The sequence below is a fragment of the Polyodon spathula genome, chromosome 23, assembly GCF_017654505.1.
Source record: "Polyodon spathula isolate WHYD16114869_AA chromosome 23, ASM1765450v1, whole genome shotgun sequence".
Taxonomy (NCBI): domain Eukaryota; kingdom Metazoa; phylum Chordata; class Actinopteri; order Acipenseriformes; family Polyodontidae; genus Polyodon; species Polyodon spathula.
Window position 1 is genome coordinate 8,921,127 of NC_054556.1, and position 72,089 is coordinate 8,993,215.

Consider the following 72,089-nt stretch of genomic DNA (forward strand, 5'->3'; position numbering starts at 1 on the left):
CAGGAACACCAGGGGAAGAGGCTGGCCGGGTCCTCCAGCGGTGGCTGCAGCAGTTTACATTTCTTCAGCTGCTGCTTGTCCTGCCTTTGTCGCTGTCTTCTCTTCTTTCCCATAATCCCCCCAAAAATAATAATAATAATTCTCCCAAAAATTCAAAAAAAATAAAAAAATACTGCTCTGAGCCTCTAGGTGGCACCATCCCACTGCTAACACCAAATGTGGCAGACTGGCGAGTGGATAGAGGCCCAGGGACAGTCTGGAGTTCAAAAAAATAACTATTTTATTATAAACACAAAAATGAAAGGGCACAAGGGCCAAAACAAAGCAATTTAAACACAAATAAAGCAAAAAAAAACTCACAAAAATAAAGGTTTCCAGGCTGGGCAATGCCTTCACTGGAACCAAAACACCAAAACACCAAAACACCAAAACACCAAAACACCAAAACACCAAAACACCAAAACACCAAAACACCAAAACACCAAAACACCAAAACACCAAAACACCAAAACACCAACCTGCTTCCTCAGTTCCCTCCTCCCTACTGGGAGACTGAGGCCTCCTTTTATGCCAGGTGGCTAAATGATAATTGATTAATTACATTAGTTGATTGCTCCCACCTGGGGCAATCAACCTGGGCAGGGAGGAGAATTTAACTCCATCCCTGCCAGTATTTCCAAGGGCAGAGCCCTGCTCTGCCACATGCTTATACTGTAGTTTACTTGTTCAATTATTTAACTCCTCTTTTATAGTTACATAACATTCATAACACACTTGAGACCTGAGAGTTCCAGATGGAAAGCAAGAAGGACAAGAAACCTCATTGTCTTTCCTGTGTTCATTCATATCTTTTGAAAGCGTACAAGTCCCATAGATGTTACATCCAGTTTGATCTAAGGCCATGGACAATTTATGCTATGCTTGTCTTAATACTGTTTGTTCACCTGCACCATGTTAGCTTTATAAGGAATTCATCTGGACTGATAAGCTTTCAGAAATCAATGTGACAGCTTTGGGGCTGCTGGATAAATAAATAGCGTTGATGTTCAGCTGTTATACAAGATTATATAAGACTGTTGCCTTCGGAATATGTTCATTTTCATTTTAACAAAGAGATCATGTAATCTGCACTATTGTTCTGCATTTCACTCCAGGAGTTGTGTTCTTTAGTTCAGTTGTAGTTGATTGTTTTGTGCAATACGTTGCTGGAAAGGTGAAAGTTTGAATGAAGGTTAATAAAAACCAGCCTGTTTTCAAGTTCTTTTCATATGAATACATATGTTCAACAATACGTGTTTCACGCAGTTGTGAACACATTATGAACACATTCTGAAATATGCAATGGCAGATGGTGGTGTAATGTGCTTAAAGTCAAACATGGCAGAGCAGTATCTTCAGTGCTTCTAAATGTTAGTAACAGCTAAAGCAGGCAGTAACTATTCTGATGGGATCTGGCACTTGCTAGCTGTCGCTTGGTTCTGAATAACCCATCTGTGTCAAAATAGTTGGGACTTAAGAGTTTAAATTTAATACAAAAAACATGGTTGTCAATACCTCCTGCAATGTCAAGATTTAACAACACTTGGGGAGCTCATGCATGCTGAGCTCCAGTTAAAACCACTCAGTTATTATTGTTTTTATCCATTATTCATTTCATATCTTTGAAGCATTGAACTGGTATAAATTGTATTATATGCCATCTCTTTTCAGGTGTGGTAGATATTTCGCTGTTCTTTAAAGCCAGGTCGACAGCTAACTTTGTCTGCAACAAGCAAGCACACACCTCACTGGTTCTCCATTATGTTTCATAAAAGTGCAAACTGCAGCTATGATTGGAGGTGAAACTGTTTTCATTAGTATACAAATAAAGTAATTTGCTCAAGTCAAACAGAAATCTTTGAAGTGATTTATTATATCAGTATATCACTGTTTGGTAGTAAAATGATAAAAACAAGAACTATTGAACAGAGTATTCATTTTTTGGCTTTTAAAAGGTTAAACATAACAGACTGCAGAACAATATGAATCTTATTGAATCTTATATATATATATATATATATATATATATATATATATATATATATATATATATATATACACACATCCAAAGAAAGGCACGTGCAAGAGCTCACAGTTTGCTCCCATTAAATAGAACCATATTTAGAACTCAGCCCCACCTGCAGTCCTTGTGTGTGTACATGTATACAACAACCTTTGCACATGCTACGTTTTTATTAATTACTGCTACATTAAATATACATATGGCAGAATGGTCTGTTTGGAAATTGCCTATGCCTGTGTTAGAAACATACAGTTGGACTTTAAAGAACCACATATTCCTTCCCTAAACAACTATTATGGGGTGACAATAAATATGTCATACACTTTTAAGAAAAAATATAAATTTAGTAGGAAAATATATGAAACAATATTTTATAGAGCATGTATATAAGTTAGGATCCCAAACTGAATGTTTGAGATGCCAACTCAAAATAAAGATGGAAACTAACAATACCTTACATAAAATGTGTGCAGATGTGAGCCATTATAACTCATGTTTAAAATAAATATGAAAGAAGGAACTGAAGCAAGAGAAATAAATGACTTCTCCTTTGAAGTGTCAAAATGCCTGACATGAAATAATTGCCTACTCATCGAAATGATGAAGTGTACTCAACATCAGTGTTTGACAATGAACATTTTGCTGCCCCTTTACTGACAAAAATAAAATTGGTCTTTTTCTACATGTACCACAGGCTGAACAGAAACTGATGAGGGTGGGTTCTCCAACTATTTTCTGTTTGTTGCTTGGCATTTACAGTCTTTTAATTCATGATTACTCTATACCACATCTGCATTTATAGAAATAATCCCACCCTACTCCCACTACAGTGTGATAAAGGCTATATCATTGGAAAACAAGACGATGCATAAGCACTGAAGGCGATTGCTCTGGCAATCACAAAGGCAGCTCACATCAAGGTCAGCCACCCAGATAGCTCCTCTGCTTGTTTAAATAGGCCACTGAGGTTCCTTATGAGGAGGAAAGCTAACATATAATCTTTTCTCCATTCTCGTGAAGGTCATGGTGTTAGCATTCCGATGGACCCCTGCGCTTATTGATGCAATCAATACTGTTCTAAATAGTGCGTACATTGAAATATTCAATCAGGAAACCAGTATTTATTCTGTAGTGTTTTGATACTTGTATAAACAACACACTTTTAACCCTTCCTATACTGTGTTTATATGTATGTATTAACAGGAGAATATGAACAACCAAACAACTATAATAGTAAGTGGAGACTGCAATTTAGGAAACCTATTGAGATGTACCATATTGCCTCCAACAGAACAGACACCCACACACAAATCAATGTTCTCATCAAGAAAAGCGCACAGTGTAGTAAACGGATTCAGAACATTGTGCCACATCTAGTAATTTGATTACTCTTGTAAACTAGAGAACACAGCAATCCTTGAAAAAGCAGAAACATCCAGCTGCTCTGTAATTTAATTGATAAGAGGAATGCTAGTTCCATGTGTCAAGTTATCAGCAAGAACTGCCAGAGCATCTCTATACAGCAAGGATAGTTTACGTGTTTTCAGGGTATTGGCGCTGCAAAAGTAAATCAGCCAAAAGCACCATTTCTCTTTTAATTTGTAGATCCCAACACTCCTAGGTGAAATGTAGAAAACAAAAGTCAAAACCTGTCATACAGCAAGAGAAATAAGTCACCAAAGTAAGGTAAAAATGTTTTGGTGAAACCTTGACCAGCTCCAAGCAAACAGGCAAAACTGTAAAAGCTGTATAATCCTACAGTTCTATGTTTCAAATAACAAATGAAAATATGTAAAAGAAATCATCAGTCAAAAAATCTATTGCAACTTGCTTTACCTAATATCAGATTTTCAGATTTTTTTTTCCCACTTCAATCAGAAGTGTAACATATAAGGCCATTAACTTCTCCCCACTGTGGATATAGGAAATACCACATTTCATATATCTTACTCTTGCAAGTGTGAAAAAATGTCTTGCATTCATCATGTGGCTGGGAGACAGGTTTATGGCTCTCTATCAACAATTACTCGATCTCTCAAAGAAATTAATAAAATATCCTCAACATATTTATACACAACAAAATACTGAAGTTTTTTTGTTTGTTTATTTGTTTGTTTTAAATCAAACCCGGCTTGAGAAGTAAAAAGTAAGGTAATAATACATGTGTATTTCAAAATCATTGGATGTTTTATATATATATATATATATATATATATATATATATATATATATATATATATATATATATATATATACACACACACACACACACACACACACACACACACACACACACACACACACACACTACTCTACTGTACAGTATCAAAAGATAACTAGCTAAATATAATCATTTTCAAACTGCCAGAAAGCCCTGGCCCATTCCAATAGCGGATCATTTTTCTGTAACAGAGTTACCAGTAGTCACTGAGCACTTCAGGCTCTTATGGATTCCAACGAGTCGTATCGGATGATTGATTACACCAGCTAAATCCCCAAAGAACCATCTTTTGACTTAATAGAAGACTTATTTTTATGACAAGATTTTTTTTTTTTTTTTTTTTTTTTTTTGTAGCAAGGTTGTAGCATAACGTCTTCCAAATATTCGTTTCTGCACATTTTTAATATATCGTTGGTGGTCAGTAAGTTTTACAGCACTGCTGTGTTGCATTAACTCTGACTTGTTTCAAATCTATAGGGATGCTTACAAATATTTTACATAATAACTGCACTGTTCTGGTACTTTAATACAATGGTTTAGTCACAGTGTTTTTTGTTACCGGTAATGTTTGTGTTATTGTTATTATGCATGTTCTTCAGCTATTTCTGCTTTACGAGTGTCAGACTCACACACTTGGTCCACAGAGTGAAACCCTGTTGTTAAGACTAGAGAAATGTACTTTTACCACACAAAGAGGTAGGTACAGTACCAAAAAGTAAGACAGGTAGACTTTATTTTGCTACAGTAGGGTGCTGTAGGTACAAGCAAATAACAAACATATATTCAGCAATAGCCTGTGAATATAGGGCCGGTTCTTTTACATTAGAAATTATTGAAACACATCTACAGATCTCACTGTAAACTGGTTTCCCTACAGTTACTGAATTATTTTACGAACTTAAATTATTTAACATTAGGTATATACTGTATAGAGCAATAATCTAAGGGTAGCAGAAATATAAAATCCAAACTTTACAATAACTGCTCAAAGAGACATCTAAAAGTCAGCTTTCTAGGCAGGGATTTACAGGCGTTATAGCATAATGTATACATAGGGATTCTTATAACTGCTAATTATACAAAGGTGGTCTTTAGAACTGATTTTGGATACCCTCTTCACTTTGAGGTAATGCAGTTTCTCCAGACACTGAGCATGTATGTCCTAATCATTGTTTACTCCTTCTGTTAGAGCTACATAAATCAATGTAATGTATTCTAAGCTAATTCTCACTAGTAGAGTAGGAATAGCTTGCTCTAAATGGGTTTTAATCACTTCTCTCTGTAGGCATCTTTCTGGTGGAATTCCACAAATCTGATAGTAAATATGCCCGTTGCCCTGATCTAGCCTATCTTACACATATCTGGGGCAGCAACAAGAACTGAAGAGCATCTTCTGAACTTCTTGTCATAGCACAATAAAACAGTGTCTTATTTCAATATTTAAAGAACTATTGCAAACCTCAAAAGGCTTACTGTTGTGAAAAGCTGAAGATCAAATACCTGGGGACCCTTATTAAAGCATTGTAGTGTGTGTGATGCCCACAAGTAATAAGCAAACTGTTCACTATAAATGACCAATGTCTACACAGCATCACCATCTGTCGTATTTCAGTCAGCAGAATAAAGCCAGTGGCAAAAACAAGTTTCTAAATCATACTGTATAAGTATAAAAGTAATTTCAAGACACGCAGTGAATATGGTTAAACAGTATACTTTAATGGACAGTTTGTGCTTGACATGCAGTGGTCTTATAAGATAGAAATTAGAATCTAATATGGTAACCTATTAGCAGGTCTTAGCTGGAGGGTTATTTTTCAGTATTCCACTTTGAATGAAAATGAGGAAATGCAGCTTTGTATTCTACCGGTATTTAAATTTGAAGGCGCATTAAGGAAGGCTGACCTTTCTTTCTCGGTCAGAATGCAATATTTATTTCATTTTTGTCCCAGCATGATGTGATGTTGCCTCAATGGTGCTCAGTTTGGAGGACATATTTCTGTTGATGCAATTACCATATTTATTTTCATGAAAATCAGAATGCACTTTGATTTATCTACTTGCAAGCCTGACACCATATGTCCACGGAAACTGTGTGTCCCCGTGTGCCAGCAAAACTGCTGCTCTATTAATGGTATGGTGAGTATCGTTTATCTAAAGTGTCTATCAAATACTGACTGCCTTTCACTCAAAATTCAATATAGTAATTCAATTTAAAATGTATACAATGCTTGGTTTCACCTCTTACCAATTATTTTGACATTGTTATACTGCTGATAAATTAGACTTGAAAAGGTATAGGTGGTAACATCTAGGTATTCTGTAGGTATTAAGCCCCTTTCACACTGGCACTCCTACCCGGGTCTGGACCCGGGTCACAAAACCACGTACCTGGTTCATACCTGGGTTGACCTCCTAAGGGTGCGGGTCAGCACGCTTTCACCCGGGTTGAGCAAATCAAAATGCATGACAGCCGTTCGTGAACCGACAAAATAACAAAATGCCACAATTGTGTGAAGGTTTCACTTCTGCAAGGAACATTTCTGTTTAGTCATATTTTATCATCATGTTCATCGTCAGCCTTTTTCAATCCGCTGCTGAATGAAGGCGTCCCCAATATTTTTCTACAAAAGCCTCTCTGTTGCATCCGTCATCCACATGTGCTTAGTCCTTAGTTGTTTGAAGGAACAACCTGGCATTGGGTGAATATTGAAAGACTATAGTGGGCAAGGTTGTGGGTGCAGCGGGCTAATTCACAAGCTTATCATCCCTTTAAACTTTTTAGACAAGAGTTTGGTGTAATTAGCCTAACTCACCACAATTAGTGGCTTCTGCTAGGGAGATCCCCAGGACTAAATTGACAAGGGGTGTTTAGATAAGGATGAAGGTTTTGTGGTGAAGTTCACTTAAAGGCTTTCATGGGTTTCTGTTGTACAAAGTGAGAAACTGGACAAGGAACTGAAATATTAATAAATACATATTTTGTTAAAATAAAAGATGGCAACAAATTAACACGTTACTTTAAGTCACCACTGCATTTTTATTAGCTGAGAAAGCTTCTTGCGGCTGTTAGCACATCATCACATGACACTTAACTCCGTTCAATTCGGTAATATACTGAGGAATATTTGTACTTGTATGGTAATTTTACATTGTACAATAAATCGTTAGGGTGATGTTGTCTCTTGTACAAAAAACTACAAATCCTAGAAGTCCCTTTTACAGTCGAACTAGGAAGTGTTGTATTAGAGTACCCGGTCGTCACTTCCTTGTGTCTGTACACAGCGCGGGATTGTTGAAAGGTTTTCACTGAAAATACTGTGTTGAGTTCTTAACGCAAGTAGGAGGAATTTATAACTGTTTTATATAACGATATTAGAATGGCACAGTTTTTTACTGAACCGGAGTGGCCTCAAAGTTTGACATGTCTTAAAGTAAGTGTTTCTTCAACTCTGTCTTTGCTTGAAGCATCTATTTGTTTACATAATTTGGGCAATGCTTTTTTAATGTTTATTATTATTTAAATTATAGAAGCATTTTTCATCTTAGGGAAAAACACACTATCCTGTCAGTATCTGTAATCCTGGAATATCCTATAGATAGTCGCAGTTACCGTTTGCAATACAGTATTTTAAGGTAGGAAACTAAAGACAGTAAGTTTGGGTTTCACACAACAGTTAAGTTTTTACAAGACGAGAACAAGTTGCGCTTGTTACTAAATTACATTGATTATAGGCGTTCTTTTTTTTTTTTTTTTTTTAAAGCACCATACTAACATACAACATGTCTGCTTGTTTCTCTTCTAGAATATAGATGTCTTGCTGAGGTGTACTATCTGTTTTGATTACATAGACATCGCAATGATGATTCAACAGTGTTCACACAACTGTAAGTATAGTCAAATATTTTTGCGTGTGTGTGCATTAAGTAAGATTCTATTTGGTATGAGCCCGTATTTATCAGCATGCATTGTACAGTCGTGGACAAGCTCAAATGTAGCTAATGAAGCTATCCGGAATGATTCAGTCTTGCAGAATATATATATATATATATATATATATATAGATCTATATATATATATATATATCTATATATATATGTGACTTTGCTTTCAGATTGTTCATTATGTATAAGGAATTCATGTCTTCAAAACCCAGTTTTGGGTCACGGGTGCAGTTGGTAAGTATTATTATTATAATTATTATTAGTCGTATTAGTCATAGTAATATTATTTCTAGGCCTATATGTCCAGGGAAACGTCCAAGTAAATTCCTTTATTTATGATTATAGTAAATATCTAAGTAAATGTAATTTGCAGTCTATGAAACTGGTGCTACTGTCACTGTTTTATCTGCAGTTTTCAACTGGATATTACCCAAAGGTGAAATATTGCACTTTTATCGTGCTTTGTATAATTTCCGTTTATAAATGTATGAATTAATCGTCAGTAAGGTCTTGATAGTGCACGGATACACAAAAGAGAGAGCAAAAACCCACCGTTAAGTAAAACTGAAAATAAAAAAGGGCAGAACAACGAGACCGTGTGCTCCCACTCCAAAAAGTTTCAAAATAAAAGAAATAAAGACAACATACAAATACCCATTAAGTAAAAATAAAGTGTAAAGAAAATTAATTAAACACAGAAAACAAAGAAATGTTCCACCAGCATTACAAAATGCAGGGCGAGAATAAAAGAAAAAAGGAAAGCTATGTATTGTGTTTAGTTGCTTTATGTGTTCATTTTTTATTTTTATTTTTTTTACAAAAAAGGTGCACTAACTGCTTTTGAAAATAAATTATTTATTTATTATTTTAAATCACTAACTGAGGAGCACCACAAACTCGTGATATCCCAGTCGTCGTCCTATATTATTTTGAGGCCTATATATTTTATAAACGTCCAAGTAAATTCCTCTATTTATAATTATAGTAACTGTCTAAGTAGATGTAATTTCCAGTCTATAAAACTCATTCCAGTATTAAACTGGTACTATCAGTTTCATCAGCCGTATACCATCCAGTCTACATCCAATTCAATGTATCCTCCTTAATATGATTACCATTTATAAATTAATTCACTATCTCTGGTATTTATTTGATTGTACTGTATAATTAACAGCCATCTGTTCTGTCTGCACCTGTCTTTTTCCTTTTCATCAGACACTCATTTGCTAATTTCCTCCATCAGAAGGAGTTGGATCCATCGATTTTTGCCAGCCCGCAACTGCAACTGGGGATGACAGACTCATAATTCAAAGTCGTTTGCTTCAACTTGATTTAAAAAAATAAAAAAAAATCCCTTTCAACTTGATCCCAGAGACAGGTGTAATAAGATCTCTGTAGCAGTTTCTAATTCTATATCTTTGGGTCACTGACTGAAGGGCGCTGGAACTAGGGATGCTGGGGGTGCAGTAGCACCCCCTGGCTTTGTATGGCTTCCATCATATACAGGGGTTACAGTTTTGTTCAATGGCTTTGAGCACCCCCAGTTTAAAATTGTTCCAATGCCATCGCACTGACTGAGTCGCACTCATACAGAAGACTATTGTTTGTTGTTTTACTAAATCTCTGTACAAAGTGGCTCTAAAATTAATATGGGTGGGAAGATATACAGCATATGGTACTTCTTTAAGATTGCCGTTTTGAAGCAGCTCTTCTACTGGTTCAGCAAACTGCAACAACCAGCGTTCATAGTATTAGAATGAAAATGTGTTGGTAGCCGCAGAAGTTGGTTTGGAATAAGAAAAAAGCAATGGGAGTGTGCATGGGAAGGGGTTTCTGATGCATAATTTGTGTTCATAACTAGCTATTAGTCTTGTGAATGCACTTTGTTAGCATTTAGAAAGAATTCATTTTTGGTGAATTCAGCAATGACATGTAATGGTTTGTATCTTTACAGACTGTGACTGAATCAGATTTGAGAAATAACAGAGTCCTTGATGATCTTGTAAAGAGCTTCCGATCTGCAAGGTATGTATAGAAGAGGGTTCAAAATTAACACCGACCATGTAGCAATTGCCCTGGGTACCCTTCTCAATTGTTGCCATGGCCATTTAACTGTATTCACTGCAATTATGGCAGCAATGCCATTTTTTGCCACAGCAACTAGAGACTGCTATCCTTACCAAATTAGGAAATGTTTGGATCCAAACAATAACATGATTATGTGATTGGCTGGTTAAGTCACATCAGCGGGGGAAAAAAGCGAAACAAACAACGAACACGACGGTCCGTGTAGCGCGTATCAATTCATTTTTTAGAATGTTTCCTGAAAATTAAATATGGTCTGTTTTTTCATTTACAATGAGATTTCGTGAAAATCACCACAGCGTTGTTTTCTCAGAAAAAAAATAATGAAATTTGAGTGGTTCGAAATTACACCTTTAATTTTTTGTTACTCCATCTAAAATTAAAGGAAAACCAAACAATGGTATAACTTTTAAAATGCTTGCCATTTGTGTAATGAAAGGGTCACCATCTGGATGCACCGTTAATGCTGTGGGAAAACACTATACGGCACTGTCAAAGAAATGATGGAGGTCAGTGAATGGAAATTATACACAGCATGATACATAGGCAGTCTTTCACCTTTGGGTATTAGCCAGTTGTAGATTGGATGATATACTGCAGATAAAACCGACAGCAGCCCCAGTTTAATACTGGAATGAGATTGAATTATATATTATAGACTGGAAATTACATTTTCTATGACATTTACTATAATTCTAAACAGGAGAATTTACTTGAATGTTTCCCTAGACATACAGGCCTCGAAATAATGTAGGGTTGCACTCCACTTATAACAGATCATGTTAGAGTGGAGTTCCGTTTACACATATTGAGGAGACATGTCCCTGCCAAACAACGTGTTTTAATAGGGAATTTCTGTGGTTAAAACAGACTCATTTATATCGTATATACCGTTTTATATGTACAGTTTTCCTGTTCCACAGGCAGATGTTTTGTGTTTACTTTTATTTATATTTTTTTGTTGTTGGCACAGCCGTTGTACGGTTTAAACCTATACAATTTTAATTCCATTTAGCGAAAAAATAAATTGGTAAAAAGGTCATTCTTGTTACATTTGGCCCACAGGGGTGTGTTTTGTACAAATAATAAACTCCCGTTCTTTGGCAGTTAAGCTTTCTTGTATTGTTTATATTTAAGGTACGTATGTTTGCAGTTACATACAGCATTTCGAATTGTGTTTGCTATATACTTCATTTATAAAGTTCTGATTTCCATTGTCCCTTGTAGTCCATTATAAGTGGAGTGACCTGTACTACGATGATGTCTTGAAGGTCGCACTTTTGTGGCGCTCCTCAGTTAAGTGATTTAAAAACTTAAACTGTTAAACTTTTTATTTTCAAAATATTTAGATATATTGTATCTTCTAAAGTAGTCGTGCACCTTTTTTGTAATAAATAAATAATATTTTGTTGCTTTTTGTTTTTGTCGTTTTCTTTTGTTGTGCACTTGCTTTGTTTGTAAGTGTGGAAAAGCATTTCTTTGTTCTCTGTTTTTTTTTTTATTTATTTTTATTTTAACACACTTAAAAGATATTTGTATTTAGTTTTTCTTCCTTTTACTTTTAAACAAAAAAACTTTTTGTTTTAAAAATCTAATTAATTTAAACATAAAAAAAACATTGTGCTGTGTGCAAAATGGGGAGGGGCAGGCAGTTAAGACAGGCTGTGTGCTTTTAGTGTGTTAAGTTTGTGAAGTGAGAGCACACAGTCTCTGTGTTGTTCTGCCCTTCTTATTTTTAGTTTGAATTTAACAGTTGTTTGTGAAGTGAGAGCACACAGTCTCTGTGTTGTTCTGCCCTTCTTATTTTTAGTTTGAATTTAACAGTTGTTTGTGAAGTGAGAGCGCACAGTCTCTGTGTTGTTCTGCCCTTCTTATTTTTAGTTTGAATTTAACAGTTGATTTAGCCCCTGCACTGGTGATTTTTGCAGTGCAGGTGGTTATGTCTTGTCTTAACGTCAGAAAATGCAGTCCGATAGCATTTTCTGGATTGTTTTATATAAAATGTTGCACCCCAGTCAGAAAATGCTTCACCATACTATTATGGAAATATGCACCTACAATTACAAAGTATTTAAAAAATGTACTGCTCAAAATATTAAATTGGTATGCAGTTAAATTTTGAAAATGTTACTAGTGATTTATGTTTTTGAGGGCTGAAGTGGCATTGATTAACAGAAAAACAGAAAAATACCCCAACAAATCAACCCAGTTAATAATAATAATAATAATCTACTTATAGTAAAAAAAAAGAAAAAAGTTTATTTTCTAATACATTACTTAATACCAACATCATATTAAAACGAACATTACAGTTTTGTAGACGTCTTTCATATATTCACAGTAACATGTAACGAGAACATGCATCTGTAAATATGATGACTGTATCTTAAAGGAACGTTAAACATGTTCCCAGAAGAATGCATGCTATTTTGTCGCACTAATAGCTATTTTAGCTGCTGAAGCACATAATCTCAGAATACAGGTGTTCCCATAGAAGTGAGAAGTTCCCACAGTAGAATAAGAACAGGCCAGGTATTTTGTGAAGTGCTTGGAGATGCCATGTCATGATACGGCACAATATAAATGTAAGTTGTTGTTGTCTAAGGACTTGTAAAATGTGTATAAGATTACCCAGTTTCAAACACCAGTTTGTTAGTGCCCCTGCTGTATGTACGTGATTGTTAGAAATACTGCCAGTTCAAGCTAATGGAGCTCCAAACAGTACAGGGTATACATAAAAGGCAGTTACTATACGTACAGCTGCTGTGCATATTAGAAGAATTCTATTTTTCTGTCTGTGTCACATAACTCGAAATTATGTCATTATTCTCCTGGAAGGATAGGGGTTATTTTATTAATATGGTTACAGCAGCTGGAACAATGCGTAAGGCTGCTGTACGTATTAGAAGAATGTTGATGTGCCACATAAACTAATGCTGTTGAAGAGGTTGATCAGGCGTTTAAACAGCTAGGGCGGATAGCTATGTAGCTATTCTGATTCCAGACATGTATTGGGGAGGGTTATTTGTGCCACATATAAGTCTGGCCAGATTGATGTTCCCCCTGAATATGTTGAACAGTACATAAACATAAAAGACATATTGTTATGCAATGTGGGTTTATGTTCATGTATAGTTCTAGGTTGTGTTTTGAAAACCCGGGGTTTAAAATGTTCTATGGTGCCCCACTGCCCCTTTTAAAAAGATGCACCTTTCCCTTAGGAGCCTCAACACTGGCACAAACAGCTTTTTTTCCTGGTAATAATATATGTATAAAGGCCCCCAACACACCCGTTGGTTTTAGCAGGGCACCCCAAAATTGCATGAGCTGGCACTGCTTGAGAGTACCTCTTCACTGGTGAATTTTGCAGTACAGATGGTTTGTCTGTCTCTTTGTTTTTTGTTTTATTATTTAAAAAAATGGTACATCCCAGTTGTGACCCTTTCATTACACAAATGGCAAGCATTTTCAATATCTACCGTTCTTTTGGTTTTCTGTAATTTTAGCAGGTGTCATTTTGAATCACTAACTCAAATTTCAAGATAACCACTTGGAAGTAAGCTGCTTTCAGGTTTTACAAAAAATATTTATTCATTTATTTATTTACTGTCATTTGATTGAATATGGTTCAATTGCCATTATCTCCTTGTTTTAATTACATTTTTTTACCACAATGAAACCGGTAAAATAAGTGTGTTTTTTCAGTTCATCCATACACAGTGCCTCAGTATTTTGTATGTTACACACAGGAGCGATATTTCAGAGTTTAGCTTCTGTTAAACTTTGTAGAATGCTATTAAAATTGAACCAAATGGTCCCATGGGGTAGCGGTAAAAGCCAGTAAATAATCCAATTGGGATATAAACAAGATGACTATTTCATTTCTGGTAACTGTTAAAGCATATTTACTTCCCAGCTGTCAATTTTCAACTATAAAAGGAAGTGCTGTATGCTAGTGTATGCAATTCAGTTGATTTTCATATTAACAAATGGTGGTGTGTTTTACATGTAGACATTCTTTATCAAAATAGAATTCTTTATATTTTACATATATTTTTTCAGCTGTTCAGTTTTGTTTATATGGGTTGTTTGTCTTTGCAGATGTTTAGCAAATAGATACCAGAATTATACTGGCTGTTTATACAGAGCACCGTGATAAGGTTTTCTTCAATTACTAAATTGAAGGATAAAATGTCTATAGAAAGGACATTGTTTGGTTGAAAAACATATAACTTCAATTATTTCAGGTGATCTTTATATAGCCATTACCTTTTTGTAGCTGTATGGCCTTTTAATACTGTTAATTTGGTATTTATGGCTTTATTACATCCATATTGGCATTTTTGATAGACCGATTCAATTTGGGGTTATTGCACTTGTAATGATTAGTAAGCAGTTTGTGTTTAAATGCTGTAGATCTCCTGTGCTATTAAACATTGCACTTGTGCACACCATGGCTAGGATATTGCATGTACTTTCTCTTCACAAGGCTTCACAGAAAGCTGTATTAGTTTCTGTAAATAGAATGGGTTTGCTGAATGTCTGGGAATGTACAGGTTTGGAGAAGGTTGCACTGGGGGAGTTCTACTATATTGGAATAGGATTGAAATTCATGCAGAACCACAGCATATCTTGCTAAAAGCCAGCATCTTAAGCTATGGAAGTTAAGAAGCTGAAATAAATAGTTTTGTAGCTGACATGTACAAACGTTAAAAAAAAAAACTTCTGAATACTGGGAGTCCTTAATGTTCAGTTTATAAATGTCTTTGCCCATCCTCCTTTTTTAATGCCTTGGAGTGCAGTGCACTTGGTAAATCCATTAAATGAATGCATAAGTGTTTTAAATGCTACCTCTTATAAACCTCTTATAAAAGGAACACTTTTTTATATGCCAAGGTTTTTATTTCATATATGTACAGATTGTAATCTTCATGTAGGATTATACTGCTAAAGAGAAGCAGGAGATGAGTTTAACAAAACAGCAAAAGATAAATTAATAGTGATATTATTACAAATTAGAAACAGGCTAAACCACAGGTTTTTTTGTAAGCTACCAGATTCAACTCGTGTCAGTGCTGACCTAACTTATTCTTTTAAAAAAAGAAAAACACTGATTTTTAAATTGGGAATCAAACTAATCTAGCTGCAGGGAAGATGTGCAGAGGGAGGTGAAAAGGTGCAGGGGAGAATGCCAGGAATCTGCATACTGTATTTCATTAAAATGTCAGTCAAGCCAGCAAAATACTTGTGTCGAACCACTAATAATTATGAAAATGAGTGGCAATAAAAACAGCGTTTCCATTAACTGGTAACCTGTCAGACGGTTTTTATGAGCTTGTTACAATGTTGATGGGCAGAGACTGAAGCCAGCAGTCAGTTTGAATCACAGCTAAAAGGATTGACTCATTAACAAGAGTGAATGAGTGCGCCCTTTTTAAAGGCACAAGCAATTGAATGAATTAGTAATTCGGCAGTTCCTGACTTAGCGCTTGCTTGTTAACAAAAGACTGCAGAAAAAAAAACAGCCAACATTCACTCCCCACTTTTATAACAGTGACACGCTGATGACTAGTAGCATCTAAAGCTAATGAAAGTGAGTCAAGGTCCTAATACAGTACTCTTTAAAATAAGCATGAGGTTTATTCTGTGTTTGGGGTGAGCGGTGCTTTCAAATTCGGCTCTACTACGGTGATGGGAAAGTCATGGTTTTCTAATACTTGAAGCTGGTCAACAACACACTTCCAAAAAAGGATCTTGACTTTCTTCTGGCATGATTTGCTTGGTTGATTGCATAGCGATGACATGTAGAATTTTGCACACTGCCTTTCTAGGGAATCAAAAGGGCAAGAAATGTTTTTCTTTTGTTTCCATCCTTTTAGTAATCCATCCTGTAAACCGTTTAGAGATGAGAATTACCAGAACCATCCTGCACAGATGATTGTATTCACAGATTGAATGGAGGGGATCACCCTTTCAATTTGCTACCCAAAGCCAAAAACTCTTCCGAACAGGATCCAAATGAAATACTGCACTATTTTGATGCGGCTGAGAGTTGCTCTTGGGTTTTGAGGAGACAACTTGGCTTGATTTCAGTACTTTGAAAAGTCTGGGCTATTATAATTAATGTCACTCAAAGCACTGTAGAAGATGATAGTCAAATTATTATGATAATATCGGTGTCTATATTTGATGTCTTTTTGTATTTGATTTGTTCCAGGCAGCAGTTTTTGCGGATTGAGTCCGAATCTCCACCAAAGACAAATTGTAAAGGACCCATCAGAAAAAAAGTGCAAGAAAATATGTTACGTAACTGCTTTCTTCAGAAAGCAAACCCTTTATCATCTTCAAAAGAGGCTGAATCACAACCTTCCTGTACAGACATAAGACCCAAGACTCTTTTGGAAAAAAATATTAAGGTGGAGCCCCTAGAGATTCCTACAGGATCTGCATCCAGTACATCTTCCAACCCTGAACGACCTTCATCTTCTTTGAGGGTTAAGCAATTTATAAAAGGTGATTCTTACATATCTATTTTTTTTTTTAAATTTACAAGAGCACAAATACAATGCACCAGATTCTCCTTGCATTCAAAACTATGCAACAATTGTTGGCCAGTTTATGTTGTTGATACCAAGAATGATGTGCTTTTAATAAGCTCCAAGGTATTCTAAATTATTTACCCTTTTTTACATTCTAGTGGAATGTCCAGCATGTGGACTTGGCATTTCTGAACAGCATATCAACAAACATCTGGACATCTGTGTGATGAAGGGTGAGAAAAAGGAGAGCCTGAGAAGGTAATAGACAAGTTACTATATAAAGTGATCTAGGTGAAACACATTTCAACCCTATATTATACAGTGATAAGTCCAGCATTCAGGCAGCAGTGTTGTAGGGAATGTCATTACGCAAGAAACAAAGTGTTTTCAAAAGAACGTAGATGGGGTATTTCTAATTTTATCACCTATGAACCCTATGAACTATTTTACTTAGATTTTGTTAGAAATGTATAAATTGACATTACTCGGTGGATTTATTCAGGAAAAATACCATTTGTTTTTCTCTTTCAATTTGTGTTCAGATGCATTATCTTTCCATTGTAAAACTGTACAAAATTAACATATTCTAGAAGTGTTTGACTAGCACAGCAAATACTGTAAAACTAATGTGATTTGTTATAACAATCTCTAACTCTTGTTTCATTACCATTTTAAAACCATATATACAATTGTTTCTGTACAAAGTTCTCTCTACTTTTAAATTATTCTCTCTTTCAATTTGAGTTGGCTTTTCTAGTTTTATTTAAATTTTACTGCTGTTTTGAGTTTGCCATCTGCAAAGGTATTGGCACAGAAGCCAACATAATCATAATAAAGTAGCTACTGGATATAATAATGGTAAAACTATTGTCTTATTCAAAAGGACCTCTCTTTCCAGCTCTGTTGCCAAAAGGAAACCCATGGCCAAAGTGGTTTATGACCTGCTGTCTGATCGAGACCTAAAGAAAAGACTAAAGGAGCTCACCCTTACCACACAGGGAACCAGACAGCAGCTCATTAAAAGGCACCAGGAGTATGTTCAAATGTACAATGCTCAGTGTGACTCATTAAACCCCAGATCAGGTATGTGGGTTTGTAGCAGCTTTAATGGTAGAAAATTATCCTGATGAGAGATCAATAGATCTTAAATGCATGTGTCTTGTTGCCTGCGTCGTAGTTTTAACGTCATTTAGAAATTTGCACAGCTTTATAATGTACACGCAGTAACGGAAGGTACCTCTGAAGTCATTGATGCTAGTACTAAAATTAGGTTCATCCAGACACTTGGTGTATTACATTGATATAAAAGCATACAGGTCTCTGTTAAAACAGCTATGGCCAAACTTTTTGCATCACCCTACAAATTTTGCTTCATAAAGTCAAATGAAACATGCTGTTACATTGAATAGAAAATAACTTTGAAATCATAAGTTAATACCAAGTAACTTGCCTAAAACTATAGAAACTGGTGCAGTTTTAAGTGAAAACAGCAATTATGTCCTTTCAAACAGGACATACCAAGCACAATTCATGTTTAAATCAAGAGACTTTGTGTTTCTATTCCAGCACAGTAAATAAGTCATTACTAAAAAACTGCTGTCAGCTGGGTAATAGCTGTTTTTGTTTTTCATTTTACTAGCTTGCTAGTAATAGATTTGTTTTTAATAGAACTAAAGAAATGTACCAACTGTAAGGAAGCATATGATCAATGGAGTTAATTATACAGTGTTAACAGCTGTAACCAGTACAGTGGTGTTCTGCTTCAACTGTCATTGCAAGTGTGGCACTACAATATAAGACAATAAAACTACAGCAACAGAACCTGTAACTTTTTTTATAAATCATGTGGAAGTCAAATTTAATTTTTTCAATTTCAGGAATTTAACCTATAAAGTTTTAAATAAATCACGTTGATATCTGTGTCAACATGGTTCTGTGCAGTGTCAAAATGCTACTCTCAAACGAATAACTTTAAATTTTTTTTTTTTTTTTTTTTTTTTTTAACTTGTCTTTCTCCAGCTCAGGAAATTGTAAACGAAGTTGAAAAGAATGAGAAGATAAGAGCACAATATGACAGACAATCCAATAGTGTATGTTTCTTTTTCATTTTTTATTTTAGACAGTTTCTTGAAAATATTCTTTCCAGGGTTTCTAGTAGTGTCTTTCATAGCTCTGATTCGCTAAGCAGTGATACTTGCCAGTGGCTCCACCACTCCATTTCAATCCAGAATGTTCCAGTCATGTCAACAATTAACTGGTCCAATAAGGGCTCCTTACCATTGTTTCATTTTACCTAATACAGCAGGTCCTGTATTGCAATGAACTGAAAGAGTTAAAAATGAGTACCACTGCTATAATAGATGCAAGCAAGGAACGCTTATAGAAATTGCGACCGTATTATCACTTGAACTAGAAGGTTAGGCTTGTTCATTGTGTTTTACTGTGTGTGTGTGTGTGTGTGTGTGTGTGTGTGTGTGTATATATATATATATGTGTGTGTATATATATATATGTATATACATGGTATTAAACAGTAATTTATTACATTGGTCGTTTGATTTACCATAGGGTAAAAAAAAAAAAATCTTTTTTAGGTGATGGTGTTTTCAAAGAATCAAACAGAAGAAGAAATTGAAGAAATACATGCACAATACCGTAAGTTTTATTTTTATTTCATTTTTTGTCCATACAATAGGATCTACAAAAAGTTCTAATGTCTCTCAAAATGTTAAGCTTATAAAATGTGTTTTTAAGTACTGCCTAGTGAGGTGTAACTTCTATGTAAGGACAAGCTATGAGCATGTGTTAATCTGGTGGTACAGGGTGGCAGCTTACTTGCTGGTTGATCTGTTTTGAGCCAAGGCCTCTGCAGTAGGTTGTTATTTTTAATAATCTTTCAACATTAAACCCCCTGGATATAATTCCAAATCAAGCCTAAGAATTAGTTGCTTGTAGCACATCAGACAGAATATAGTACACAGCTATAGCTTCACAATCTAAATTAATAAATTGGATAGAAAATGAAAAATGTGATTCTGAGTTGTTTTTTTGTTTTTTTTAGTATTTGTCAATTTTAATATGAAAGTTGAAAAGTGTCTCTGTCAGGGTTTTGTTTCCTCCTGCTTGATCTAACTCTCTAAAAAGCAATTTTAACCTGTCTTTAGCAAAACACTAACCAAAGCCCATTTTGCAAAGTAACATTATAGATGACATCTGTTTTTTAATCATGTTGCGAGTCAGGCAAATAGGCAAATAGATATATTGAGATATGTTTTGGTGGGCTGGCATTCTTCCAGAAAAAATATGCCTGCAATATAATATACACTTCTGTGTAAACTGACTGTCCCTCACAAGACCCATGAAATTGCTATGCAGACAGGTAGTTCCTCACTGCCGTTGGTATTTGATATGCATTTTACAGCAAGTGCTTCTGTATCCAAGACTGGTTCTGAGAAACATAAAACATCCCCTGCACCCCAGATGCATCAAATTGTATCCTGCATTTTAAAGGCTCAGCTTTCAGTTAAACATTTTTCCACATTGCAATTCTTCTTAACACTAGTTACATTATATGCGTGCACATTTAACAGGTTTTTGGCCACAAGTTGCTCATTGTCACTAAATGATTTTGATATTTTGCAAGTAGAAACATAGTTGGTATCAAGTTTCCTGTGTAAAATGGCAGACCTATGGACATGTATATAAACAGAGTGAACTGTAGATGGGGCTGACAGTGATAAAAGGTCACATGATTTCATGTGACAACAGCTAGTTAGTCATCCTTTGGATCCTCTAGCTAGCACAAAGCCATCATTGGCAAATTCAGTATTGGAGCATAGAATGACTACAAGCGCTATTAAATAACAAAGGTAAATATAACATTTTAAATACAAAGAAGTTGAAGTATTTTTTGAAGGAAATGTAACAGTAGAAACAACCTTAAAATCCTACTAGTTTAATGTTTGAAAAATAACTGCTTATTTGTTTTCAAAAAACTGAAACTTAGAGGGTCGGCTGATGAACACAATGAATAAACATAGATTTCTCGGTTTCTTGAAATAGATAACAGCTTAAAATGCCCTATGCATTAACTGTTTTCATATTGTATTATGTAAATTATTCTTAACAGGAAGCAAAAATTTAATGGCCCAATTCAAATTAATCACTTATTTTGATGTGAAAACTGTGGGGTATGCAAGTCGTTTGTGCTTTGCATTTACAGAACCTGTCAACCATGGCCATCTTGATCTGAAACTGGTATGACAGGCTTGTGGTTGTCTGTCGGTAATGTGTCCTAACTTTGCCTTCACTGTTGGTCTGCTTGCCTGGTGAAATAAAGTTGAAAATGACAATTTGAAACTTGGCACATTAATCAGTCTCACTGTAAAGGAACTTCACCATCAGCCTGCAATGTCAGTTTTGTTTTGGAACCATAAAATAAATAAAAAAAAAAAAAACTGAATTAAAGAATTTTAAGTAGATGTTCAATAAAACTACACTACACAAAGATAGGAGCACTAAAATATATATATATTCACATTTAATTGAGCAAGCTGATGCCTTAAGTAATTAGTATAATATTTAAACAGTTAGCACGTACAATAAAAATCCACCAGACCATATGTTACCAAAAATGAAGCTGAAATGGTTTGTGTGTCCTGTTTCAGGTAAACAGCACCAGAGCGAGTTTCATCTTCTGATTGAGAAGGTTAGAAGTCGCTGGAACTCGGGGAAAAGGAAGCTTAAAGAAGAGCCAATAATAGAAGGATCTTGTGAAAGAGAATGTTCAACAGGTATCTTTGAACCCAAAGCAATAGTAACAATATGATTGTCCTAAATCAGCAAGTAACTCCAATATTGTACCTGTCTGACCATAACAGAAGTGAATAAAATAACTGTAGTACTTTTAAACGCTATTGGTAAATATGACCTTGAGTGTGGTGCAGTGTGCTGTGCTTGTTTCAAAGTCTTTGGGAAACATGTAATGCATGATTTTGTTTTAATCTCGGTGCTTTTGAATTTAGGTGAGAGATAATAGCAGAAGCCGCAGTCTGACCATTGGGTAAATTGTGTGGTGGTTTTGTGATAAGACGACAGTAACATTAAATCTACCGTTTCATTTTTATCTTGGTGTTAGATGTGAAGAAGCCATACAGAGACATGACACCAGAGACTTACAAACCCCAGTCTGAATCCGAAGTTTCTTTGGAAGATGAGTCACTCCTTATGAATGACATCCAAGAACCCTCAAGTCCTTCATTATCTGTGATTTCGATTAGCAGGTAGGCCTCATCTCCAACGTGATCATGCTGGTGGAGCTTGAAATGAATTCAGCACAGGCAATGTTTTTAAAAGCTATATATTTGATGGAATGATGTGCAGTAAATTAGTTGTGTCAGCTGTACTGAATCTAGTTTGTGGTACAGCTGAATTGATAGGAGTGCCTGTAAGTGTAGTATCATTTTGGTATTGTCTCAAGTTCTTGAATTATAAAGAAAAGGATATTCAAGTTTGTGGTAGGATTACGACTGTGCTGTATTTTTATCATGCATTATAAAACATGTGAACATGTATTTCAAAACCACCAGGGGCGCTGGAACTAGGGATGCTGGGGGTGTGGTAGATGCAGGGGTTAAAGATTTGTTCAATGGCTTTCAGCACCCGCATTATTCCAGTGCCACTGAATACCACCAGTTTCAATTTCACAAACCTGACCTGCAGCTTAGAAAGCAAATGCGTTCAATATTAAAGTGTAAGGGATTACTGGGCCCTTTTTAAAAGATTATATTAACTTGTGGGTTAACATCTCTAAAAAAATAAAAATAAAATAAAAAATAAAAAAGGTTCTGGAAGGTGGTCCTAAAGTAGACTGCTGTTTTAGATTATTAACACAGCCTCATCTGTTAATTTAAGCAAATGTCAGATTCATAATTGGTGACTCAGAGTTACTGTGGGAATTCTACAAACACAGGCACAAGGAGCACACTACAAAAGTTTTAGAATAGACCTGCAGGGCCTCCCGAGTGGCGCATCTGGTAAAGGCACTCCAAGTGGAGTGCAGAATGCGCCCTGTAGCCTGGAGGTCGCCAGTTCGAGTCCAGGTTATTCTATTGCCAACCTTAGACAGGAGCTTTCAGGGGGCAGCGCACAATTGGCAAGGCGTCAGCAAGGGTGTCCTTGGCTCACCGTGCACCAGTGCTACCCAGAGCTGCATTGTCCTCCTACGCTGTAGCTCTGAGGTGGCTGCCCGGTGACTCTGCAGTGTGAGAAAAAGAGGTCGGCTGACAGCACATCCTTTGGAGGACAGCATGTGTTTGTTTTCAGTGTGGGGGTAGCGGTGAGCAGAACCTAAATTGGGAGAAAATATTTGGCAATTACTAAATATTAAAAATAAATTTAAAAAAATATATATACTCGCAACTTTATTTCCTCCAGACAAAAGTAATAAGATTTGGACAATAAGGATTGACTATTTCATTGAAACAGATGACTCGCAAAAGGTTCCACAATTCTTACTGAAGCTCAGTAGATTATTTGCCCTTTCATCCACAAGAAAAACAATTTCAAACGTAACATCTGAGTTTTAATTAGGTCAGAGTCATTTCCTGTTGGGTAAAGTCATCTTTGGTGTACTGCGGAAGCTTGACATACCCAGCTAACATCTGCACAGCAAGTCAGATTTAAGACCACATTAAAGGAGGCTAAACCGCTCACCTGTTATAAAGTTAACATGATTAGAAGGGAAATAGTTAAAAGAATCATACCACAATCAAAAAGAACAGCAAATAATGTTACTATGATCTTAAAAAGCTTGTATCACAGGAAATATTCTAATGTGTGCTAATAGATTTACTAATATCTAGTGGGTAGATAATGACTGTGTATTGGAGGAAGCTTTCTTATAAAAGTCTTCTATTGTGTGTTCCGTTCCTTCACCATTACAAAGTTGTACACAAACATTTTCAAATCACAATCTTATATAGAAGTAAACAAACATCCAAAGATGATATGGAATAAAAACCATGTGAGCTGCAAGCTCATCCACAAAATAAACCCAAACATTTCTCTTCATTTATTTCAGTTGCAAAAGATCCAGCCTTGGTGGTTAGGGTCATTCCATTACAACTCAACCAGTGCCGTTGCCCCTCTGTCTCAGATTTGCCGAGTTCAGAAATGATAGCCATTATTTATTTTTTTTTAATTTCCCTTTCGACCTGTGACCTTGCAAAGGTTGTGACCTTGTGACCTTTCGACCTGTGACCTTGCTTGTGTAGCACCTCGTATTGAATCAGGTTTTTCAGAAAAAAAATACTAAGAGCACCCTACTCGCTTCTGGCAAATTGCCAGACGAGGGGTAACCCACGAGTTTTATTCGAACTTCAGCCTAAACCTTTACCCTGTGGGGGATGTGGGTCTTAAAATGTATTGCATTAGGAACCAGTCTTCCAAATTCTGTGAAAAACTTTTGGTTTCAAAACTTTTGGTTTCAAGTCCCACCACTGGTCATTAAACCCCCGTGAAATTTGTGTGGGGGGACTCCAAAAAAAAATCACCCAAAGATATGTTTGTGTAGATGTTAATGAGGTAAATTAAATCATCAATTAAAATATGTTGCTATCCGGCGATTTTTGATTTTTGGCAGATTTTTGAAGTTGCATTTGTCATGCATTCGATCATTGCTTATGGCCGCTTTAGCGAGGTTAAAGTACCACATAGTTCTATCAAAACTGGCTATTTCTTTGATTGCGCATTCTCTGAGGATTGATCTAGAGGAAAAATTAACAATGTGGACTTCCAATGTCACTAGCTTGGAGCTGAGGGGTTACATATGGGACTTGGGACTTCGTTGTTATAATGACACATTTGAAACTACCAAAACCTAAATTTCATGCAACTTTGTGTTAGTTTTCATGTATTTTCCATGTGGCAGTAAAATCTAATAATAATTATTTCTATTTTTCACTGTCATAATTCTAACCGCTGAAATCCAAGGTTCCTGGCAGAATGTTCCAAGTTAAAAGCAGGCAGTGATCCTATTTATTATTATTATTATTATTATTATTATTATTATTATTATTAGTTTCTTAGCAGACGCCCTTATCCAGGGCGACTTATAGTTGTTACAAAGTATCACATTACAAAATTTCATATTACAGATAAAAGCAGTTATAAAATACAATAAAATCAGTAGTGTGATGCAAGTACTGATACACATGGGTGCTATGTAGTCTAGTTTAGTCGAGAGTTGTGAGGTTTACAGATGCTGTCTGAACAGGTGTGTCTTGAGGAGGAGTTAGAAGGTGGTCAGAGACCGAACAGTCCTGATATCCATGGGTAGGTCGTTCCGAGGTCGTTCTGAGGGGCAAGGGTGGAGAAGGAGACGGGCTCTGGAAGCGGGGGAGCGGAGATTAAATTACATTAAAAGTTTGTCTGTTCTGCGACACCTCTTTCTCTTATTAGTGAGTTTGTAATGAAGATGGAAAAAAGTAGTTGAAAGTAATATAAAAAATGGATTTCTGTTAACGTTCCATTTAAATTTCTGATCTTGACAAGGTTAGATGGATAATAATGTTATACAAATCCTAAATTGCATTACAGATACATTTGTTACCTTACGAACTGAAGATGCTGGCATAGAAGTAGATGTGTGGTGAAATATTTGTGTGTAGTCAAGCCTGCTTACAAGGACAGTTTTTTTTTTTTTTTAATATACAGTTCAAGAATACTAAAAGAAATTTAATAAATTAAATGAGAAATGTTTGGACTCTTAAGGACTTTAAAATGGTGAAATGTGTACGTTTCTTTCAATATTTCTAAATGTAGCACCATGGAGTGTTTTAATAGCTATGGATGATAATATACAGAGTTTAACAAAGTCAAGAGAGGTCACATTAAACGTGCAAGGTTCAGTTCAGTTTATCAAAACAGTGGCAGATCTAATTGCTCATTAAGATGAGGGCACTGTTACAGTGAGTCAGGTATATTTCTTTGTCTTTTAAACGTAATTGCTGTGACTGGTAATGTTTAAATGGTGGGGTTATGTAGGTCCACTCCTATCTAGATCAGTTGAATAGACACTGCAATCTGTAATACTAGGTTGAGTTGTTTTATTGGAGTACTTTTGTTTATAAAACCATTTAAACAAACAAAAACATCACAAATGTTTGTCTATTAGACAGTTTCTTAAAATGTACCCATTTTTATAAATATTCTAAAAGTAATTTAATAAACCTGCCAGACAATGATGTATGCAAAAAGGGCACTGTTTGCTTGGAAATGTACAGCTGTGATTAATGACACAAGCTATTATGAGTTGAATTTAAATTAAATATCAAGAATTTGCCAACAAAACTGATATGCATTATCTCTCAGTGATTGGAGTCTGGTTTTATGATTTAAAATGTAATTATACCTCAGAGCTACAGCGTCAGAGGACAACGCAGCTCTAGGCAGCTTACAGGCAAGCCCGCAGGCACCCGGCCAGACTACAGGTGTCGCTGGTGCGTGGTGATCCGAAACACCCAGGCCGACCTAAGCTCTCACCCCCCCGGCGATGCTTTACCAATTGTGTGCTGCCCCCTGGGAGTTCCTGTCTACGGTCGGCAAGAGAATAGCCTGGACTTGAACCAGCGATCTCCAGGCACTCGGAGTGCCTTTACCAGATGCGCCACTCGGGAGCCCCTGCAGATCTATTCTAAAACTTTTGTAGTGTGCTCCTTGTGCCTGTGTTTGTAGAATTCCCATAGTAACTCTGAGTCACCAATTATGAATCTGACATTTGCTTAAAATAACAGATGAGGCTGAGTTAATAATCTAAACAGCAGTCTACTTTAGAACCAGCGATGATCAGGCTATAGGGCGCATCCTGCACTCCACCCTGAGTGCCTTTACCGGATGCGCCACTCAGGAGCCCAGCTTGGCTGTTTTTTGTATATTTTTTTAATGCTTTGATCAGGTCACACTTGCCCTTGTTAACGCTATTATCCTGAAACAGCTGTGATTTTGGTGCATGATTGACCATAAATGTTAATTTAACGTGTACTGAAAGCAATTTGATGTTTTCAAGCCAAGGCTTTCTGTATTCAGTTATCTCTGCCATGTACCCTTTGAAACATAACTCGGTTTATAGCATGTGGCATGAAAACAATTTGTTTGAAAAGGTTAGCCACTTGATTGAAAGTGGGGTAGCATTGCCAAAATCCAGGTGCTGTAAGGTAAGTGACCTTCTAATTGTGTTTATAAACCTGCATATGGGGCTGTGAGTAATGGGAGCTTTGTGGCTGTTGCTAAATGCAAACCATATTTCCTCTAAAAAGGTTCTCTTATTTAATACTGGTTTTGACTTTGTAGAAATTTGCAATTAGTATCATGAGCCACAGTGTGCCTGTTTTAATGATGCTCATAATGGAATGGCAAGTTAGATTGATTAACCTTAATGCGGATGAACAGTGGGAGCTAGAGCTTCTGTACTAATTTATTAAAATTAGAAACTTGATTGTTGATTTTAAAATGGAAGATTCATTCAGCATAATGTGCTGGGCTGTCAAGTTGTAGATGTACAACATCAGATGTCCACCTGTTCATCAGAACCTTGAGGTTTATCCCCTTTCAAAAGTTCCCCCTATGTTTTATTACAGTAAACTTTTATAAGGGTCTTTGCACTGTTGCTTGCCTTGCATCTTAAACTATCTAATTATTGGAGAATAAAGGGCATAATCAATTTGAAGAATAGCTTTCTTTGTTGTGAATGAATAGGGTGGACCAACAAAATGAAATATACAGTATTGATTTACTCTTTTGTGCAAATGGCTAGAGCTGTCATTGAACCCGCTAATATAGCACATTACCTTACTGTCGACGTGGTATGTAAAAAAATTAATAAATGAATAAAACCAGGTGACCCCTATAATGGTAGTAATACCTTCTTGAAAAAACAATACCATTCAGGGGTCTCTCGTGCTATGAATACTGTAGTATACCAGCATTTCGTTTGATAAAAGTACTTGTTGTATCTGTCTTTAGAAAATATTTCATTTGAAGTGTTACATTAATCTTAGGGCTTTTGTTAGTTTTTTATTTCATTTTTCGCTGCTTATTTTTTAGCTATTTTCGAGTTTTGTAAATCTGTTTTGTTATTATTGTTTTTGGTTGCTTTACAAAATTCATAGGCATTTTATTTCTGTCACAATATTAACTTGACAGTACTTGCAAACTTCAATTGTACCTTCTTTCCTTTGCTGTCTTCCACAACGAAATCCATGTGGACACGGGCATATTCTTCTGGGGTTTCTGTGTATAGACTTTTTTTTTTTACATTTCACCACAATTTTCAGGCCTGTTTTAAATTCCACGAGCATGTAAACACAGTCGAACTGTAATATAGCTTTAAATCTCGCGAGTAAGAACAACCCTACATATCAAGTAATTGTAACCTCATTTTAAATCTTGCAAGTATCTTACAATCCTCCAATAGAAATGTAGGAATGTGCTGCCACTCAGTAGTTGGGTTTAATTCAATGTGAGATACAAGTCAGGAAGGAGGGGCATTGCCCAACTGCACTGGTGATGATTTTATTTTTTGTAAGGGGAAAGAGGTCAGATCAACTAATTGGCGTCTGCAGTGTTTTTCCTGTGTTTATTGGTTATGCACAGATTTAATTCTTTTGTATCGGAGGTGCTTTATAGTTTTTTTTATCGGTTAACAAAAACGAAAATCAAAAGCCCTTATACATTTTTATTAGGAGAAACAGCACAGTCTATGCCGGCACCAAACAGTGTAATTAATTAACCACGTTGATTGTAGCTTCTGATTAAATGATGTCAAAACATTATTTTTTTGCTGTTGGCAGATACTGATGCCATTTACTTTTCCCTTTCAAAGTGTTTTCACAGTATAGCCTCGTAAGACTCATCGAAGCAGGTACTGTCCTCTGGTAAAAACATCCCAAGACACCCTTGGATTAAACTGCCCAATGAAGTGCAGCATATCCACATACAACTGCATCGTGGAATGTATCCACTGGGTGATGCTGACTATCAAACTCTATACAGTTTAGACATTGTGGTGCTTTGGCCATGAATAATAGATGGACTGCAGTGAGTAACAAATGTATTTGTATCAATGTTCTGAATTATACAAAAAAAATAAAAGCATGTAGAAAGTTGAAACTGTTTTTGTATTTGTTTATAACATCTATGTCCGTTAGTCTGTGTCTGTCCCTCATAATAGCACATTTTGTTATGTTTGATTTCTTGTGTAGAATTTGATACCTTGACATGTTTGAGAAGTACAGAAAGTTGACACATCTCAATGAAGTGCAGCCTAAGGCTTGCAATTTCTCGGCTGCTGTAGATGTAGAGCTAGTTTTTATTGTTCCTCTGTGCTTTTCATTAAAGAAACACATTTCTGTTTTCACTTCAAAACTTGCTGGGCTGTTATCAGGGGTTCCAGTGATTAATCAGCTGAGAATGTATAAGCAGTAACATATATGTAATCTCGTCTTTTGACACACTCTTATATAGTTTGGTACAAATGTAAAAATAAATAAATCCCTAATAGAAAATAACTGTCATAGTTTTTAGTTCTAAGTCATCCTTTCTCAATTTCCATGTACAGTTATACAATGGCAAAGATCGCCCACCTATGCTGTATGTTTGATGGCTATGATGTAGTGTACTTTATGATGTCCTTGGATTCTCCAAGTAAATCCAGGATGTGTTAAAACTGTTAACCACCTTTCACGAAATAAATTTAAAAGCTATTGTCCACAGCTAATTTTTCAGTTTGACAATTGTGTTGCACTGTTCGTAGCATTGGAGTCCTACATTTTATCACCAAAGTAAAGATTATTTCTAGCAGTTGATGTTTAACTGCAGATACTAGACATGTTAAAACTAAAACTTTGGGATTGGATTGTTTGGGAGGGTACAGTGGGAAAATTGCAGATTCACTATGTTCCGGACATTCAATCAGAAGCCTTTTAAAATATTCAAATAGATAGGGAGCATAGATAGGGAGTAAGCATTTCAGAAGAGAAGTAATATAAAATATTATTAAAAATCCATATCTGGTCTGAAAGTATAAGCATTCAAAGGTAGTTGCACTGCAGACTATATTCAAGGTGTATAAAATGTCTTAGTCCTAGAAATATGATAATGCAGAACCTAAGTCTAGAAAAGTCTACAACAGGGTTAGGCATAGGATGATTGCTGTCATTACCAAGAAGTCAATATGGGGAAAAAGTAAAGAGCAATCTGAAGACCAATTATTCATTGTTACAAAGCTGGATAAGGATACAAGAAGATTTACAAGCATTTGAGTATCCCAATTTCAACTATTGTTTTTATTATCAAGAAGTACAGGACTGATGGTACTGTCCCAACGCTCACTCAGTCTGGAGGAAAGAAGGTTCTTTCACCAAGAACAAGCAGAAGAATTGTGAGGAACGTTAATAACAATCCGAGATTGACTGCCAAAGATATTCTAAGTGATAAATACCATCGGTCGAGTATTGCATTGTGAAGGTCTCAGTGGTAGCAGGCCATTGAAACTTGAAAAAAAACACTCTTAGGAAAACGTCACATGGACAATCGTTTAAAGTTTGCCAAACGGCATTGAAATGATGGATATTAGTTCTGTTCAAAGGTTTTTGTGGAGTGATGAAACAAAAATTTAGTTATTTGGTCACACTGATAATCGTTCCGTTTGGAGAGTATGGTGAGGTGTAGAAAGAAAAGAACGCCATACCTACTGTCAAGCATAGAGGTGATGATCCTTCTGTGGGGCTGTTTTTCATCAAATGGCATAAGAAATTTAGTTTCAGTACATGGATTCCATAGCAGACCAAAAGATATTGGCCAATCATCTGAAACCCTCTGCTACAAAACTTGGTTTAGAAGCGTAACTGGACGTTCCAGTACAACAACATCCAAAGCACACATCAAAATCTTAAAGAAGAATAAAATTAGGGTTCTGGAATGGCCTAGTCAAAGTCCTGATCTAAATCCAATTGAGAATCTTTGGAATGAATTGAAGAAGGCTGTGCACAAGAGAAGTCCTCTGAATTTGAATGAACTAAAACAATTTTGCGTTGAAGAATTGTCAAAAATCACTAATTGTACCAAAAGCTTATTGACAAATATCCTAATCATTTAAGAGGTTATTATTGCTATAGGTGTCTCAACTAGCTATTAATTTCATTTTCCTTGTCTGGGTTTATGCTTATTCAACTACTTTTTTTTTTTTTTTTCTCGTTCTAGCTCCTGTTCAGACATTTTCAATTTTGAAGTTACAGATGAACATGAAGAGTAAGTTGGTTTTCTATATTATATTGCTTTCATTTATCCCCACATCAACATCTTCAAAAAAACAGCAAGAAGACATTTTAGCAGAGGTTTTTTAAACAGAAATGCATTATGGTTGACACTTACTGTATTCTTACTCAGGGATCACCACCAACTGAAATTCCTGGTATACAAAATAGGATGGACTGCAGTGAAGCTGTATAATTCCTACAGAGTAAATGCATGGAACAGGTGTTCCATGCATTTACAATGTCAGCACGCATGCAATTGACATGAAAGTTAATCGCTTACCATGTCGGCCCTGCCATTTTATTTTACCGTGGACAATGTGTATAAAGCTGCAATTTCTGCAGTGTGGAAGAATGTACAATAAACATTAAAGCTGTATAACTTTCTACTCTTTACAGAAAGACTTTTTAAGTGAATTTCTGATGACAAAGGACTGTGATTCAGGAGACACGTCTGCTCTACTGCATTAGGATTCTGCACTAGCTATTAGCAATGCTTCTGTTTATTTATTAATATAAGATGACATAGCACTTGATATGTGTGGTCCAGTGGTTAAAGAAAAGGGCTCATAACCAAGAGATCCCCAGTTCAAATCCCGGCTCACTCACTGTGTGACCTTGAGCAAGTCACTTAACCTCCTTGTGCACCATCTTTCAGATGAGATATTGCTGTAAGTGACTCTGCAGCTGATGCATAGTTCACACGCCCTAGTCTCTAAGTCGCCTTGGATAAAGGCGCCTGCTAAATACACAAATAATAATACTTGAAATGCTGAACTGATTGATTGATAATTAAATGAAATGGTGTGTTTTTAAAGTCAAGACTGTTTCAAATGAGTGTATTCTTTGTTTTACAGCCACACTAACAATACTCTGGAAACAGAAAGTTAAAGATTCAGAAATGAGAAGTGATCCACAAGTGATGGCATTGATGTTGACGATGAAACCATTGGAACATCAGGACATTGAAATATAATTCATTTATCTCATGTGCAAAGACTTCCTGACCATGTGCATCTGGTGCCCTAACATTGTGGTGATGTTGTGCATATTTATGTTGTATATCTAGATTTTATGTCACAACTGTGTCCTCTTCAATTACCATTAAGAAAAATACCCATTATATATCATAATGTAATTGTTAACCATAATAAACACAATACCTCAATAAGAACTAGCGGTTCTGGCTTAATTATCCCTAGATTAATGATGAAAAGAGATCAACAATTAATATTATGTATGTTTAAGTATTTCAAATCAATTATAAATGTGTACAAAGAGAAACCTAACAATCCAAATTATTATTACATTTATTCATATTCTCAGAGGAAGAAGAAAAAGGTTAGGCTTCATGGTTAAAAACATATGTATAAAGAAGAAACAAAATAAAACATTCAAGGAAAAGTAATGCAGTGTTAAATGTTCATAATTAATCCTTGATGTGCTCTCTGGTCATAGAGTTCTGCGTTAGTGAAGAACGCATTACATATACATGCGCCAGCTTCCACGTGGCTAAGAACGCATATGTAATGTTCAGCATCTAGTTGAATAGAAGCACATTACGTATTGTGACAATATCAATATCATGGCTTCAGTTCAGTTACTTGTAAACACGTAATATAAGTTTGATACTTATTCTGTTGGTGCGCTGTCTAAGACTTTTGCACAGCAGTGTATGTAATTATTTGTTTTATTATTTTTTTTTTGTGCCTCAGGTACAATTTTAAATATCTGGTTGCTTCTACATTTTTCCTCAATTTGCTTTCGATTACTGAGCCCAATTGAATTTCCTTCTATTTCCATTCCAGAAATTCTAACAACTCCCAAGGAACTGCTGGAACTGAAATTATTCCAGTTATCAGTTCCAATGAACTCAATGAACCTGTCATTTTCCTTGAGCTAATCTCTGGTTACATTAGACTTTTTGTTCAACTTGACACAAAAATAATTATGTTAGAGCCTCCTATATCATCCAAATGCCTTAGCTAATGTATCAAACTGAAAACCCAGGCTTAATTTGTAAAGTCGTGATTTACTACTCGTTCTGTTAATATAATTATTTAATTTTAAGGACTGGAAACTGAAGATAGTACTGGCTAGCTGCAAACATTAAAATGCTTGTTGCAACAAGGGTCAACATAGGGAGTCATATTAATATTTATTTAGCAAAGCTGTGAATGTCAAACCTGATTGTGTTGATTTTGGCATGATTTCTAATCCTCTATAATCTGGAACATTTTTAAATAGGTTTCTAGTTAGTTTGCAGCCGCCGAGCATAACATTGCAAATGATCCCATTAAGTTGTTCCGAGTCATTGTAAACGGCACTGCAGATGCATTAGATTGATGGTTTGCTCAGTGAGTTCTTCAGCTCCTTAAGCGCAAACCCAGTGAAGGGCAGGAGCTTTGCATGCTTCTGTTTCCCAGGACTACACAACAGCATGGTACTGTACTGCAATTCTGTTCATTTATCAAAAGACATTGCTGAGCAACTTCTATTAGAAACTGCCATAATGAGTAATGCTTTGAAATTTACAGTATTCACACTGATATTTATTTTTTTTAGGTGTTGTATTTTGTTCTGGAGAACAGCCTACCCAATTATCATGAAACCTGACAATTTTTTTTTTTTTTTTTTTTGCAGAAGTTATTGAGAGTATCCGATTCCGGGGATATTTGGAGTTGTCTGTCTGTGCGTTCATCGATACATATATGTTTGTCACACTTACATTTCTTAATAATGTAATGCTTGAGCAGGGGTCACCAACCTTGGTCCTGGAGATCTACAGGGTCTTCTGGTTTTCATTTCAACTGAGCTCTCCGTTACTTAATTGCATCAATTATGGGCTTAATTAGTCAAGATTACAGGTGTTCCAGATCTTTAGCTATTGATGATGTAAAGACACCTAGAAAACCTGCAGGATTGAGGCTGTCAGGACCAGGGTTGGAGACCCCTGCGCTGGAGAATCATTGTGATTAAAAATGTCATTTCTACTCATTATTCTATTCTACTCTGTACATACAGTACTGCTGATATGTCATGACCATTCACTTTTTCATCATCCGTATAGATCTAATTTTGAATTTGCGGCAGGTTACCTACATACTTGTCAATTTTAAGCATTATCATTAGCCTGCCAAAAGACACACTGCCCAGTAAAGTTAAATAAATTAAATTAAGTCACTTAATTTATTGCCAAACGTGTTTACGGAAGATTGTTTTACTGAGAAAGACCCTTGAGATATCAATATAATTTAGATGGGAGTCCTGGGAGGCCTCTGAAAATCATTCACAGCTAAAACAAGAACACCTCTGGATCTCCAATGAATTGATATCTGTAGAAGCAAAACCAATTTACAAGCAGAGGCCAACAAACGGGTAATTGAAATGCTTAATACAGGATGTATATGTAAAATAAATATATTGTGCTTTCTTACACACATTTTTAAAGTTTAAATAACATGAGTTAATAATAACTAGTAATGGGAGTTTTAGTGATCAAAAACAACACATCCGTGTGCCCGTAATTATATCAGATTCAAACCTGTTTTGTAAACATGAAGTAAAATAGATATGCCAGAAAGATCTGTATCATTGATATAAACAGGTTAAAACCATGTGGCAATGAAAGGGTTTTTTTTTTTTTTTTCATGCTCAATGTTAACATTATACTGTATTTGTTATGATTTTACCAAGCAGAACAAAATGTGGTCAGCTTGCAGAATGCAGTTTTAATACTGACCCCTTTACAACTGAAATGGTCATTGATCCCCCTATCTAGAAAATAAAAAAGTAACATTCAAACAAAAAAACGGCAAATATGTGGACAGCATTGTCTGTACATTATACCGGTCTCAGCTGCGAGGGTGAAAGTAAAGAGGGAGGATATACAGACAGACATGGAGTGAGACTGATGCACTGCTTTCGATTACACGAGAGGACATTCGTTTGGAGGTAACCATGGAGATAATCATTTAATGAATCAAAGAAAAGGACTGTCTAAATATTTAAAGGACTCAAATGGCCATAAGGAAAACTCAGATTGGCTTTGTTTCTTGTGAAACGATCAATAACCATCTAATAACCATTCCTCATACATGGGCATCTGATTTTGTATTCCATTATGCAAGTTGATCAAACTCTTTAAACTGGAAATAATGGAAGGTTTCATTAAGGCTCCTGCTCTTCAGTCTGTGTATGGTAAATGATAGGTACGTATTACTTATAATCGAGAAGACTTAATGAACTGCAGCAGCCCGGTACTGACAGCGAACGTGACTTTAATACAGCAGGAAAGGTCTCTGCTCCTCATCGCCCGTCATTTTAAATTGGAAGCAAATTCAAAACCCATTAATCACACATTAATGGAGCTGCATTTTACCAAGCACTATTGTGTCAAGATTTTAATGTTACATTACATTACATCCACTCCACAGCCAACGTCTTACAAGGTATCATTTGAATTTATGAGCTGTGGTTTCTGATTAAAAAGTCTTCTATTGCTGTGTATGAAAACACACACACACTGCTTGATATGCTGTCTGAGTTTGAGACTGGTGAGGAGTTTTCTCACTTACAATACAGATGCAACATTTAAAAAGTCAAAGCACACTGTACCAATGATAAATACATACATTCACTGTCCATGTAGTAGGACCACAGCCAATATTGGTGATATCGCAATTACGGCCTGAATTCACGGCACAGACTCCACGAGATGTACAAAGGGGTTTTGTGGCTCGTGCCCCATTTCTTACAGGAGTAGAGTCTGTGATTGTACTGCCCAAGAAAACTGAGCCTTCTACCACAGACAATTGTATTGTCATTTTGACTGAATCTGTCAGAATAGATATTCAACTCTGTGAATACACAATGCAAAGCATGCGAGTGTGGGTGGGGGACTTAATAAAGTGTCCAGAGTGCAGTTTCAATAGTTCATTTGAGAGGACTTTTGACAGTTTTTTTTGTAGCAGTAAACAATTTGCTTACCAACCAGTTAGTAAATGTTTTAATTTGATTTGCTGATCCCCCCCCCCCCCCAAAACAATATCCTCCCTTTGAGACCCTGAAGTGGATTTTTTTGCTTTAAAAATACAATAGATAAATAAAAAGCACATTAGGCTGACAACACAATTGTAAGTTTGACCTCATCAGAAAGGTTGCTAAAGAAACCGTGTTCTCTCCCAGGTACGCTCTCCACCAATAACCAAGCATAAGGAACATGGGCTGTTGGATATTCCCCTCATTGGATAAGATATCATTTTGGAAACGTTAAAGATCCCTATGGACTAATGCTGCTGGACACGATTACAGGAGTTAACTTTAGCGTCCTTGCATACTTGTAGTACAGGTACCATGGTGTGTAACATATATATATATATATATATATATATATATATATATATACACAATGGTGTACTTTTCTTTTGAAAAAAGAAAAACAAACACACACTGCCTTCATGATGTATTGCCAAGGAATACTGTACAGCTATGGCCAAAAGCTTTGCACTATAGGGTTAACACATTGAGCTTTATAAAGTCGAACGGAACCTGCTGAATAATGTTAGGTTAGCACAGGCCCACAAGCACAGCTTCTCACATGCATGAAAATACGTCAACTTCTTAGTCTCCAATAAAAATATTTTCAAAGTGCACACCTGATAATTGGCAGGTAAGGAATATATATATATATATATATATATATATATATATATATATATATATATATATATATATATATACATACACATTACACACACACACATACACTAGCTAATTTGGTATTCATCACGCAGCATTAAAATGTCTTAAACTAGCCAAACATTATCTATTTATTAAATGTACTAAGAGTAGTACAATAAAAACTACTAGCATCAGCACTAGGCACATACTAATGAATGGAAGATAAATGAATAGGTGATGTTTCTCAGACAAGCTCATAATTAATCACAATATCAATGCACTTTTAGAAGAAAAGCATTGTAATTTCACAATACTGTATCACTTTTGGAAATGCCTAACTAACAACTAGTAAACAACATTCATTTTCCATACAGCCTCTAACCCACTCTACGGTTTTATTGGAAAATCGTTCATACAGATTGACAGAAAAACGTACGACCTTGTGTCGCTATTGTTTTATATGTGAAATATTTTTGTATCATTCAAATGTGTATTTAAAATGCATGGTTATTTTATGAGAGAACCCCAATGTCCTGCACTGCATATAATTCGAATGCAGTACGACATGGTTTACAGAGGAAGGGGCTCCTTCCAATATAATCCAAGTTTATGTTTTGGAATGGTTATGCGCTACTCTCGATACTCCCATCGTTTCTGCATTAGTGCACATAAGAATATCTCTCTCTCTCTCTCTCTCTAATATATTATGACCAATGTGTGCAAAGGCACTGGTTTCCTTACACTTCCTTTAAGTATTGCATGACAACTCTCATTTATAAACCTGTTGTTTAACCCTACTTGTATCAAATCAAACATTTGAAATTCTGACCACATACAGCAAGAGACATGTGTTTCCATTGCGCAGAGTTCCACCTGCTGGCGGAAATGTGTAACATCATGTAACCGCTTATTCTTCTCCAAGACCTACTGGCGGTATAAATACCAACCGAGACATATATTGCGCTACTCTAAACACTGCAGCAGCATTTGCTGGTCTTAAATCTATGAGGAACTCAAGCGAGTGAAAACTACCCTTCAATGGATTAACCAACCAATAGGCATACTAGTTAATGCAGCCTTATGAATAGAGAAAGAGCTAAGAGGACAATAACTATATATGTATATATCTATATATGGGAAATTGTATTGTATTGATCTTTGCTGCAGCTAAAACGAGGTATGTCTTTTAAACATATGCTTTGGAAAATTATTAATATGCATAAATTACTACAACAACATGTATACTAACAAAAAAATAATAATAATTAGCTGTTGTAATTTGACTTTTGGGATATATTGATATTTGTTTGTTTTCAGTTTCTTTATTGTCCCGATGATCTAGTTTACGCACATGAAAGCATCAATGTTTTGTATTACTGTTAACAGGTTGAACGGTAGTTTAATTAACTTAATTGTTTTCGCGGGTTCAGGTGGTACTTTTTCATGTTTTTGAGATTGTAACACATTTCCGCTAAAACTTTAAAGACCCATTATATTAATTGATGTTATACAATTGTTTTCTATTTTAGGTGTTCCTTATTTCTGGAGTGAATATATCTTAGGAAGAACCAGTTGCTGTGGCAAAAATAAATAAATAAATAAAACCAAAAGAAAATACATCCTTTTTTTTTTTTTTTTTTACATTATACCTGAAAATAAAGTAGAAGAAAAATAAATCCGCACCAGAATCTGAAACATTTGGATGAAAAAGAGAGCTCAAAACTACACATCGAGTTGCAGAACTATCGTGGTGGTAACGCAAAAGTTGTTAAACGTAATGGAGGGCATGCCCTTTAGAGATGCAGATCTGCGCTCCGTGAACGCGTCCTTGGAAAACTCAAGCCTGGAAAACACCACAGACGCGGTGAACAACAGCACAGTGAACCCGCTGCTGCGGAATGAAGAGGTGGCCAAAGTCGAGGTGGCGGTGTTAGCCTTGGTGCTTCTGCTCGCCTTGGTTGGCAACCTGTGTGTGCTCCTGGCCGTCCACACAACTAAACAAAAGCAATCTCGCATGTACTTTTTCATGAAGCATCTCAGCATCGCGGACCTGGTGGTGGCTGTATTTCAAGTCCTACCGCAGCTCATCTGGGACATCACCTTTAGGTTTTATGGACCCGATGTTCTGTGCAGGGCGGTGAAGTACCTGCAAGTGGTCGGGATGTTTGCATCCACCTATGTGCTTGTTTTAATGTCGTTAGACAGGTGTTTGGCGATATGCCAGCCTTTGCGGTCTTTACACAGACAGACTGATCGTTTTTATGTGATTTCTTCTTGGGTCCTCAGTCTCATGTTGAGTATTCCTCAAGTTTATATTTTTTCATTGAAGGAGGTGGGCCCCGGGGTTTATGACTGTTGGGGGGACTTTGTTCAGCCATGGGGAGCCAAGGCGTATGTGACGTGGATCAGCCTTACAATCTATTTTATACCAGTGGCCATACTTAGCGTTTGCTATAGCTTGATCAGCTTCACAATCTGGCAAAACCTTAAGCTAAAAACCAGGAAAGACAAAAATGTAACCCTCGCGTCCAAGACCGTCCTTTCCCGAGTCAGCAGCGTGAAGCTCGTCTCCAAAGCCAAAATCAGGACGGTTAAAATGACGTTTGTTATAGTTCTGGCTTATGTTGTGTGCTGGGCCCCATTTTTCTTTGTGCAGATGTGGTCTGTGTGGGACCCTGAAGCTCCGAGAGAAGGTATGTCTGTCTATCAAAAATGAATTGAACTTCATAATCGTAATGGCAATTCATATGAATACGAAGAAAGCTAACGTCAGCATTCGTAAAATTCAGAGGGGGGGGGGGGCGGACACGGTGATAAACGAATCATAGACATGCAGAAAAGACGTACAAGCCAAGTGTGCTAATGGTTTCTCAGCGGACTAAGGAACCTATGTTTTAGTGTTCCAAGTCTCCGTCAGACAAATGTGAAGCCTGATAGCAAGTGCTTGGTTGGCAGGAGATTAGAATAAAGTACAAACGAAGCTAGAGAGAGAGAGAGAGAGAGAGAGAGAGAGAGAGAGAGAGAGAGAGAGAATTAATATTGGCAAAATATGCATGTGTTTTTGTGGCATAAATCTATTCAACAGCATCTGTGCAAGAAAATGATTCAAAGAAAGCTGACAGTTGAACATTGGCAGCTGCTGTATCTTGTTTTGTAGTGCTATGTTTTTTTGCTGGAAGTGCACATTTAATTTTGTAGAACTGAAAGAACATTGACATTTTCATTTAGTCTTTAAATTAGCCAACCAGTATGAAATTAAACATGCTACTGTACTGTAACATAACCTTTAAAAAGTTATGTGACTAAAATGATCTGTAAATGGCATTAAAGTACACTGGTGTTATTATAGTGAGTACTCACCAAGAATTTGGCTGGTACACTAATGTTTTTGTTTTTTTAATACTTACAATGTTAAGAACTCCAGTGTACTGTAATGTTTCATCCTAGTTTTTTTTAACATCTTAGTATCTGGGATGAAAAGAATTCAATATTAAATCACTCCAATAAACAGCACATTTTAGACGCCTAAGCACCCAGTAAGCTAATAAAACCTGGGCAGGTGTCAGCTAAGTGCTGATTGTGTCTTCTTTTCATTCACGTTGTATTCTCAGGTGTAAAACAGACCAGTATGGTTAACAGCACTTGTCCAGTACACTGAGTCCTAGAGTACTGCCTTTGGGAAGGCAGGAATATTAACTTGTGGAGAGACTGCCCTTAATATTCCACTTCGGTTAAAGACACTGCATCAAACTGACTGTCCTCCTTATATAAACCTATAAGAGATGAAGAAGCAGATTGCCATCTCTTACGTTCATTTTTCATATGCCCGTTCTTTCTTTTATTGCATCTCTTGCCTTGTTCAAGATAGTTCAGATCTGCAGTAGATCACAGAGACTCATTTCCTACAAGCTTTTTTAAACTACACACTTAAGGAGGCCAAGCATCAGTCCTTCTCTGATGTTTTTCCCACAGGTGTCTGTACAGAGATATTTTTGTAGCTGTCCACAATTTCATCCAGGAGTGATTGGTTTTGTTAAAAGAAAATTATTTTATTCTTGTCCAGGGACTGAAAAGGACTGTAGCACCACCATCTGGTGACAAGAAGTTCTCCATGGTGAAGTTCCATCTATTAGTAGAGCAAGAGTTCTGGTCGTGGTTATATATGGACAGAGCCAGTGGCGCTGGAACAGTTTATATAGTGGGGGCACTGAAAGCCATTGAACAAAACTGTAACCCTTGTATATGATAGAAGGAGGTGCACAGCACTTCAATACAGGGGCTGCTGCCGCAGCCCCAACACCCCTAGCTCCAGCATCCCTGGACAGAGCAGTATTATATGTAGATGAATTAATGCAAAGTTCCAGCCAGTCTCATGGAACAGATTACACTCCATAACAAATAAAAAGAAACTCTTACAGTGCAGGGACACATGGCAGTGCTATTTATCTTGGAACTAATTTAGGAAATGTCAATTTGCTGGTGTAGTGTCTTTAACGTAGCCTAAAATGGCACCCTGATTCGGTGTGATTAGTTAAGTTTGAAATATGATAAGCGATGCCACCTGGATCATATTATTCAGTCTGCTGTACTGTATTAACCTGGCCTATCTGTTATCATCATAAGCAGCCACTTATATATTGTAAAAGTAGACAGAGATCCTCTATTGTAGTTTTTTTAATACAATTTTAGTGTTGATTCTAATTAACTGACAGTCTGGCAATAAAGCTGAAACACCACAACATTAATAAAGAAGGAGATATACAATTATATAGGTGATTTGTGCTCCAAAGTTTATCCTGTGATTATGTTTTGTTTTTCTCTTTGTGTTAGCGTCAGCATTCATCATCGCAATGCTGCTGGCGAGTCTGAACAGCTGTTGTAACCCCTGGATATACATGCACTTCGCTGGGCACTTATTCCACGACATGGTCCAGAGATTCCTGTGCTGCTCGAGCAACTACCTGAAATCCTCCCAGCGCGGCTGTGAGCTCAACACCAGCCGCAAGAGCATCTCCTCCATGTACATGAGAAGCGTCACGCAGACCTCAACAACGTAATCACAAGGCTCTTACTAGACCAACCCCTTTTTATCTGAACTGTTTTCAAATGATTACTGCACTACTTTTTAAATATTTGAAGGTGTGTGTGTGTATATATTAAAAGCTGAAATTAGTTTTCCCCAGAGTACTGGAAATGTTCTTTAATAAATACAGATTTTTGTTCATTCAAACTAATCAACTTTCAAACAGAGCTATGTGATAACAGGGCATCACACAAGTGGAAATAGAACACCAGAGATATGAACCTTGACCCCTTCTGATCTTGTACGTGTTTGTAAAGTATACTATGATGCCACCTGGCAACCTTAGATTGAGACAATCTGTGTGATGTTTTTTGCTATGGTGCTAGTTAAAAGACAAAAATGATTTTAATAGGAACAACCAGGCAACCCAGATTGCTTTGTGATACTTATCTGTCACACTATCTTTACCAGTAACCTGTAAATATAAACAAGGCAATTATATTTTTGTTATTCTCCAATATAAAATCCCAAGAAAGTAAAATGAATGGCATCACCTTGAATGATTAGGAATATCAGGACTCTGCAAAGCACCCGAAATGCAAAACATTGCGCTGATATTAAAACTGGAAATGAGGATATTTATAAAGCAGGCCATTTTTAGGGAGCAAATAAGGAAAGGTACATCTACAAAACATTTCCCAGCTTTGTATGCTTTTGAGATGCAAGAACCTTATACATATTTTTGTAGATAATGTAACAGTATTACGAAGGAGATCAAGTAACTGTCATTTGTCAGTTTTACTTTTAAGATATCAGTGTTGCTGTTTGGGTATGTCCTATTTATCAAACCTGAGAATTTCTTTACAAACTGGATTTGGGAGCGCACAGGAGACATTGTTGTTTGCATTTTGTTGAATTCTGTGTAAAGCAAATTGTTATATTGCGATATTTATTATGAATAAATTGTATTTGTCCTTTTTACACTGTGATATGCTTTTGATTATTGTTTTGTTGCTAGATTAGCATTATCCCAAGATCAGGCGAGCGATGCAGGATCTAATGAAGGCGTGTGTGCAGTGAATGTGGAAGAATCAATTACAGTGTCTGGCCGTTAGTGGCACTACATGGCCTGAAAATGTACAGGATCTCTTTACAGGACTTTTGCTGTCCTATAAGCTTATAATATTCAAGCTTTCTGACCTCTTTACCCTGAAAGGATTCTGTAAAGAATGCAGCAGCTTCACTGCAATGTATATGAACAGTGCAGTATATAATATTCAGTGACAACTTAAACATTATAAACCGTTATAATTATTTATTATATTTACACAGGGAGGGAGCACCAGTTGTTCAATTATTAAGATTTAATATTTGCTAAGTCTTCCATTTCAAGCAACAATCGATTCCACAGTAAAATCCAACAGCCTTAAAATACAACATATTAAAATAAAATGATTGCCACTACGTTTTATAATTTATTTTATGATTGAGGTACCTTTTGAAAAATATGCTATTCAGTAACCTGTACAATCTTCAGTATCTCTTTGGACTTTCACTAAAATCACTGGGGTTAGGAAAAAAATTAGAAAAGACAATGTATACAGTACAAACCCAAAAGTTAAAATGACAGTAATCGAAATGTCATTGGAAATTTGGCCTCTTCTTTTTCCCCCAAAATTATTTTATCACGGTTTGCACATGATTCTAAGCTTATGAAATCTATTGAAAACACATACACTGATATCTCTAAAATTATATCTGGTTTTGCAGTGACCCACAATCAGGTGAAGGAATATCTGTTAATAAATCAAATTTGTGTCAAACAAATACCCGAACACTAACCTGCAGTACTTTGAAAGCTTGGAATTTTGATCAAATATACTACTATGGAGAATTATTATTATTACTATGGTTAGTATTATTAGTAATATTATTATAGGACTTTATTATTTGGGATATGTATTGTTTATTTTATTTTATACTTGTGCAGAACAATACTATCACGCTTATTAGTTTGTGTGGCACTTGTAGTACTGCTACTGAAGCTGAATCCAAGCACAGTTGTACACTATTTATTGACAGTAGTTAAATTGTACACCAGTTTATATTCATATCCAAGTAGTTTAAGTAGTACTTGAAAAGAATATACTCTAATACCTTTGGGTATTATTTAACGCTGGTTCATTTTACCTCTGAGTGGCAGTAGTATTCAGGTAGCCTAAGCTTGTACATGATACTTGTTGAAAGTTATGGCTCATGCAATGCAATTCCAGACTGCCAAGGTTCAACTACAATTATTGACAAGCACACACACACACACACAAGGTATATTGATAGTACATATATCAGTTTTAGTAAGTGTTCTCTTATCCACGACAGTCGTTTTTTTGTCTTTTTCTCCATACAAATATTATTCTGTTACTAGTACACTGTTTTTACATCCCCAGTTGGTACACAAAAATGAACCTTCCAAAAAGACCATAGCATTCAATGTGGATGTTTTTTTTTTGTTTGTTTTGCTTTTTTTTTTTTTTTTTAAAGAAGCTGTTTAACAATTAATAAAAAGCAAAACACTATTACACATAATGAACAATTAACCATATGAAGTGGAATATAGTGTACCATACTTAAACAGCAATATGTCATGCAGTGGACGTTACCTGGTATGATCGAGCAGTGATGCCCTCTATAGAGTATATTATTGCTATTATGATCAGATTTTTTTTTTTTTTTTTTTTTTCCCTGTTCTACTGGATCAGTGTTTTAGTCCCAAGGTTCTAAGCAGAGCAGCTGTCAACAAAACATGACCTCTGAGCTCAGAATATGATTCGTTCAGGTGATGTCTGAGGGACTGGTTAAACTTCTTTGCGCAGAGCAACACGAATGCTGCTGAAGACTTTGCCCAGGGCCTCGTAGAAGGGGTCGCAGAAGGTGTGGATGCAGAGGGAGTAGATCCTGCTGACACACTGGATTTCAATCATGTAGCTCTTAATACACGGTACCACAGCCCAGACGTGGCAGAAAGAGATGCAAGCAAACAGGAATCCCCAAATCAGGGCCATGGGAATGCCAAAAATAGCTGACAGCACTCTGTAGCACCAGTACTTGGAGACAGTGAAGGTGGTGTAACTCACTTTCCACACTCCATCCAGACTGTGAGTGCCATCTGGTTCAGCAATAACATCTTCAAAATCCACCTGCATGGGAAATTAAAGTTCAATGAAATACAATATTTCAATTTCTAACCTAGTTTTTAGTATTACCCTCTACACATATGGCCAAAAGTTTTGCAATGGACTAATTGTGCTTTGAATGAAACCTGCTAAATAATGGTATGTTAACATAATGAATTGCATATAGCTTTGTAGTCTCATGGGCAATTCATTTTAATACATTGTTTCAGGTAAAATAAAACAAAGTTATTGTGCATTAACAGGAAAATGATCCGTTATCAATCAGCCACTGCTTGAATGTGATGACGATTATCAGATACAGTTATCTGTTCTTTAACCACTCTTAAGGTAAATACCTTCTTAATCTAGAACTGGGATAATGGATAGGAATTTGACAAGTGCTGAAAATTAAGATATTTTGTAGCCTACCATAAATAATAAAAATTTCAATCTGGGTTTTGTTTGTTTTGTTTTTTTTTCTTTTGAAAGTATAGAGTCAAATGTAATATAAAACAGAACCGCAGTGACTGTACTGTGTGTGTACATTTTACTGTCATTTAATCCAAAATATGCATTATGAATTCTAGACAGATACAGTAAATGGAGTACACTTGAAAATCACAGTTCAAATTCCACTAAGCTGAAATCTTGATGGGATGTTAATTGAAAACTGAAAACTGTATATTTATTCAACCCTAACCAGCAGTCTAAATACCATGTGGGAACCAGTCCAAGTTTTCCTGAGGCGCTTGAGTTAGTTAGCGTGACTGAAATCTTTGCAGATATTTTAAGAGCTCAGCTTGTGTTTTTAAATAGATCACTGTGATGTCATTTTTCATTAAGTTAGCAGTTACTGCAGAACTGTGTGTTTCAAATCATTAAATAGACGCATTGAATAACCATCTCCCTTTTTCATTGCTTTAAATCTGCTTTTACAGGTATTTGTAAATGTGGTTTATTTTCAATATCAGCTTTACGTAGTATATATAGGAACGAACATTACAAAAATGCTATTACTTGATAATAAAAGCTATTGCTCCCCACCTTGACCTGCAATTCACAATACAGTAGCATACTACAAGTTTACTTTTCTTTAATAGCAATGGAGTTTCAACTACATTCAATTAGAAACAGCTCATTCAAAAACAACAGCTCATTTACAAGAGAGAAAGCAGAAGCTGGCATGCAGTTGCTATGTAAATCCAATATAACAGATAACACACATTCGTTTCCATGAATTGCCATCACACTATATAACAACAATACATTTCCTGAGTGTAGATTATTATGTCTAAAGCTAACTGTAGTAGCGTATCACTTTTTTGAGTTTTTACAGCATAGTCCATCCTGTTATACCTTTAGTAAATCGAACATGCTTTTAAAATAAATTCCAAAAGTTGAAAGTGTACCTTTATGACATCCTCATTGATCTGTTTTGGGTCTCTGTTTATCAAGTCAATCTCTTTGGTGTGGCTGTCTCTCACTATTTTTCCCTCATTGCTAGGATACTGCTGTTCCATGGTTTCTGTGATATCTTTAACTGAGACCAGGAGAGACTGGCCTCAGCACTTGTTCAAGTCAACAGAATGAAACAATCGAAAGAAGTTTATCTGAAGTTGCCGGAGCTCTCTGATCGCTCCTTCCAAGCAAAGCCCCACCCTAAATACCAGTGGACAGCTGCCTCAGACAGTAAGAGCCCCCTTGTCAAAATTGGGCAAGCAGTCCCAGGCCAGCATAACTCACACTGAGACCAAAAGCATTTCTTAAAGGGGAAACCAAGCTTGTGTTAAATTTCACAGACTTCTGTCGGCTCATTCTTGTGTAATTGCCTTTAGCTTCTTGCCAGCTTTGTAAAGGGTCAATAATGGTTTCCCTAAATAAGCACTGCACAGTATGCAGTTCAAGTCCCATATATAAGTAAACTATATGTCAGCAAACTGTATAAATTAAACTTCATCCCTTCACCTATTGCTTTAGTGCAGGAGAGGACCTGCTTCTCTCACCTTGTTTATTACACTGGTTGGCTACTTCATATAACTTTACCTGAAATACAAAAGCAAAATAATATGTGCTTATAAAGTGATGAATCTTTAATATTGTTGGAGGGTAGTGTATATAAAAGTGAACATTGTTGGAGGGTAGTGTATATAAAAGTGAATATTGTTGGAGGGTAGTGTATATTTCCTACAACTTTATAAAACTGTTCTATATGAAGTGAAATATAAGCTATTTATAGTACTGATATGTGCTATTTGTGTAGTTCAAGGGATTGAGAAGGTAATGTATGACTAGCAGCTGTCTCATTCTGTTTGGCAGGAGAAGCTTGCTAAGCCTCTATGGGCCCATTCACAATCTTCCAAAAACTAGTGCCACTCAGTTTCTGCCTGTGCCTCTTTAAAAACTTGCAGTGCAGTTGTGTTGAGGGATTTCCAACAGTTATCTATGGTTTTTGTTTCTCCTTTATCCAGAAAGGCACTATTTACCAAGTCTCAAATAAAGAATGTAAGTAAGATTTGCCACTTGTCTTGTGTAGTTTCCACTTCTTAGAAAGAGATGATGTCCTTCATGCTCAAATCAAAGCAGTGGGAGAGAGGATATGAGTCTAACCCTGCAACTTCGCCTACTGCTTGTGCAGGGGATTCCCCAATGTTTACCACAGAACAGCATCAAGTGTCTTTTTTTGTTTACGTATTTGAAATGTTCTAAGGGTTCCAGAATGAATGGTTAGAACGAATGGCTATTTTTTTTAAGAACCAATTAAAGAACCGCTGACAACAGGGTGCTAGAAGGCACTGGGCATGGTCCAATAAACCCACCAAAATAGATGATGGTGTGACATTTCTGAAATGACTGTGATTCCCTATTTAACCTTATCAGTTAACCAAACCCCATAGTCCATCATTTTATCAGAACAAATGTACAGTATTTTAAAAGTGAAGTTCAATTATAAATTTTATCCACACCCCAGAGTACTGTGTGCATTTTAAGGTCCATATTACCAAATATGTTTCAATGCTATGCAACTGCATTCAGATAATGCAACTATAGTTTAAAGAAGTGCTAACCAGTGCCAGTAACATATGCATTCTGGAACCAAAAGACTGTACACAAGTGGGAAGTGAGCAGCATGTTGCTGCTGCTGATAAGAGATAAGAATTGGATTAGCATTGTGGAAGTAATATATTGTAGAGATTACCAAGACACAGACAAAACATTGAATGCTGTTAACCTCGTTTTCATTACAGATTTTGTGGAAACATTTACTGCACTATACCACAGGAAAAACACAGCAAAGTTTAATACAATGTATTAAAGTATATACTGTACATGTGAGAAGCAAATGGGTAAACTGGAAAAATACCCAGCAAATTTACTGTGGTAGATATGCCTAGGTACTGATCAAATAACTGCATTTCCGTTATCTTAAAACACAATGCTGCTTCACGTTTTGAGGAGTTTTTGTTCTTCATGAGTTCAGCGGCTTGGGTGTCATGATTAATAATATGAGTATTCTTGATGTTATGTGATCCCTGAATCTGTACAGTATGTGATGATGCACTTCTGCTGCGCAACTGCTAAAGTCTACCCAAAATAGAATTGTTTGGCTCGTCTGAAGACTCAGTTCATAATATATACTGACTTGAAAGTTCCTGAATATAATGGAGGCTTCATTAAAATAAGGCATAATTTGATGTTTAAATTCACACAAATCATTATAAACTACTTATAAAGGACTGTGGGATAGACATGCTTCATGTCTAAAGGTGGTAAATCCAAACACAGTGGTTTCAATGTAAGAAACATCTCGAACAAGTGTTGGCAAAGAGTTCATACAATATTGCCAATATATATGTTATGTACCCTTTATCAATATTGCCAATGTGTATGTTATGTACCCTTTATCAATATTGTTAATGTGTATGTTATGTACCCTTTATCAATATTGTTAATGTGTATGTTATGTACCCTTTATCAATATTGTTAATGTTGAATGGTTGAATCCACATCATTTAAAAGATAAGCACTGTATAAATAAAATTATACCACGATGTTCAAATTTACATTTACATGTACTCAATATGGAAGAGTGTGATTTTGAAATAGAGCCGCCCTCGCATTATAATATCACTCACATTGAAATCTATGTATATTTCAGCCCTTTGGCAAATAGATAACAATATAGAATAAAAGTAATAATAATAATAAAGGACAACAATAATTGAGATAAAAAATAAAATTGGGTCTCATAAACCATGCATCTTCAGGACCAAACTAAACAACATTTAATCCAAACTGGCACTGGTGTTTATTTGCAGTATCTATGGTAAACTTTGTGTCTTCACATGCTGTTGTCCAATTTGTGAAATTCCAGGAGGATGCACAAGAACACTAACGTATCCCACAGCTTCTAGAACATGGTTTGAGTATATCTCAGCCTAAATTCATTGTATTAATTGATGTAAGAAATGTGAAACAACAGAACTTTTTGATATGACTCGCAACTTAAGAAAGTATATAAAGTTATTTTTAATAACACCTGTCTAAGAAATACAGTGTAGGAGCTCACATTTCCCAAAATGCACAACATCTACTAGGTAGCAGTGCTCCACTAAGCATTTCCACATCACAATGCTTCTGTACATTGGCTCTGTACTGCTGCTCTGTGCATCAACAAAGACAATGCACTGCTTCAGATAAACACTGACACTATGCTATGCCGAGCGGTATTATCTCTACTCTCTAATACAAGCGTCTTTACTTTAATGAAAATATTTTTCTATACAACTATAGTGCTCTTAATATACACAGATTCCAGTGTGGAGATGTATGCTTGCATGATAACGTTGACCACTGCTTTGTCCTCTTTAGTTTTTTTGTTCTTCATGATCCTACTCCCCTGTTAAAGCAGCTTTATTTGAAGGATTTCATGGTCTTGGAGAAAGAAAGGTTTATTTGGCCTGCTTCTATTTTGGTATTGCTATTAGTAGCTCTGGCTATTATTAGGAACTTCATTATCAATGACTTCATGAGCTACAGTGAGAAGAATTATAATGGTGGAGTAATATCAAGATCTAATGAAGTGCTTTTTCTTTTTAGCCTGTACTCATAAAAAAATAATGTACCAAGAATGCACCAGTAAATGCGTAGGACGGCCATAGTGATGCTACACAAACACAGCCCTTTATTCCAACTTAACACATTTTGTTACCACATCGACGCCAAGGGTCCCACTCTATTATTTCTACTTATGACTGAAACATGTGTTTTGGTTGTTTTTAAACTTGCATTTTTTGGTTTTAATCAATAATTAAAATGACAAATACACTAAAACAGAAGCTTTTGTATATCTTACTGTGCTATTGCATTTACACAGTGTTGTTGACATCAGAGCATTGCCTACTGAGAGAGGCAGTAGTGTTAACGTTGTCCAGGTCCAGGGATTTCAGTCATGAGACAGGTGTACATTAATGACACTGCAACATTTCCCCATACTCCTGAAGAATGGTGAGATGGCAATGTCTAAAATTGATCCCCAGATTGTCTGAATGGAAGGCATGTTGATCAGGAAGACTCTGACATATGGCATCACGCACCTGAAAATAAGCACAAATACACATTAAGAACAGTACATACCCCACTTACAGTGCATTCAGTACATCAGCACCCAGGCAAGCGCCTGGGACTGGAAGTCCATTGCCCGGGGCCCACAAAAACCTGGCACCGGCCCTGAGTACATTTACTGTTTTAGGCATTGAACATTCATCCTGTAATAATTAATGTAACAAACATTTAGCTATACTGATTTTGTTAGATATGATTTTTTCTGTTCCAGTGTATAAACCTAAATCTCCCCAAATTCCCCAAATTAACTATCAGCCCTCCACCATGCATAACACGAATGCTTGAATTGTTTTCTTGGCTCTGCACATGACTTTGTGCATTAACAGTGAAAATGCACTGTTTCAGAAAGCCAGATAAACATTGACACTATGCATCATTAGCTTTACTCCCTAATATATCAGCTTTAATTTAATGAAACATGAAAAAACATTTCCACACAGCAAGTCTTTTAGCTATAACTGTAGTTTTTGCATTACAAAGTACACCCAGCTTTGTCGTATATGTTTTTCAGTTAATCTAGTTTACTATAAAGCTGATATATACTCTGCAGAAATGATACTGCTATCTGTGTAGCACACTGACACCATGTAGAGAATAAATAATGAAAGGATTTGAACAGTGGAATATTTCAGTACCAATTGAATACTGTTATTTTAATGGTGACAAAACAATGAAGTAACTGCTCCTACCCTTAATCTATCCCGTGACTTGACATGACAAAGACACCAGCTGCAATTATCAAATTCTTATTTATTTCACGGAATGTAGAAAAGTAGCAACAAATGACCAACAAACATTGTTTCATGTTGATGGCTGAGCTGGACATTAATAAAGGGTCATTTTAAAATGTAGTTTCAGGTTGCATAGTATGGGTGTCCACATTAATCATGTAATAATATAACCCTGATGATTACTATATGACTTCATCAAACAAAATGGTATTAAACATAATAGGTGTATATAAACCCGAAGTCTGAACCACAGTGAATTAGGGTGAATTTAGGATTCAGATTTGAAGAGAAATGTGAGACCAGACAAACAAATTAGGCTGGAGTTATGAAAGTCATGAAACAAACAGAGAGACAGAGATAGCATTTCTACACACCATACCAAGAATAAGTGTTGTACCGGATTTTTTCCATATCTCCAATATCAATTTCCCGCATTCCAAACAAGATCAAATTCTCAGTAGTGAACACTCCTACAAAGTGGTAACTGGTTAACCTAAAATATGCCGGTTTAATAAAATAATATTCTGAATTTCCTCATAATTCACGACAGGTAGCATTTTGTGGCAGACATACCAAATGTGAAGGCAACTTAGTATGGCTAATAGAATTCCAGCGATTAAAGAAACAGGAACAGCGAGGAAGAGGGAGATTATTCTGTAGAACCAGAGTCTGGAGACTTCAAACAAGGCATGACTTCAGAGCCACACCTTGTCAAAGCTGTGGATAGATTGGGGTTCTGCTATCACATCTTCAAAAGTCACCTGAAAACAGAGAAAAAACACATTAATACTAACTGCTGGGGAAACTGCTGAATAGCACATGTTTATTGTAACAAACCCTGAGTTGAGTACAAAGGTGAACCTGAAGACTGGGATGCTGCCTCTACACTGACTTAAGGATACTGACATGCCTTTCCAGCAGTTCATAACAGTATGTTTTGGGTAGCTGGTAAAAAAAAAAAAAAAAGTCCTCTATTAATGATTAATTGTTTTAAAAAAAAAAAAGCGTAGCCACTCATCCATACAGACCTTCTCACTGGTCGATCTCTTAAGGCTCTGACAAATGATTTCTGGTAGAAACTACAGGCATTTCAATGTCAACTGTAATAAGTATCTCTGCCATTTCAACGGTCATAAGCTCTGCCAAAATCACATGACACATTTTTGATTTGTTCTACCAATTCTCAGGTAGTGGACTCATTTAACCAGCAGTTAAGGATAATGGTGCTCTTGCACACAGGGCTTGCTCAGTCAACAGCTGTGGAAAGAGAGGCTCAGACAGACATAAGATACCTGCTGCGGGCAAGCCAATCTCCTAACTTTAATCCAGTCCGATCCATCTGGAACTTGATAGTCATGAACCTCTGAAATAATGCTGAGCTTGAGACTGTAGTCAACAAGGAGTGGAACAAAATACAGTTTACTGGTTCTTACACAAGTCCTATTCATAAAAATAAAAATAAAATAATACAGTACTGTTCCTCAATCTATTTTTAAATAAAGAACTAATACAGGAGTGGAAGTGTATATACTATAGTAAGGTTGAATGTTAACCCACTTTCAAATTTTAATAAATCAGGTTGTTGAGAATATATTTAGTTTGGGCGCTAATGCACAGTGAATAATGTTATTAACTGTTTCAGTGTCAAGGTTTGTTTAAACAAGTAATTATATTAAGCTAGTGTTAGTGAATGTGCCAGATGTTTACTACTGTTTCAAATGGATGGTACTGAATACTCCCTGTTAATGTTTCAGAGATGAAGATGTTGAAACTGAAAGCCAATGTCCATTAATCAAGGAGCTGGAACATCACAGAATGAGTAACCCAGTGTAATTGATTTAAGAGCTTCTAAGCATGCTTGTTCTCCAGAATGCCAGTTGATATGTTTTTAAAGCTTTTATAGATTAGGACAGCTGGTTTTGTACATTTATTTTTCTTCCTTTTATAAAAAGTGGGGTGAACATTCTGCATAGCTAAAGAGACGCATTAGGCTTATTGTTAAACTTACCCTAAAATGTGCATTAACTCCTTTGGGGTCCCGGTTCTCCACCAATGGGGTGGTTTCATTTTGAGGCAGGGCAGCATTGATCTCAGTCTGTTGCTCCTCTCCCCCAAGATCGATCTTGGTTTCTTCTATACCGTCCTTCTTTATCATAGTTACAACCTATCAATGTATCCAAGAGGTCTGAGATGTTAACACTGGAAACTCCAAATGCATATAAACCAAAAGCTCTCTTTGTTTGAGGCAACCCATCTTCAGCATCTGTTGGGGTGTATATTAAGACATCTACCTCCTACTCACGGAATGTCCAAGCAGGCCCAGTGGATGGCTGCCCAGCATTATCAGACTGACAGTTCAATAAACAGGTTACTGAAGCCTAGGTGGCACATTTCACTGTTTAAGTATGGGATGTTGTGCTCAAGTGCTAATGGAAAGATGCACTTGTTAATGAAGAGCAACATTGTAGGGGAACCTCGAGTGGAAGCCAATTATCTAAACATCTCTTTCGTAAACTTTTGCCTACATTTGTATACTCGTGTTTGATTATTTGAGGATTTCATTGAGAGTAATGTCCCTAGGTATATGTTGTAACTATTTGTTTGAGAAATACATTTTGTCATTTCTTTTTAAAGTAATTGTACCCAACAAAATAATCCTGTGAAATCTCTCCACCACGCACATTTATTCATTTTATAGGTCTCAAATGTGTACTTTTGAAAGAAAGTATTTATAGCAAACATGTACTTTACTTACAAAACACATTGCCTGGTACTACACTTGGTTAAAAAAAAAAAAAAAAAAAACTTAGTTTGGATTCCATGCTTTTTCATTGTCTGTACGCCCTGGGTCATTTCACCTGGACAATGTAATTGTCCCCACCCCTTCACTGGCTTCTTTCTTGTCAACAACCAATCAGCTGCTTCCCCTATTGACTGACATGCTTTCACCCAGTAACATATGTTGAATACACTACTTAGGTTAAATGACTCAGGAAATACAAGTGTAAACAGATAACCCAAGACTAAGGTATAGAAACCTTTAACCTAAAGTAGTACCAGATTGCTTGTTTTAAAATGAAAATATATGTTTGATATAACACGTTTCTTTCAAAACTGCACATTTGAAACCTGAGTAGCTTTGTTAGCTATACTTACTTTAAGTCCACCATCACAGTCAATGGACCAAACCCTCAATATAACCTTAAGCCCAAGCTGGTGAGGTCATACGTTATTTTAACCCTAAAATGGTGGGATCGTATTGCTACTTGAGTTCCTTCTGTACTACTTGAGATTGTAAAATAATCTGTCCAGCCCTGGTTTTCAGCAGGTTCGGCACATTCTAAATATACTCTCATATTGTTCTCCAGTTTTTTCATGGTCACTCATTGTGGGTATCTTTCTGAAACTTCTTGGAGTGTAAATGCTTTGGAGGGGTGTTCCACGTCTTGATTTTCAGTGCCCTCTGCTGGCTAATATCTATTGAAGCTGCTCACATTTCTTCTTGTTTTTAAGCCACTTTTCTTCAGTTAGCCTCTTGCTTATTCGTACCATTCAGGACAGGACCCCAGTTCAGATTAGTAATTTGTTCAACATACAAACAAATGCATTGTCTAATCTTTGTTTTATGTTTTTGATACCCTGCCAATTTATATTTAATTAAATTAGCAATACAGTTTTGGAAGAAAAAAAATACAAAGAAAAATATATGTGTTTTTTGTCATAGTTCTTACCCTTTTTTCTGAAGTTCCTTTCAAATTATCTATCATCAAACAGTTTTCATGTCATGTGTGAGTGATATATATTATACAAGGGAGTGGAGAGGAAGTCCCCAAATGTTTTGTTCACAGGTAATACTAAAGTCATTTAACTTATTAGTGTGTATTTTAGTATTCCTTTAGTATTCCTAGTGCTTAATAAAATGATCTTAATAAAGATGTTCGTTACCATCGCTACAAGATAATGCATTTTGCACAGGTCTTTTGAAATTCTTTCCTAGGTCTTGAAAACAGGGACCCACGCGGCATATTACCTTCAATTGCACCACAACCTTTTTGCAGTGTTTTCAGAATATTTATCTTCTTATTATTTTTATTAAAACCAAAACAAAACTAAACTTAGCTTATTTTAGTTGCATGTTGACTCAGGTTCCCAAGAGTGCCATATGGGTTTTTGACAACAGCATCAAAATCCATCTAAAGAAAAGGTCAGAGTGTCATTCCCCTGTCCTGGGTCACATGTTTGATTCTAGTGGCTTCACTATAAAAAAAATTGGTGTTCAGCAACCTTTGTACCCATTAACAGACCCCATCCGCTATTAATAGCCCACAGCTACCCTATAACAAGCTGCTTGGTGTTCTGAACTGATGTTTTTGTAAAGAAGCTGAAAACAAGCAGATGTAGTTGTTATGACTACTTGTCTTACAATGTCTCACAATCGATGTTCACATTTACAATGAAATAAACAGTCTTTCCAGTTTCTGTTTACACAATTCTTCTATCCATCCATTATAGACTTTCTGTGCTAAAAATACAAATTATTAAAAGACTAGTTGAATCTGTATCAAAATGTATTTCTAAGTTTCTTTTTACTCCAGTCAAAGCACTACTAAGGTTTGTATATACTCCCAAAAGGTAGTTTTAGTTTAAATATCTCTATTTTCCTTCCTCAGATTAAATTTATTTGCCTGTGGTATGTCCATACCTCTCTTTGAACAAGCAGAACTTTTAAACAAACATGTCCAGCAATGATCTCAAAGAGCAAAACAGAATTTTAAATGGAGGTTGTCTTTGTATACACAAACATTGTGCAGATGGACATGTTCTTAAAATAGTTCAAAATAAAATCAGCGTACAATCATGTTTTTTCTATTGCTAATAAAACATTTTAGCATTACAGTACGCTTTATAAAGGTTTACCACAGTATTTTTTGTATGTTCACTTTTCCCATTGTTATACTATACATTTACCATATTTTACCCTGGTTTGCAATATTTATTATTAAAACTTTTGATCTTCCTTTTGAAAAACAATGTTGATCTTCCTTCACATGGGGCCCGGGTGCATTTTAATCTTTATTTGTTGATATCTGCATCTCTTGTTTTTATTTTTTTTAATAGGATTTTCCTAATTGTACAAACTATGTATAGTACAACGATAATCATTGCATAACCTCTTCGGGACTATGGTATATTAGTGCAGAATACTGTATGAGAAATAAATTGATCAAAGTTCACTAAGTACCATAAGTTCAAACAATAACCTGTTTAGCCCAGTTTTGAATTCCTCATTTTTCTAACATCCTAACATTGGCGCTTCTGACAGATCCTTCTATAGTCTACAATCCAATCTGGTCTTTCAAATAAAAATAAAATAAAAAAGATTAGGATTCATAAGCAGGTCAGCCTCTAAGTCTGGGAAGTGTTTATCAAGATTGGGCCAGATTCAGAAAGCACACCAGTACCCTCCAATAATATAAGGTGTTGTGGCGTGGCAAGGGCTCCTCTTACAAGGGTAGACTATTCATGTTGTTTAAATCTTGATGTGGAAATGTTTCAGGACCCAAATAGTTTATATAAATCAGAAACCCACTTACCCCAGTCTTTCTTCCTCTATGCTGTTCTTGGTTATACCCTCACCCATTCCTTAAGAGGGGGGTCATCATTATATTAAACCATTAGATAAACCATTCTGAAGGTTAGATTTTAATGACAGATTTTAATATAGCCTTGTATTACTGCTGCAAATGCATTGCTAGCTTAATAGTAGTAAAAACTCAGTTTAGAAAAATGTGTGGTTCTTTGAGAGTTTTATTTCCAGCTGATGTGTCCTCCTTATGATCTTATTATAGAAGAACATTTACAGTCGTAGTTATATTTCCTGACATTTGACATGACATTTTCAGCTGCTCTAGGTCATTAATAGCATCTTAGTTAAGTAATTGCTTCAACAGATGGGGTTTTTGAATAGTTCTCATCATGTAGGAATCGACAGTTTTGAAGAGGTTTAGTCCAGTACATTTTTGTACAAATGTAAGTGGGAAGGCACACCATTCAGAAGTCAGATTTCACTGACGTTAGTCAAACGTGGCTGTTTTAGCAACAGTATATAATTTTAGTAGGGTAGAAAAGCATGTACTGTTTTACGTATACCAGTAAAACAGCAACTCAGGAATCACATTCTAATGTGAGAGTTTATTTCTGACCTTGTATTTTCAATGTAAACTAAATTAGGTAATTCAAACTATTAAATTAGAATTAAAAAACTGCTTGAATTCAAATGGTCAAGTCTTAGTAGACACCCAGAGTCTCTATGCAATCCAATCGTTTTGGAATGGCACTGATGAATGGCATTGCTGAGTCTTTGCCAGACATGTAATGTGCATCAGGTCTAGGCTATTCCCCAGGCATGCCAGCTCTTCAGATTGCTTCCAAAATCGCATATTTTCATTAACTGAAAATTAAAATTTTGGGATTGAATTTATCAGTGTAGATTTTTTAAGAGTGCCCAAAATCTTATAATCTTCACTCACCTTTAAAAGGAAAACCCTGTATTTGTTTTGAGTCAACTCAGGTTCCTCATTGAAACATAATGCAACCTGTTCATTCATTGCGCAACAATTCATATGATAACATTCTATATTTACAACTTTATAACAGCACCTGACTACCTGGGCAGAGGTAAATAACGAGTTCGCTCAAGTCAGGTGTCAATCATATGATATGGCTCACCTTACGATGGAGGCGGTACTTGATAAGTCCTTGTTTATTGAAACTGGCAAAACTGGGTTTGAATGCTTTCTAGATAATACACTGCCACAGTTTGATTTTGAAGAATTAAATTGAAGGAAAACAGACAAACAGGCTTTTCTTATTCTTAATTATTGCTCTTAAATCTCCCCCAGAACATTCCTGTTTGAATGCAAGCTCTATTTTATAGATATATATAAAATATATAATTAGATCACATGTTCTCAATAAGTGAATGTTCTTTTTTAATGACAATTGTGTGTGGCATGGTGGCTATGAAAGAGCTTGTTTCCGTAGCAACAGAGGTTTTTCATTATCTCCATCCTCACTTTGATTATATGAGCTGTAAATGTACATTAATTACCTCTGGAAAGGCCGATTCAGATTATATAAAACACTAGCCTGCTTGCCTTCAAACAGTGCTTATTCATCTGAGTGTCAGTATAGAGCCTACTCTCTGAATCATGCTAATTTAATTAGGTTAAAGACATATGTTCTTTAAGAATACCGTTTGGAAAACTGGGTAGTTAAACTCAAAGGTCTCTTTTAATGTCATAATAATATTATAATGCATGTAGCTATATTCCGGTTTATGCTGCTTGATATAACATACTTCAACCTTTTGTTGGCTATGTGTGACTCTTATGATCAAAACTGCCCCATTACTACTGAAACACTACTGATGCAAAAGCATTCAAGAAGTGAGTCTTGTTTCCATAGCAATAACTATGTGGTAGCCCTCTAGTGTGTTATAACACAACAAATAAGCCCAGATTGATTCCATAAACAGTGTACATACATATAAGTATAGAAATGCTTCAATCTTACCATTACTTCATTATCATGTTATATAAGTTAAGAAAATAGTAATTTAATAGTAAATGTGTAGTATCGTTTATGTAGTTTTTGTTTGTCTTTTATAGGGGCTCTGTTGTTGGTTGTTGAAGTAATATGTAGTGTTTTCAGGAACAGAAATACATTTTAGGTATCTCTGACTTTGTTGTTAAGGTTTTCAATGTCACTTTATAGAATAAGACAATTCACAAACGAATACATGCATTATATTTGTCATTTAATTAGATATTTTTATTTTTAAAAAAATTAATTGGAATTTAATTTTTATTTCAAACGAAATGGACCTACTGTCTTATTCTTAAAAGCTTATGAACTTTTTTGTTTCATCTACAATATCTGTATATGGCACTGAGCTTTCATTTGTCCAAAAACAGGTATCAAAATATTTTCCAAGCAAATACAAATATGCATAAATGTTAATGTGGAGACAGCAGTGAGGGTAATGTTTTCTAATGATTTTCAGTGATGTATATATACTGGTAATTAATGTATATGGCCTGCTATATGATTTTCTGTTTAAGCTATATTGTCTTATAGACAGGCAATGACTGCATTCTTACATTTCTTTATTTCTGTGTGCCTGTTGACTTTGTTTTCAAAATCTTTCGAATTTGGATCAGAAATTCCTCACAGAAGACCATTCAAAAAGGTAATTTATGTAAACTATGTTGAATTTCAACAGGATTTGCATAATATATATTTTTTGTTTCCTGATCCTTATCCCTCAATTGTTTTTAATGACTTGTCTTGCTCTCATGAATATGCAAGTGTAAGGTAGAATTCCCATTTGATTTCCAGATGGAATGTTTAGTTTAGGCTAATCCTGCAGCATCTAATCCTGGATATCCATTAGTTATTTGGATAGCAAAAAGCCTGTTGAGATCTGGGGGGCACATTCATAGTCGAGGAATCCGATACTGCTGGATTGCTAATTCCTGGTGGCAAAATAAGAGACTTGATTGCCAATAAAAAAATAACACAGGCCCTGTAGTTTTTGATTGAAATCACCCAAGTCTGAAGCTGTGTCACAATAAGCTTTCGGCTGCATGCTTTTAAAGTGGTGCCCTCATTCGAGAGCTATTGTTCTTACGACAGCACAGGCGAACTGCAATTTAGTGTTAAAGCATGCCTTGAGCAACTCACTCTCTTGCTTGGTGTTTGTCTCCAGCTGAAAGCTCCTGCTTAAAATCACCTTGTTGCTATGTGAGCAACAGGGACGTTATTAGCTTCCTGTCTCATCTCGTTCCCATGACGACTGAGTAGGGTTGCCAGATTTCTGACAAAAAAAAAACAGCCTTGTTCTCGAAAATAAGCGAAACCCTAGCCACGGCCCATTTATGGTCACAATTAACAATCTTTCAGAACCAAAAAGCAGGGGGGGGGGGGGTTGGAGAGGGAGTACTACTTTCCGTTCTGCTATTCAGAGGCTGATAAGTGTGCAGACATGGAAGATTATAGTTTTGTGCTGCACACTGGGACCGGGAACCTACAGTTTTTATGCATGTATTGATTACAAACGTTTGTTATGTTTTTTACTTTTGAGATAAGCGACCAATAACAAAAAAAGCCCAAAATATGTGCTGTAAGCACCGAAGGAGAATTGTAAAGTAACTGCCTGCATGAGCAAGCCCAATTTCACTTGTTTTAAGCAGAACTGACAGATGGCTTGAAGGGACCGAATTAGAACTTCCGATTTTTTTTTTTTTTTGCAGTTGAAAATGAGACTGCTGCAGCATTACAGTAGGTGCATAGTATGTGAGACTGCAGGTATATTTACATTTTTTTGTTTATTGCATTCCAGGGTCTTGGAACTATCAAGTACCCATTTGTAATAAATAATTGCCTTTACTGATTTGGGAAGCACTGCAGAAAGAGAGACATCCCCAAACCTTATTTGATTAAACACCTATCACTTAAAAATCAGATGAGTTCAAACCACAAGTATTCTAAGGAAAAGAAATAAAACAAGGCTTCAGTTAAATCACATTGTATGTATTTAATTATTTAAAAAAAAAAAACATTTATAAATAGCATTCCAGTAAACTATAATATGGTAGGAGTTAACTATATACAATTCCTTTAAATTATTCTATTTGAATAAATATCACTTTTATCCCAGAATGCCATTTTGAACAAAGACAGGGATATGATAGATAATATGAATATGACAGGAACATCAAGCAAGTCTTATATATCATAATGTTTTCATTAAATTACATGTACACCAACATAGCACATTGGGTACTGACTAATATATCTAACTGTGCATTTCTCTTATATATGAGTGGTGTGTGATCATTCTAGATTTTCTCAAGGAACAAACAACTGTACATAAAACTTAAAAGTATTTTGAAAGTAAAAACACAGTTTATTATTATTATTATTATTATTATTATTATTATTATTATTATTATTATTATGACGATGATGATGATAACGATGATGATGACTGGCTAACACTCAGCCCAAATGTTGATTACAGCAAATGTTTCTTCATCCCTGTTGCGATCTGGTTGATGTGTCTCAAGCAACACAAATATGACTAAACAGAACAAACAGAAACATCGGAAGTGAAACCTTCACGCAGGCGTGGCTGTTTTTTATTTCGTCAGCTTGAAAATGTCTGTCACGCATTTTGTCTCGCTCATCCTGGGTCAAGACGCGTCGACCCACATCCTGAGGTGGGTCGCTGGGACCCAGGTCAACCCGGGTATGAGCCAGGTATGTTGTTTCACACTACTCAGGATTGTGACTCAGGTAGCCAGAACCCGGGTCGGGACCCAGGTAGGAGTGCCAGTGTGAAATGGGTTATAGTAGATTTGTGTGTGTGTGTGTGTGTCTCTCTCTCTCTCTCTCTCTCTCTCTCTCTCTCTCTCTCTCTCTCTCTCTCTCTCTCTCTCTCTCTCTCTCTCTATATATATATATATATATATATTAATATATATATATATATATATATATATATATATATAGTAAGATAGCAGGGAGGAGGTTCAAATTCCTCCCTGCTAAAACCATGTGAAAATGCACTGTGGGTGAATTGGGCTAAGGGTTTTTGTAATTGTTAATTGTTTGTATTGTTTAGTTAATCCCCTGCACCTGGTGCTAATTGTAAATTGGAGCCAGGTGCAGGGTATTTAAGAGAGGCAGCCAGCCTATTCTAGGCTGCTGAGTGAAGAGCCCGACTGAGTGTGTGTCCAGTCGTAGTAAAGAGAGTGTTGAGAGAAGCCTGTTTGTGTTTTGGTGTTTGTCAGGTAAACGGCTTAGCCGTCCTGAGTATTAGTTAGGTTCCCGGTGAAGTTTAGTTAGAGCTCCAAAAGAGAACTAGGTGTTTTATTTCTGTTTGTTTAATTTCATTTCTGTTTATTAAAAGTGCGCAATCGTGCTTAAAAAATCAATTTTGAGTCCTGGGTCTGTTTTTAAAGGGGCAACGAACTCTGAAAGTGGCGCAATCTTTCACAATATATATATATATATATATATATATATATATATATATATATATATATATATATATATATAAATTTTACAATAAGATTCTCTTTATAAGGCATGACACATACGAGCAACAAATACTGATGGTTGATGGTAAAACATTACTCTTTTACTGATTATTAATATTAAATTTTTATTTCCCATGAATTTATGGGTGTGTTAAGAATAGAGTTTTGAACAATAGAAAAAGCAGTAAACCAATGTAACAAAGGAATTCTTTGTTCAGTATCCACTATTCTTCTAGTGTAAAAAAAATGAACAAAGGCGTTCTTCTGTTTTATATACAGTGCTCACACTGGCTGCTGTCTTAGGTCATTTGAACATCTCACACAACAGTAATATTGTTATGCTTTTTGAAAGAAATAATAAATACCTTATTTGAACCTGTAACCTACCTCTAAGTCCAGAATCAACAGCCAGTTATTGGTCTTAGTATGTGTACATACTTTACATTTTTTATACATTATTCTGGGATTTGACCCGGGATTCTGAAACCTGGCACAGTTCGGTCCAGAGTGTTTCTGGGGCTAGAATTGATGCAGCTTGACCTGGTTTCCACTGTGCAGCTGGTTCTTTGTAAGAACTGCAGGAAGTTCTCCTGGATGGAACCTTCTTGGCTTGAAAGGCCCAACTCTGTAGTCCTGGTCATGTAACACCTTTTGAGCTTACAGAGTTCCTCTCTTATCTGGCGGTTCAGGAGTCCATAGAAGAAAGGGTTAATAGCAAATGAGGAGTAGGCAAGCCAGGTAACTATGGTCTCTACATCTCCAGGGCTTTTGACAGCCTCATTGACTGACAAATGGAGATGAAAGGAAAAGAAAGGCAACCAGCAGAGCAGAAATTGGCCTACAATAATAATCAAAGTAAAAGCAGCTTTGCTTCCCCCAAAGACGTTCTCAGCAGACAGTCTTTGAGGAAGATTCCTCGTGGTGATGATGGTTGTTTGGCTGTTAATTGAGTCTGAGCGCCTCTTTGAACTGTTAACACATGAAGGGACAGGCCTTTGCTGCAAGGCTGCAATCCTTGCCACCTTATAAACACTGCAGTAGACAATGAAGATGATAATAGTTGGTAGGAAAAAACAAAGGATGCTGAAAATGATGACAAAGGCCTTTTTGTAGTCACTGGGGCTCCAGTATAAAGAGCAATTGGTAGCATTGGTTGGGCCTTGAATTCCATAAGTGGGCCAGGTCAACAGTGGAATGGAGGCCAGTAAAATTGACTTGATCCATATAAAAACCACAACGGCTACGGCTAGGCGAGCTGTCATTTTAACCTCGTACCTCATGGGATAGACTATGTAGTAATACCGTTCAATGCTGATGGCCGTGATGGTGAGAATAGATGCACAAATCAAGCAAACGTTTAGGAAAATGAAAACCTGGCATTCCAACAGGCTAAACATCACTGTGCCAAAAAAATGGGAGCTGGAAACAATTACCAGAGGCATCAAGAAGATGGCAGAGAGAAGGTCCACCACACACAGATGGAATACGAAAACAAACTTCCTCAGCTGTGGAGATTTGATGATGACCACAATCACAGCTGTGTTGGCCAGCAGTGCAACGATGCTAAGCAACACCATGAAAAAAATTCCAATTAGATCTCTGATTCTGGACTGTCCATTAGAAATCACCCCGAGTTCCATGGAGGAAGCTGTGGAGAACAGATTCCAGTGCCCATAGGTGTTATTTTCTGTTGTTGTGTTGGTCATCTGGTCCACAAGTTCATTGTAGACCTCCATAATTCACTTCCAAGGACTGGTACAGCAGTCAGTTTCAGGAGGTTTGTATTGTTCAAAATTATCTATCCACTGGAATAATGAAGATCCTTTCAATTCAATATTCAATATTAGCAATCCGCTGGTTCCTAAAAAAATACAATACAAAAGAGTTTGTTATTAAATGTATTGTATTTACATTCAGGGTGGTTCTAATTCATTTTTTTAACTTATATAAATAGTGGTGCCTAAAAGTAATTATTTTCAATGAAAAAATTCTCCAATTCACATTGCATTCATACATGTCCTGCACATTCAAATTCTTCCATTGGATAAAACTAGAATGTGAAATTAAGTTTGTAAATTGTAAAATTCTATACAAAACAAAACAATATAGTAGATTTTGGTAATTGTGGTAATGACCACCTGTATGAGACAATATTGGGTATTGTGCATGATAGCATGCTAGCAAATGCAGAGGAATCCAATTTATAAAATGTTTCTTTTTTTTTTGTTTTTTTTTTTGGCTCAAGCCTACTTTAACAGTCAAGGATATCAAATTACAGCTTTTAACTTTCAACTTGGTAAATGAAGTGGCCAGATTGACTTTAACACAGATCAGTGAAAGCAAATATTAATATTTTCATAACCCACTAAGTAAATGATTTGAACTAATTATGAAAGAAAATAGCTATAGCACTCATATTTAACAGTAGGCAAACAAAACGTGGTTAAAAGGTTCACCCTTTAAGCACATAACAATAGTGTTTCCATTGACCAATGCACTTTGATAAATACACAGACACCTGCATGGAACAATATATTTTCTACCCTTCTGAACCTGTGGATCACTTATTTATAGCCTGCAGATTTTCTTTCTTGAGGAAAATTCCATTTAGGACTGTGTTACAGAATATGTACCATTATGATCTCCGCTCATCACAAAGTTTTCACTTGAAATGCAGTATGGAAAATGTTGCCTCCTCTGTCCTACTGAACATCAAATGTTGTGTAAACAGCTAACAGTTAATCTACTGAACACTAGTTTGTCCAAGGTAGTTCAACATAAGGTGGAAACCTCTCTATTTCAGAGCCAGGGTTAAAATTATATCATATATTGACTATGCTTTTAATAAAACTAGTGCATAGTAAGTAATTGCTTATAACTGAAGTTCATATTCTTCTATATAATTTACCTTTCCCCAGAATTATCTTTTAATTATGGCTCAGCTATCCTTATAAAAAAATAACAAAACAAAAACAACTGTGTTAGATAACTGGCAGGCATTATATTCTCCAGTACAGTTACCATAGTTTAAAAAGTCACAAAAAAAGCTAGTAATTCTGTTGTTTTTTTTTTGCTTTTGCTTTATCATAGCCTTACAGATGAGATCCAGAATTTTTATAATTTTAATATTTACTACTTTTTCTTGATTTGTGTCAAAATAATGCAGAGACATTCCCGAAACCAGAAATCCATCCTCACCGAATACAGAATAAATAAATTCCATATGGTTTGGAATGGTGCAAAACAACTTCTCCTGAAGACAGCATCCAGGTGACACATGGAAGAGAACCATATAAATACGTCCTCTATCAGTGCCATAGTGAAGGTTTAACAAAAGCATTCACTTTCACATTAATTAAAAGCATGTTTATGAATAACCCTCCATGATATACAATACATATAAACCATCTTTCCCTCACCTATATTCCCTCACCTATATTCTGGCAAATTCCTAAACCATTTTACAAAATGAAACTTGAGTCTGTTACCCATGTGAAAAAGTATATATACTTGTTCTGTATGTCAGACAATTTCCCCTATTCACCAGGCTTGTTTTGAAACTTGGAGCCTGCAATTGTGTTCTAACAGCAGTTAATAACAGTTTCGCAGGCATATATGCAGTGATGATGAAGTTATTTTTGAAAAGGAACCCGTTACAGTTACAAGTTGCTATTGAACCCACTCGTTCTCTCCTCAGATACCATTTTTTGCAAGATTACACGAAAAGCACATTCATGTGGCATGTAAGGTTTGACTTGCGCTGTTGAGGAACTTTCCTGATTCCATGTTATGTATTAGCTAGTCCTTTTTTTTACATGTCACTAAAAGTAACTATGTTATTTTTTTACATAAAATATAATCCATTACCACATTTTGTTGCCCGTCTGAAAAGGGGATCTTTATGGTTACAATTTACTGGAAAATGTAATACTCTATATAATGACACCCCGCAACACCGTATATATGGTACATAGTCTAGGATATTTCAGTGATAGAGAGGAGAAGGGTTACCAAACATGAAATAAACAACTGATATGTTTAATTCAGGCGCGTGAGTCGAGTATTAGATAGTTTCTTATTTGTTTTAGATGTTTAATTGTTTTTTTTGTTTTTTTCCATTCAGAAAAAAAATTATGATTTTGAGTAAATAGCATTAAGAATTTAGCCCGATGTCTGTATCCTTGATCTCTTTCATTTTAATACATATTTTTGTGGCAGATGGTGGTGCCACAGAACACAGAAATCTCTTTGATTTGTTTAAATTTACCTTAGCTTTTTTAAAACATACTTATCACTCCTATCCTTGTCCTGTCTCAGTGATTGTTTTAGAACAATATAAGGACACAAGGTAAACAAATATCTGTGTTGTATAAACCTTGATAACAGGGCTGGTCTTTATATTTCTATGTTATTTCACTCAGCAAGGCTGTTCTCATGTTTTGGTTTATCTTGTATAGATCTTAAAGTGTTTGATTCTAATGTCGTGGTGTTTTTTTTTGTTTGTTTTGTTTTGTTTTTTTTTTTTTTTTTTTTTTTTTAAACAACAGAAAGCAACAGATATATTGCTACATAACTATGTGCAGTGCTGACTAATAATTATATTAGATATTGTAGTCCCCTTGTCTCAAGCCCAGTTTCCATGGAAACCTCTCAAGACCTAATAAGAAAAGGTGGAAATACAAGACCTCCAGCTGTAACAGTTTTAGAAAAATGTTCAGTATTTGTGCTGAATCTGACAGTAAATTTAAAAGTACAAATTCACAAATGATCCCTTTAACCTTTATATATTTATTTGATAATTAAACAAACAAACAAAAAAAACTCCAACATTGATCTTAAAGAGCATACAGGAAATAGTAATCATTTCTAATTACTCTCTAAGTAATGGTTTGCAAAATATTGCATAGGTATAAAATACTACTGTAGTAATATTGCCATTTACCCATGCAATCAATTAGATTGGTAGACAATTCTGTTTTTTTTTTGTTTTTGTTTTTGTTTTTTCAAAGCTGGGTTGTGTCTTTTATTTTACTCAGATACTGAAGTCATCCCTTATAAGAGCTAATGGTGTTGTGTAAGTCAGTTAAGTACCGATCCTAACTGTGACACAATTTTGATGTTTCCACAGCCACAATTTGTGGTGCAATGGAACTAATAAGGAAAAGTAGAGAATTCACACTCCTATTACTAGAAGCATTTTTAATCAAGCAGCAGAAGTGAAACACAAGCACAATGCTTATACTAAACATGAGCTTATGTTATGCTGCTCACACAACTCTTGTTGAGCATAATATTTTTCAAACCTAAAGGTTGTTCACCCCCATTCAATCGATACCGCTTCTTTACAACAACCAAAGTCTTCCTGTCAGAGGGTCATCATTGTAAAACAGGACATAACAGGAAGTTATATTCCCACTTCAACAAATCAAAAGCAGATATTTATGTATTTAAATATATTGACATCACTTACAAAGCTTAATCCAAAAGATGTATGCCTAAATGTAAACAGTCATTGTGAATGCTTGATTTAATCAGGAGGACTAATCATTTTTTAAATAGATTTTTGCATACATAAAAAGCAGTTCAAAATTATTTATCATTGCTAGATCCCTCTATTGAATAAATATCCCTGTATCGGAAACTTATTGTGCATATTCCAATATAAACAATTAAACATTTGGAAACATAATCCTAACTAAACAAATTCAATATAATTTTAAAGTAAAATTAACTTACGGTAGAGAACGCTGTTCAAATGAGGTCTTTCTTCAATTAAGACAACCAGGAGATTTTACTTTGGCCAGTACTAAGTGGACAGAGATATCTGTATCCAAACCCATAGTCAGCACTAACAGACTGGGCTTAAATGTATTGATAGTCTTCACTTTAGGGAGCGTGCTTCCAATGTCAGATGGAAATGTACTGGAGAAAAGTGTGGAGCTTTATTTATTTATTTTCGGATACACTACAATCTATGATTACTGGGTACTGTATATTGTGGATATTACCCTGAAATCTTATTCAAATTCTGGCCCCTCCAAAATCAAGACATGCCAGGATGCCAGGAAAGTGAACAGGTTAACCCTGGGTAAGATTCGAACCTTGGACCAAGATGCTACATCTGTGTCACAGAGACTTGCAATACTGAAAAGCCATTCTACACTGCCTCAGCTCTTCCACACTGTAGCCTTTTACATTTGTGAAACTCAATCCAGTTTTCTAATTGGTTAATTTCAAATAGAACGCACATAAAAAGTACTCACCTACCAGCACCTTCACAGAAGTAATGAAACCATCCAGTCATCCAAATGGAAGTGACCAGCTTTGATTTCAGTCCCTCCCATCAATTGCAGTTGTTTTATTTTGTTAAGCCTTGTGTATGATTGTCCTTTTCAACTTTTATGTAAATTATATTCCTGCCTTTCCAGACTTTAATTAGGATGTAATGTGTAATTCTTAATGAAGCAACTGTAAACAATTTCCTATAACTAGAATCTGTTTTTCATATAAACTTTTGGTCCCCCTTGAGATTTACCAATGTCTTCAGTTTTTAGTATCTCTGCAGTTTTGACTTTAGCACACGCTTTGTTACCTTCTATACTCTCAACTTCAGGAGGCATTAATATCAGAAAGAATATCAGCTATGAGCTCTTGCAGCCTGCAATAAGAGACAGGTCCCATCTCATATAGTTTGCTGTATATATATATATATATATATATATATATATATATATATATATATATATATATATATATATATATATATATATATATAGTTTTCTTGGTGGTTTGTGGATGGAGGTTGTATTCACTGTTGCTCTTGACAGTCTGAATTATGTTGGTAATATTGGTAAAAAGTAAGTGGTTTCAGTGGATTCTTTGATCCTAGATTAGACAGATTTCCATTCTCTGCTAATTTCAGCCTTGTTGTTCCTCTGTTTTCATCTGAACAAGTCCAGAGCTCTGTTGCTGGTGTCACAACTCAGATTGCAGTGCAGTCTGTTTATTGTTATTTAGTCATAGTTTGATTTTGAACGGATGATATCTGATGATGCTCTCATTCTCTTTCCCTCTCTTGCTCACCCTGTCCAGTGTGGTGTGTGGCAGTGACTGTCACACATTGTGTGTGATTGGGTTCTTAAACTACACACACACTCTCTCTGTCCCTCACAGCCCAGGCTCTCCTGGGTCCTAGTGCCCACTTTGGAAAGTGACTCAGGAAGGCTTGCTGTTCTTGTGCCACCGCATTTGGTGTATTTTGATTGTTTTGATGATGAAATTTGCCAGTGAAGGGCAATTGATTTAGACACCCCTGGTGAACAAGGGTCCATCCTCTTATGGAATCTGTAGACTTTCTGAGAAGGTGCCTCTAAGCCTGGTAAAGTATAAGTTTAGTCGAGCTCTTACCAACACTAGCACTTGTCTCCTCTTCATCAGAACTATATCTTCCTCTTTCTGACAGGATGCCACATTGTCCTGAAGTTCAGATTTCCAAAGGACTTGAATCCACTCTAATAAAAGTTTTGAATTGCACCGTAATCTCATTGTTTACTACGCTTCACCAGAGTTGACTACAATAGCGTTCACACTGATTTGCAATGCTTATGTGTGATTTAACACACTGTGCCTAGCTGGTACAGTGCTTCATGACACTTTGTTATCATGATAAACTATTTTAAACTTTTATAAGCACAATAACCTTCCAATCCAGAAAGTCTCCCACCTGTTTTATAGATACCATTATAGCCATAATTGATAAGGGCTTTTATTATTTGTTGTGAACATTTCTAAACAATACTGGCCAGGTCATAAAGTTTCACTTGCTCAGACTATTTTTAAAGGTAATTTAACATATTAACTTCCATAGTAAACCTATGTTATTAATGCTGTAGCTGGAGAAAGGAAAACAAACTATAAGCGTAATAGCTGGGATCTGGATTTCACTTTAATTAGTTAGATGTTCCTACTTCTTAAGACTGTATGGTCTTCAGTCATTCATAAAGGCAAATACACACACACTTTCAATGCACTGAAATACATGGGATGCAAAACTCACATCCATTTCATGCAAACAATTTTTTGCCAAAGCTGTATTGTTTATTTGGTACTGCAGTGTTGGATGTCTTCTGCTCCTTTGAGGTGGGGATGTTTTGCTGCTCTTTCACAAGAGCCTGAAGAACATTTGATAACTAAATATTATTCCAGATGAAACAGGTTACTTGCTGGGATGTTATATATTGTAAAGGACTTTGTCTCTAAAGTGTCTGAAGTGTTTTTCTACACTTACACATAATTCTCCCATTCCATTTATGGCTCCACTTAACACATGCTGTGCCAAGTTTTACTGAAACAGGTGAACGACGCAAGGATTATATACACTGTATTATAGCTGATAGAGCATTTATACATAAATATTGACATATATTTTGTTTAAATATAGATGATACAGCATAAGTAAATAAATAAATAACAAATAAATAACAGAAAATGTTTTTGAAGTTCATACCATATAGTTAGCAAAGTTTCCTCCATCTCCGTCTGGTTTGCTGACTGCTGCATAATCCACATTATATCCCACCCATCATATTTGTTTTCATAGTAGGTTTTGTAATTAATTTTTTCTTAACTCACAGAATTGGTGTTCAGCCATTTTCTCCAGTGAAGAGTGCAGGGGAGAAAGACATTCCTTTGAAAAGTGATGAGACTTGACAGTGATGTGAACCAATCACAACAGATCGAGGCTACTGGTGTAAGGATGTTAGGGCAATAGTTAGAGCAATCTGTTGAGATAGAAGAGAGAGAGGAAAGTAGACAAATGTTAGGATACTAGAGGAGAAGTTAGAGCAATCTGTTGTTCCTCCTAGTATAACCAATAATTCTTTAGGATATCTATATATATATATAGATTATATATATTATAGATATATATATAGAGAGGAAGCGAGAGAGAGGAGAAGTGAGAGAGAGAGAGAGAGAGAGAGAGAGAGAGAGAGAGAGAGAGAGAGAGAGAGAGAGAGTTAAGAAATGTTTGACACCCATTCAGGGTCATCATAACATGTACGGAGGGGCACAAATGTTTAAAATGTAATCAAAATCAACAAGTGCTGCAACAGCAGATTATCAACAGTAACCACATTTGGACAATAACCCCCTAAATACAAGCTTCTACTCAGGGACTGATGAAAAGTGAGTAACTTTCAATGAAATTGCACACAACTGGTTATTATATTTTTAAATGTTGTAAGGATACATTGTGCCGAAAAATCTCTACACACACACACACACACACACACACACACACACACACACACATATATACTCTTCAGTTGCAACACACACACATAAACTGAAGAGCTATTAGGATTAGGATGTACTGTATAACTATGTAAGATAACACTATGTAACACAATTTTTGTTCCTGGGTAGTAAGTGTTATTTCCTAATTGCTTTTACAGTATAATCGTAAATCTCGAAAAACTACTCACTTCTAAATCTTTTGTAGTTATTTTTGTATTACTTTAGTATAAATACATGTTAATTTGGATTCATATGTTGTTTTTTTCTGTGAACGAAAAGACACACATTTGCCCGT

The 72,089-nt window shown here is 35.9% G+C and overlaps 5 protein-coding genes across 5 annotated transcripts; 2 read left to right on the forward strand and 3 right to left on the reverse strand.

Annotated features, from left to right (window-relative positions):
- The first annotated feature begins 8,405 nt into the window (after window positions 1-8,405).
- Window positions 8,406-32,321, forward strand: rad18 (RAD18 E3 ubiquitin protein ligase). Its single transcript, XM_041225507.1, has 11 exons — window positions 8,406-8,459; window positions 10,180-10,250; window positions 16,528-16,823; window positions 17,008-17,107; window positions 17,748-17,932; window positions 18,869-18,939; window positions 19,444-19,504; window positions 21,517-21,642; window positions 21,987-22,131; window positions 31,109-31,156; window positions 32,019-32,321. The coding sequence occupies exons 1-11, from the start codon at window positions 8,406-8,408 to the stop codon at window positions 32,050-32,052; spliced, it is 1,191 nt and encodes a 396-aa protein (XP_041081441.1). The 3' UTR covers window positions 32,053-32,321.
- A 6,196-nt stretch (window positions 32,322-38,517) lies between these two features.
- LOC121298443 (isotocin receptor-like) lies at window positions 38,518-43,064 on the forward strand. Its single transcript, XM_041225567.1, has 2 exons — window positions 38,518-39,536; window positions 41,674-43,064. The coding sequence occupies exons 1-2, from the start codon at window positions 38,546-38,548 to the stop codon at window positions 41,898-41,900; spliced, it is 1,218 nt and encodes a 405-aa protein (XP_041081501.1). The 5' UTR covers window positions 38,518-38,545; the 3' UTR covers window positions 41,901-43,064.
- A 1,128-nt stretch (window positions 43,065-44,192) lies between these two features.
- LOC121298444 (caveolin-3-like) lies at window positions 44,193-46,713 on the reverse strand. The gene is made up of 2 exons (XM_041225569.1): window positions 46,449-46,713; window positions 44,193-45,063 (listed from the first exon to the last, which is right to left on the reverse strand). Exons 1-2 carry the CDS (start codon window positions 46,557-46,559, stop codon window positions 44,722-44,724), a joined length of 453 nt encoding a protein of 150 aa, XP_041081503.1. The 5' UTR covers window positions 46,560-46,713; the 3' UTR covers window positions 44,193-44,721.
- A 3,485-nt stretch (window positions 46,714-50,198) lies between these two features.
- Window positions 50,199-54,043, reverse strand: LOC121298329 (caveolin-2-like). Its single transcript, XM_041225409.1, is given in 3 exon segments — window positions 50,199-50,633; window positions 51,966-52,153; window positions 53,401-54,043. Coding segments are annotated over 3 exon segments (486 nt in total). The 5' UTR covers window positions 53,548-54,043; the 3' UTR covers window positions 50,199-50,482.
- An 8,635-nt stretch (window positions 54,044-62,678) lies between these two features.
- On the reverse strand, window positions 62,679-69,186 carry LOC121298268 (probable G-protein coupled receptor). The gene is made up of 2 exons (XM_041225299.1): window positions 68,761-69,186; window positions 62,679-64,358 (listed from the first exon to the last, which is right to left on the reverse strand). The coding sequence occupies exon 2, from the start codon at window positions 64,231-64,233 to the stop codon at window positions 62,953-62,955; it is 1,281 nt and encodes a 426-aa protein (XP_041081233.1). The 5' UTR covers window positions 64,234-64,358; window positions 68,761-69,186; the 3' UTR covers window positions 62,679-62,952.
- Window positions 69,187-72,089: the final 2,903 nt, after the last annotated feature.

What these genes read in the sequence shown, in the direction of transcription:
- rad18 (XM_041225507.1), top strand. Translation starts at nt 8,406, where the DNA reads ATGTATAAGGAATTCATGTCTTCAAAACCCAGTTTTGGGTCACGGGTG. An exon ending in TTGGGTCACGGGTGCAGTTG is followed by an intron (nt 8,460 to 10,179) that starts GTAAGTATTATT and finishes GTATCTTTACAG; the next exon opens with ACTGTGACTGAATCAGATTT. An exon ending in AGAAATACATGCACAATACC is followed by an intron (nt 19,505 to 21,516) that starts GTAAGTTTTATT and finishes GTCCTGTTTCAG; the next exon opens with GTAAACAGCACCAGAGCGAG.
- LOC121298443 (XM_041225567.1), top strand. Translation starts at nt 38,546, where the DNA reads ATGAAAAAGAGAGCTCAAAACTACACATCGAGTTGCAGAACTATCGTG. An exon ending in CCCTGAAGCTCCGAGAGAAG is followed by an intron (nt 39,537 to 41,673) that starts GTATGTCTGTCT and finishes TCTTTGTGTTAG; the next exon opens with CGTCAGCATTCATCATCGCA.
- LOC121298268 (XM_041225299.1), bottom strand. Translation starts at nt 64,233, where the DNA reads ATGGAGGTCTACAATGAACTTGTGGACCAGATGACCAACACAACAACA.
- LOC121298444 (XM_041225569.1), bottom strand. Translation starts at nt 46,559, where the DNA reads ATGGAACAGCAGTATCCTAGCAATGAGGGAAAAATAGTGAGAGACAGC. An exon ending in TCAATGAGGATGTCATAAAG is followed by an intron (nt 45,064 to 46,448) that starts GTACACTTTCAA and finishes TTTCCCATGCAG; the next exon opens with GTGGATTTTGAAGATGTTAT.